At 37.8% G+C, this 71,190-nt stretch overlaps 7 protein-coding genes and 2 non-coding genes across 9 annotated transcripts; 3 read left to right on the top strand and 6 right to left on the bottom strand.

Moving 5' to 3' along the window:
- Positions 1–21,893: 21,893 nt before the first annotated feature.
- Positions 21,894–24,361, bottom strand: lama (lamina ancestor). Its single transcript, XM_017181035.3, has 3 exons — positions 24,102–24,361; positions 23,921–24,037; positions 21,894–23,856 (listed from the first exon to the last, which is right to left on the bottom strand). The coding sequence occupies exons 1-3, from the start codon at positions 24,359–24,361 to the stop codon at positions 22,209–22,211; spliced, it is 2,025 nt and encodes a 674-aa protein (XP_017036524.1). The 3' UTR covers positions 21,894–22,208.
- LOC121502228 (uncharacterized) lies at positions 24,344–34,153 on the bottom strand. The gene is made up of 3 exons (XM_041775307.2): positions 33,476–34,153; positions 25,847–25,903; positions 24,344–24,821 (listed from the first exon to the last, which is right to left on the bottom strand). Exon 3 carries the CDS (start codon positions 24,662–24,664, stop codon positions 24,488–24,490), a length of 177 nt encoding a protein of 58 aa, XP_041631241.1. The 5' UTR covers positions 24,665–24,821; positions 25,847–25,903; positions 33,476–34,153; the 3' UTR covers positions 24,344–24,487.
- Positions 34,154–35,328: 1,175 nt separating this feature from the next.
- On the top strand, positions 35,329–35,401 carry TRNAV-UAC (transfer RNA valine (anticodon UAC)). Its single transcript has one exon. It is a non-coding gene; the product is annotated as a tRNA-Val (tRNA).
- A 442-nt stretch (positions 35,402–35,843) lies between these two features.
- On the bottom strand, positions 35,844–35,916 carry TRNAV-UAC (transfer RNA valine (anticodon UAC)). Its single transcript has one exon. It is a non-coding gene; the product is annotated as a tRNA-Val (tRNA).
- Positions 35,917–36,076: 160 nt separating this feature from the next.
- Klp64D (kinesin-like protein 64D) lies at positions 36,077–38,670 on the bottom strand. Its single transcript, XM_017181131.3, has one exon. The coding sequence runs from the start codon at positions 38,497–38,499 to the stop codon at positions 36,454–36,456; it is 2,046 nt and encodes a 681-aa protein (XP_017036620.1). The 5' UTR covers positions 38,500–38,670; the 3' UTR covers positions 36,077–36,453.
- Positions 38,671–52,701: 14,031 nt separating this feature from the next.
- Cyt-c1 (Cytochrome c1) lies at positions 52,702–54,815 on the top strand. Its single transcript, XM_017182823.3, has 6 exons — positions 52,702–52,904; positions 53,187–53,234; positions 53,381–53,529; positions 53,636–53,768; positions 53,831–54,124; positions 54,189–54,815. Exons 1-6 carry the CDS (start codon positions 52,833–52,835, stop codon positions 54,417–54,419), a joined length of 927 nt encoding a protein of 308 aa, XP_017038312.1. The 5' UTR covers positions 52,702–52,832; the 3' UTR covers positions 54,420–54,815.
- Positions 54,816–55,356: 541 nt separating this feature from the next.
- On the bottom strand, positions 55,357–58,933 carry Uev1A (Ubiquitin-conjugating enzyme variant 1A). The gene is made up of 4 exons (XM_017182822.3): positions 58,806–58,933; positions 57,611–57,753; positions 56,579–56,704; positions 55,357–56,500 (listed from the first exon to the last, which is right to left on the bottom strand). The coding sequence occupies exons 1-4, from the start codon at positions 58,831–58,833 to the stop codon at positions 56,360–56,362; spliced, it is 438 nt and encodes a 145-aa protein (XP_017038311.1). The 5' UTR covers positions 58,834–58,933; the 3' UTR covers positions 55,357–56,359.
- Positions 58,934–59,490: 557 nt separating this feature from the next.
- Positions 59,491–60,386, top strand: Membrin (golgi SNAP receptor complex member 2). The gene is made up of 2 exons (XM_017182782.2): positions 59,491–59,752; positions 59,818–60,386. Exons 1-2 carry the CDS (start codon positions 59,616–59,618, stop codon positions 60,329–60,331), a joined length of 651 nt encoding a protein of 216 aa, XP_017038271.1. The 5' UTR covers positions 59,491–59,615; the 3' UTR covers positions 60,332–60,386.
- Positions 60,387–60,516: 130 nt separating this feature from the next.
- Positions 60,517–61,301, bottom strand: Pfdn4 (prefoldin subunit 4). The gene is made up of 2 exons (XM_017182783.2): positions 61,142–61,301; positions 60,517–60,947 (listed from the first exon to the last, which is right to left on the bottom strand). Exons 1-2 carry the CDS (start codon positions 61,184–61,186, stop codon positions 60,576–60,578), a joined length of 417 nt encoding a protein of 138 aa, XP_017038272.1. The 5' UTR covers positions 61,187–61,301; the 3' UTR covers positions 60,517–60,575.
- Positions 61,302–71,190: the final 9,889 nt, after the last annotated feature.

Raw genomic sequence — 71,190 nt, 5'->3', positions numbered from 1 at the left:
CTTGATCGGATGGCGAACTTGTACTCTTCAAAACTTATCTGTAGATGGGTAAGAAAGTTTTCAAAATTATTAAAGACGGCTGCTTCTTCATCGGAAGTTGACTTTAAAAGCTCTTTAATTTTTTTAAACATTTCTTTAAAATGTTCAACATTGGGTTCGTTGTCTTCTAACGGAAACAAAACCATTGTTTCAGGCATTGGAGGGTATGGCATTTGAAACCTGCAGAATTCCTGGCCACGCAGTTCTCTTAAACACGAAGAACTATGTTTATGCCGCTGATATTGAATTACTTCTTGCAATTCAGGATCGTCCCCTGTGGTTGTAATAAAACGATCAATGAAACTCACCACTTGATCGGAATTTTCCGGTCCTTCTAGCTTTGGAGCGCCAGAAAACCAATACATTCCATGAGAGTGGGGCGATCCTCTGTGCTGGAATTCTATCCTCCAATAATAATGGACCAGAGTAAACTCGCCAAAAATTTCGGAGCTTTTGAACAATTTAATTAATTGTCGAAACCTAAAGTCAAAGTATCGGGAGCATGTTACTGGGTCAGATCTTATTAATCTAGCTTTTTCGGCTGTAGAAAGAGATGCCGCTTCGTCTTCTGTAATATTTCTATTATCCAATAGACGAGAAAGAGTCACCAAAAGTTCATTCCATTTGGATTCCGCTGCGGAAAAAGTTATAAAAAAAGTAGGCAGCCCAAATTGCCTTATCATAGCTATGACTTTTTTTTTCTCAGCTTCCCAGTGAGCTGGAGCGGATCGAAGACCTTTTAGAATGTGATATCCGTCGTCATGCTGTACAAGGTTGTCAACAAACGAACTATCCATCACATTGGCAGCAGTTACGGAACCTGATTTTTTACGAAGGGCAATGGAGATTGAATTTTGAATTCGCTGCATTTCGTAAAATTTGTACATATAAAGTACCTTAGGTACTACTGCACAACGACGATCGTAAAAACGAATTTGCGATCTTGCTTTTTTTGCGTAGGTGGTTTTTGCTTTGAAAACAGCACCGCAAGAGATTGTTGGGAACGAAAGTTCTTCTGCATCTTCATCGAGGGTTAAATTAGTTGGCAGGCGCCCTTCTCCGGGGGCCAAAGCTATACGTTGAAGAGCAGTGTCATTATTTTCTAAAAGGGTTTCATGACCGCCTGGATTTAAATCTTCTTCTGGTCGATTTAATTGAGAATTGGGTAGTTGGCGTAATAGCTGTTCCACCTCCTCTCGGTCGGCTTCATCTGCGATAAAAGGGATTTCTTCTCGATCTCCCATTTGAGTAAGCCAACTCCCATTAAAAGCAATATTGTGCTTTCTGTAAAGCTCAGTGTTAACTAAATAACGAACAGCTTCAAGGACCCGAGCGGGTCGAATTGTTTCTGTCATGAAATTATGAGAATATTCTAGCTTCCTCTTAAGGTGAACCTGTATGACATGAGTCGAATCAAAGGAACGAGGAAGCGCGTTTACAGTATCAGGTACCGAAATCGGAACATTTACTACTGCACCTCTAATTCCACATTGCCTTTCATATCCTAGGGAGATAATGCGCATAAAAGGAATTCGTGGAGAAATAAGGCGCTCCTCAAGACATGTTAAATTTTTAAGGCACTCGGGGATATCTGGGAAGTCAAAGCCTTTAGAGAGGCAAAGGGAAGGTAATTTACCCTTTGAAACACTCTGACGACATGTGCTGCAAAACTGATATTTGCCGGACGGACTTGGAAATTTCCTACTTAAATAAAATGCGTTGTCAACATCTAAAGCAGGATACTTAGCAGATATAGAAATTTTGTTTAAACCACTTACCTGCGATGGAAACCATGTTCCTCCACAGCATACACAGCATTCAGTTGGTCCATCCTTGATATTCCGTCGATATTGTTCCCTCGCAGTGGCTCGGTTCCTTTGGCGTTGGCGTTCCCGTTGATCCTGTCTTTCATCCATGGAAAGTTCGGCTCTAGAAGCAATATTCCGCTGAGACTGCCTTGCAGATTCAGCCTGGCGATTTTGGGAAATAGACCTGTATGTGAGGAGCCGCTCCTCAGCCATTTCCTGAATTTGCTGCTCCCGAAGTCTCCTCTGAAGTCTGGTGTTCCGATGATGCATTGTGTTCCTTTGTTGTTCCCGTGCCCGAGTTATTGGGTTGTTCCTCGTGATTCTGTGGACCTCGGCGTCTCGTGCTCTCTCGGCCCTCCTATTTTCCTCTTGTGCCCTCCGGTTAGAGCGAGAGAGGGTGTTTTGAACCTGTTGTCGTCGTCGCTCCTCCGAGTCCTGTCTGGCGAGTGCATGCGCTGCAGCATCCCGTGCACGTTCTGGCCCGCGGTTTTCCTCGAGCGATCTCCAGGTAGCCCGAGCCGCAGTATCCTGCGACTGCTGTCGTCGTCGCTCCTCAGAGTTCTGTCTGGCGAGTGCATGCGCTGCAGCATCCCGTGCACGTTCTGGCCCGCGGTTTTCCTCTAGCGATCTCCAGGTAGCGTGATCCGCAGTATTTTGCGACTGCTGTCGTCGTCGCTCCTCAGAGTTCTGCCTGGCGAGTGCATGCGCTGCAGCATCCCGTGAACGTTCTGGCCCGCGGTTTTCCTCGAGCGATCTCCAGGTAGCGTGATCCGCAGTATTTTGCGACTGCTGTCGTCGTCGCTCCTCCGAGTCCTGTCTGGCGAGTGCATGCGCTGCAGCATCCCGTGCACGTTCTGGCCCGCGGTTTTCCTCGAGCGATCTCCAGGTAGCCCGAGCCGCTGTATCCTGCGACTGCTGTCGTCGTCGCTCCTCAGAGTTCTGCCTGGCGAGTGCATGCGCTGCAGCATCCCGTGCACGTTCTGGCCCGCGGTTTTCCTCGAGCGATCTCCAGGTAGCGTGATCCGCAGTATTTTGCGACTGCTGTCGTCGTCGCTCCTCAGAGTTCTGCCTGGCGAGTGCATGCGCTGCAGCATCCCGTGCACGTTCTGGCCCGCGGTTTTCCTCGAGCGATCTCCAGGTAGCGTGATCCGCAGTATTTTGCGACTGCTGTCGTCGTCGCTCCTCAGAGTTCTGCCTGGCGAGTGCATGCGCTGCAGCATCCCGTGCACGTTCTGGACCGCGGTTTTCCTCGAGCGATCTCCAGGTAGCCCGAGCCGCAGTATCCTGCGACTGCTGTCGTCGTCGCTCCTCAGAGTTCTGCCTGGCGAGTGCATGAGATGCTGCATCATTTAATCGTTCCCGCGCTCGGACTCGTTCACTACGCCTTCTCTGAGAGCGTACTGCGGTATCTCGAGCGCGAGCCTCCTGTGCAACCTCCGGATTCACTGAGCGGACAAAGGCATTGTGCTCGGCATTTCGGGCTCTAATTTGCGTAGCATTTCGAGCGTATTGAGCGCGACTTCTCCTAAGTGCGGCTTGGCGACGCTGCTCCTGAGATAAAGAAGATGTGCGTGGCATTTTCTTTTCGTTCCTGTTAAAAAATGGTTAGATAATATGGTTAAATGTATGTTTCTAAAATCTGAAATGTATTAAGATCGATTTTGTGCTCCGGGCCTCCATGTCCTTACTTAATATTGTTCTCATTATATTTCGATTTCCACCGTAGATTCTTTTAGGGGGTTCAGCTTGTGAGATTTAAAACGCCGCTATAAACTTAACGGCGTTTTAAAACTCAAACAAACTATACGCTGAAAAAGCTAATCCCTCTAACGATGGTATCCACAGGAAATCGAAATATATTGAGGCAAATTTTTCAAAACATGCCCAAACCAAAACTTGCTAAAATTGTGGCCAAATTTAACAATTTAAAAACAAAATGTATAACTTACCAAAAATAGTTGTACACTTTTATATATATAGAGATATATATATACACACACACACACACACTATTTGTCTTTACACTGATTAAAAGTATACATTCACACAATATAAAAATACTCGATGCACTGGTATATGTTGTCACTGTCACTGTCGTGATAATACTAATCCGCGGATTATAAATGTGCGCAAATAAATAGGCACCTTATATTACCTGTTAACAACCTTTAGGGTTAACCCTTTTGACTCTACTTCAGGTATATATCAGGTAATACGATTGGTTATGCAATTGTGCAACATTGAACACGTGTTATGTTGCTAACAGGTATCAAATTATGATTTAAGGGTTATGCGAGGGCTGCATTTATACCTGATACCTGTTTGCTTATGCAATTGTGCAACATTGATCACGTGTTATGTTGCTAACAGGTATCAGGTTATGATTTAAGGGTTATGCGAGCGCTGCATTTATACCTGACACCAACTTCAGCATGTATCCCTCGAATGTTACCGTTTCTTAACTTAATAACAGGTGACAGATATATGTATATCGGGTCTGAAATATTAACCTTTGCGATAACCTTTTAATTTTATTGGAGAGTCTGCAATTCAGCAGAGGCTAAGAGAAGTCAATTGCCAATTGCAGAATTGGTCAGATATATCTTACATCAGCTATATATGTAAATTCAAAACATATTAGTAATATAAAAAATGTGAAGCCCATATATGAAATACTAAAAAAGTATTAATTTATATTCAAAATATTAATACGCCCTTTATAAAATATAGTTGTCGGATTTTCATAATATCAATATTAAAATTTTAGAATCCTAAAAATGCCATACTCGAAGAATGTGAAATATGTTGATAATTGTCGAAGTTCGACTTTTTTCTTGTAATTCTTCGATCGTTCCTATGGCAGCTATAATATATAGTCGTCCGATTTTCATAAAACTAAATATTACATTTTAAAATAATACAAAATGGCCATATCTCAAAAAAGATAAATATTCGTTGAAAAACAAAGAAGTTATAATTTTTTTCTATATATAGTTGTTGATATAGTTGTCCGATTTTCATAAAATTAAATATGAAATTATAAAATAATACAAGATGACACTATCTCAAAAAAGATAAAAATTCGTTGAAAAACAAAGATGTTGTAATTTTTTTTCTATTAATTTCCGGATCGTTCCTATGGCAGCTATATGATATAGTCGTCCGATATTCATAAAATTTTTACCAAAATTCAGGAATAATATAAAATGGTCATATTTAAAAAATAGTGCAAATATGTTGAAAAACAGCAAAGTTATAATTTTTTTTCTAAAAATTTATCAAACATTTGTATGGCAGCTATATGATATAGTCGTCCGATCCGGCCCGTTCCGACATATATAGCAGTGAGAGCATATAGAAGACTATATGCAAAGTTTCATTCAGATAGCTTTAAAACTGAGGGACTAGTTTGCGTAGAAACAGACAGACAGACAGACGGACAGACGGACAGACAGACAGACGGACAGACGGACAGACAGACAGACGGACAGACGGACATGGCTAGATCGACTCGGCTGTTGATGCTGATCAAGAATATATATACTTTATAGGGTCGGAAACGTCTCCTTCACTGCGTTGCAAACTTCTGACTGAAATTATAATACCCTGCAAGGGTATAACAAGAACAAGAAGAGAATCCCTGCTCAGTGTGTGTTATTAAATATTAATGCTGTTTTGAGAGCCCAAAAGCCGGTATAAGAGTTTCGCAAACTCTCCTCCTTTGCAGATTTAGCGGAAAAGTGGATCCTGTCTGGGATACGCATGCCTGAGAGGCGGTCTCAAGTCCGGCGGCTGCGCTCCTCGAAAAGCCGGGGGAGTTCTCCGGAGAGAACCTAGGCTCAACAACTGAAATCGGTATACACACTCGGTTCAAAAAAAAAGAAAATAAGCTAAAAAAGAAGCAGGATAAGAGTAGGCGTTTGCTACTATTGTGTGGGTGGCGGCGCTGCAGTTGTGAACAGCTGTTGCCGCCAGAACCTACCGCTCTCTGGCTCTCTCTTTTTCCACTCATTCTTTGTGACGTCAAGCTGCGCTCTCTCTCTCTCTCTCTCTCTCTCTCTTCTGACTTTAATTAGTCAAGACATCATCATCCTTATCAGAGAAAATCATCATCATTATCATTGCCGCTGACCGCTTGCTGCGTGGCAATTATCGTAATTTAAGCAGCCCATTAATAAGCCAGCCACAATATTTGTCTATTCATTGGCCCGAATTCAAGGAGTCCAAAAGTCGTGATTTTGGCCAGACAAACTATGAATATATATTCCATGTGTATATAAACGTAAATGAAGGCGGCTTTCAATTAAATGCGCTCTAGCTTCTGGCATAAATCACGCATCCGCCACGTGGACCAGCTAGGATTGGTTGGGAGTGGGTGGAGGTGGAGTGGGTGAAGGATATGGTGTGGGTGGGTGGAGTGGAGAGTCGTGGGTGCTCTATTAATTTTAGCACTGTCACTTGCCACGGCTGCTCTCTTGTATTAATGGACCTCAAAAGCAATTCGAGATGAACTATTACAAATGTCTGGGATGGAAAAGAGGAGGTAAATCGCCACCAAATGCTAACAGGTTCTAGTAAGAAATGGATAGTGCTGATTCTAAGTAAATTTAAGAGCAAACTTGGCTACATATTCATGATTTTACAGAATAAACTTTATATATTTTACATAAACATTCATTGAATTCCATTTGTTTATATTTAAAAATTTTATTTAATTATTTTAAAGCTTCTAAATTAATATCTATTTATTAAAAAACAAGCATTAATTTCGAATTGAACTCAACTTTAAATAAAGACATCTTCCCAATGGTTTATCACATTTTAAGCAAACGAAATTAAATCAAAATAGCTCCGCAACACTCATACGCCCCGTTGGCCCACGGCTCATAAAGCGTTGCAAAAACCCCAAGCAAAACGACATCAAATATGCCAGCTCCAAATGGGCAGAAGAAGCGGCAGTTGGATCTGTGTCTATATAGGCTACATATATATATCTCGTTCTACAACAGATTGCAGCAGAGAGAGAGAGATGCGATGGATGGATGGATGGATGCAAATGATTTATGCACAAACTCTAATTAAACTGTTGACTCAGGCAAATGAAACATGCGGTGATGTGTTATTAACACCAAAAGCACTTAAAATGTTTAAATAGCAATTTTCCTAGAGACCTTCGAAACATGCATATTCCCCTTAATTACAACAACCACGCAGGAGAAGCTAGATGACAAGTCAAATAGAAGACAGAAACGGACAGGTGGCATGAATTATCTATTGCCCATAAAGTGGGATTTGCCAGGTCTTAAGCTGTGTTTAATTAAACGATTTTCATTGCCGATAATGGCGTAAGAAAATTTTAAATTTTCCCCCCACGAGAAGGTTGTAATTGCGAGTTAACTCAGCGAATTACGTATACGTCATGTTGTAATGAATCCCGCAACCGGGCAACCACTCAACTCGGCTTCATTCGCTTCTCTTTGCCTTTCTCCCTTTTGAGTCCTGTGTCTTTCACCCTGCCTCAGCTATAGCTTCCCTCCCCATCAATCCACCCATCCATCCATCTATCCATTTGTCCAGCCATCCAGCCTCCTTGGCTGCTCTGATTATATTGAATGGAGCGCAAATTGCGAACAGGCTGAAGTCGGCAAAGCCGTTGCAGCCATACAACTTATTCATGAAAAATGAAATGAAATTAATTGCAAATATGAAAACTTTATTAAGCGAATTTATAGCTGCACAGCACAGTACAGAGCAGCGTGACTGCCAGGTTCGAGGCAATGAAGTTGGAAGAATTTGCCATAATAAACCCAGGCAGGACGTAAAACGAAAGTAAATTCTCTGCTTTATGATTTAAACTAATCATTTCCTTAAGCTGGGAAGAAATCCCCCAAAAATAAGGTGTGGAATTAAAGTCATAAAAATGAAAAAAAATACTAATTATATTGTTGCTTTGCGAAGGATTTTTATGACAATGGAGTTAAGGTTTCAATGAAATGCTGACAAAAAAGGAATCAGGGGTTATGGGTTTGGGTTCATTCAACTCCTAATTTAACAGAGTCAGCAAAATGTTGCCTTCTCTATTCCAACGACAATTTTTCAACACAAATTTGACACAATCCTCCAGCAATTAAGACAAAAATAATCTGTTAAAGCTTCGCAGCATCTTATCCTTATCCTTTGCAAAAATAAGTTTGCAAGGCGATCCGAAAAAGACAGATAACATAACCAGAGTTTTGGAATGGGTTTCTGTGGGTGGCACTTGTCTCTGGCCCAATTCCCCGGAAAGCCGCACACAGAAGCCAGCGAGATGGCCAAGTGGCGGGGGCAGCTGTAGCATCAAGTTGCTAGTTGACTTCTGTTGACCTTAATTACACCCCAAATGCATGCGACATGCAGCAGCGAGTGTTGTGGAATCGGGGACATTGGACATTGGGGTCAGTCAGCCAGTCAGTCAGTCAGTCCGCGCTATGACATGCGAAAAATGCAGTTAATTAGCTATGAAGGACCCTGTCACCCCAAATGCTGCCAAATAGAGCGAAAAGCTAAAAAAACATAAAAATAAAACTATACAAAAAGGAATTTTGGGTTTGGTAAGACGAAGTTTTTATACTCTTGAATTTATTTAATAAATAAAATAGTTTTTAAGGTTTGTAGTAAATAAATATAGTTTAAGGATGTCAGGTTTTTCGTGGGTATAACAGAAAATAACTATGTTATATGTTATGCATAGAAATAACAATCTGTACTATGAATGTTACGCATCTTATTATTAAAGAGTCTTTAGTATAACACTTGCCCAACAGCCCTTGGTATTTCTATTTAGAAATAAACCTAGAGCCATATACTATTATTTAAAATTTGTTCTATAAGATTTAAAATTAAATATTTAAAATTATAAAAAAGACCAGAAAACTTTTTCTCACAACACTCTTAAAATAATACCAATACCCTTTTTGAAGAGTATACAAAGAAACAACTGCAAACCAGCAAACAGCAAATATATAAAATGGAGGAAAATTTATGTGCATTCAATTCAATTGCAGTTTTCGTCATCGATTGGAGGCATTTCGCGCTACCTCCCTGCTGGCTCGTTTTGAAATATGCCAAAAACACTCGCTCCTCACACACAATGGCGGCCATAAAAATTCACTCAATGGCAATTAAGCTTGACTATCGCCAAACAAAAACAACCAAACAAGACCAAATCAACCATAGTCCGAGCCGAGCCAAGCCAGAGCCACCGAAAACTGAAAACGGTTGATGACAACGTCGTCGACATCGCGGCATTATGACTTTTGGCCTTAAGCCAGAGATCGAACGCCGCGGCTAACCGGCCAAAATCATCCAAGCAGTCAGTTTAGGTTCAGTTTTGGTTCAGTTTTCATTCTATATATGTATTTTCCACAAAAGGGATGCCAGAGGTGCCTCTTGGGGTGGTGGACAAATGTGGCATAATGAAGCAAACCAGTTGCAATAAGAGAGCCAAAAAAACATAACAGAAAATGGCAAAGGCATTTGGGGAATGCGTTCTGATAAAGATATTCGTAAAAAATTATATTTAAAAAAATAATTCAATTAAAAATATAAATAACTATTATTTTAATGTGTTAACTTCTTATATATTGCTTGTATAAAATATATTTTAAAATTTTTCCTAGCGGTCAAAGGTTTTTATATTTTTAAAACTAATAATTTCAAATATATTTTAAAATTAGTACCTGGAAATAAGGCAAAAAACATTACTAAAAATTTTATTTAAAATTATATTTTATTACCACATATGATTTCCCTTCCTAATTCACCAAAATCTCTTTTTAGAACATCCTCTCCACTTGAACCCTATCAAATATTGCAGCCTGCAATTGCTGTAAGCCAAAAGACATTCAAGGTAAGCTGCAGGCTGGCTGACTTTTAGGATGGAAGGATGGGAATACGGCAGGATGGCAGGCAGCTGCTTGGCAATGGCCAATTGGCCGTGGTCACGCCAATGGCCAACAGAAGGACACAAGGAGCTGCTGCCCACTCATACACTGAGCAGAGCTCCAGACGTGGTCTCCTTTTTCTTTTTTTTTTTTTGAAAGGGGGCCACATGGTCAGCGTTGGCCCGAAACGATAAAATATCGCAAATCTATGAAGTGCCTGGACTTGCCTTCCCTTTTTCGGGGGTACTTGTGAAAATGAAATTGAAAAAAATTGCATTGACGCCATAAATCAAATGGTTATGTGTCAAAGCATCATCATAGTGTGTGGCTTTTCTTACTTCGCTTAAAAGGAGTGCAAGTAGGTTGTGGGTGTGCGAGTGGGAGTGGTTTTTAAATGGCTGATTTATCGAAGAGTCAGTGGCAAGGCACACACACACAGAGAAGCTATTTCAGGTATTAAAGGGCAATTTTTAAAAGTTATCAGTGGGAGGTGGGTTTTTTGAAATTATTTGACGTGAATAAAGCATTTTTTTAAGATTTAAGGGTTTTCTAAATTTTTCTTAATTCCTTTGAACTTATACGGTTTAGATTGATTTGTATTTAGGTATTTTTATTAAGAGGAAATAAAAAATATGGTAAAGTTTGCTTTATCGAAATTTTTGGTATCGATAAATTATCGCATTTACCACTAAAATATCGAAATTATGAATTTATATATATTTTTTAAACAGTATAAACTATCGATATCAATATTATCTGTCGTTCATAATATAGTAATGGCTGGAACATATGTTATTCAAATGGGACGTATGAGAGAATCATAAAAGAATTATCGATAAATCTTATGGAAAAAAAATACAAAACATGAATAATTATAAATAATTGGTAGCACATCCAAGTCATGCCAAATTATCTTTTTTCTTACAATATAATTTATTTAATACATTGTATTTTTTAGCCTACAAATACTTAAATACTTTCTCCTCTACAAACTATATTCATACACACACATTTTCATTCTTTTCAGGCATTCCAAATACTCTAGAGTCGGATTTCTGCAACTGAATTTATGAATTGGCTGCCTTGATTTCTGTATAAATTTTGCATACATATAACGAGTATATTTTCCCTTTTCCATAATTGATAATTTCAAGCGATTTACATTTGCATCAAGTGAATTAAGCTGGACACACGCAAACACACACACACCCATGTAAATTGTTTAAATATGCAAAAAGGAAGAAGTTTTCCCCAGAACTGCCAACTTGTTGCACATAAACACACAGAAAAAGTATGAAAAACAAAATTCTTTATGTGCATATATGAAAATTTAAATTCAAGAGCAAAATGTTTGTGATGAAAAAAGGAAAACTTAACTAAGAGTATTAACGAAATTGAATAAAACTTTACGCTTTAATTCCTTCTCCATTAAAATTGTCGAGAGAAAAGAAAAACATTTATTAGCGACATTAAGAGACACAGGGGCAGCTACTTATGAGCACTCAGGACAAGTTTTTTAACTAAAAACTTGAACAATGCGCCTGTTAAGTGACCTCTTTATGTCCCGTAACTGTAAACGTAATCTCAGTCAATTGTGATAACAACAATCAGCTGCAGCAGCAGCAACAACTACTACTACTACAGCCAAGTGGACCATAAAAAAGTAACCAACAGTGAGGCTCTTAAAAAGCAGTAAGGAGGGAGGAGAGCTGAAGCACCGAACACAAAAAACGAACGAATGGAAAAGAAAGAAAATTTTAAATGAAGCGCATTGCATTTATCCAGTTCTCTCGACAAGATGCTTAAAGGATTACAATTGCAGCGAGGAGGAAAAAGAGCGAGAGCTGAAGATGAGCTGACTTACGCACAAAGAAAGAGAAACAGGAAAACTTTGACCCAAAGCCCAGAGAAAAACTCGGCCCAAAAATGAAAAGAAAAATGCACGCAGAAAAAATATAAAGAAAATAGATAAAACAGAGCTTAATTATTGGTTGAATAAAAATAAATAAAATAAAAATCAAGTATAATTAAAAAGAAATATTATATTATGATTATATTGTTTAATTATTATATTTGATTTCTTGATTATACAAACACACAAAATTTCTTCTTATGCCATCCCCTGAAGACACCAAATAAAAAACCCTGTAAACTCCCTGTAACAAAGCTTACTGGATAGCCAAGAGAAGAAATTAAATTAAGGGAAAAAATATATATTGGCTGCTTCAATTAGCCATTGCCGACACCGATCCCCATTCCATCTGTATTCCCCAGCTCTCTTGCAGCCAACTAATCAAAAAGTGACAGGACGAAAACACACGCGGACAGAGCTCGACCAAGGCAACCGGACTGATGACAACTGACAACCACATGGCAATGACCAAGGCGGCTACTCCCCAATACCCCCTCCCCCCCTGATTTCCCTCCTGTTCGCTGTTGGCCTAAACCGCCGTCACTAATTTGCTAACATTTAACAGCAATGGCAGCTACATCAGCAGGGTAACGTGAACGTGAACAACAATAGCTCTGAGCCGGCGAATGCATCATCAACATTGCACATAGCTGCAGTTGGCTCAAATTGTAATGCAGCTGATGAATTAGGATGTGCTTCCTGCCCAAATGGGGGGGGGGGAGGCAGGAGGGGGTTGGTCGTGGCAAATTGGTTATGAAATGAGCAGCAAATATGCAACAATTATGGATGCCATATGAGCTACAGCGCATAGTTGTAATTAGCCAAGGGTTTTTGTGATGCATACAGAAAAATTGCGCATACGCCATGTGAGCCGGGAATTGTTACCTAATAAATTATTAAAAAATTTGAAATATTTTAATAATTGGAGGTATTCATTTAATTAGAACTATTAACTGTTGGCTAAAAGGCTTTAAATTTCACTAGAAAATATAGAAAATATAGAAAATATACCTTAAAAACCTTAAAACAGTAAGATGCATAACGGTGTATGAATATAAAAGAGCGGTTAGATCTAGAGCGCTCTCTCCCGGTCTCGTGTCTCTCTGGCCTTTGAAATACTTTAAGAGAGTCCTAAAGACAAGACCCAAGTTACTCATCTTGTTAGTATATGACCCTTTGGTACTTTTTAGATACAGGAGCCTTTTCATCATTAAACAAACTTGCTCAGAAGTCAAGTTACATTTTGCCAACATTTTCGTCCTTGCCACTATAACATTACTAACCCACAAATCCTGTGGGAAATTAAAGAAAAATAAGCTCGATGTGGACAACAACAACATCAATAACTATAACAATACCCATTGAAGCCAACACTAATTAACCACAATCCCATGCAGTCCAGGACTCGCATCAACTGCTCATTTTCCGCTCTGTCAAATTGGATTTCGTCGCCGCACCAAATGAAACGGATGCTGTCCAAAAGTGAATAGTGAAAATTCTCTATGAATTTGCATAATTTTATTTTACATGCACTGAATTTAATGCAAGCACAAAAATCAACATCTGGAACAAAGATAAAATTTGCAATTCGAGCGACCTTCGGTTTCGGGCTATGGCCATGTCCAGGGACTACTACGTGTCCCGGCACATTTCCGGGCTCTGTGATTCGCCAGGACAAACAGGAAAATTGTATTTCTAAAATAAATGCAAATTGATCAACATGCCGGCCAAGTTCAACTGTTCAATTAAAACCGAAAATCACATTTGATGTGCCAGCAACACAGCATCACAACAACAGTGGGTTAAAATTTTGCATAATAGATTTTTCGGTGTTGATGCTGGTTTGTGTGTGAGTGCAACTGAGTTATGAGGTGAAATTCAGTGCCGGCAGAAACAAAGAACATTAAAGAAAACACTTGCGCACAAAAGTCAACAGCATAAACAAGGCTTGAAAATTCAGAGAAAGCCGAGGGGTATTGGTGGCATAAGGGGGCACAAGGGGGCACAAGGGGGCACAGTTAAATCTTAAGCGCACTTAGCACTTTTGGTAAGGAACAGGAAAAGGCAGGGGCGTGAAAAGGGGGGGTAACTAAGGGATAATTATAGTAAGTAACTTCCTTATAAAAATTAAAATTCAATTTGAATAAATTATGAATAAATTATTAAAAACATTCTCGAAAACATTAGAGCACATTTTGTATAATAACTTATTTTAAAACTTTCAAAATTCTACATTTTATGTAGAATCATCCCCTCTACGCCCATGGAAACCCAGAGAGTTTTATGTGAAGGGAGCGGCGCGTTAAATGCACTTACTTCAAAGCGCCAACAGCAACAAAAGAGCCAACGAGTTGAGCCAAAAAGTGTGGCCAAGTCGCACACACTTAGTTACATATACAGGCACAGTCACACTAACACATACACAGGCACAGTCACACTAACACATACACTGGGGGGCAGCAACAAGGGAAACCACTTAAAAGTAAAGGCAAAAGCCATCCATGTAAATTTCTTTAACTTTTCTCCTTTTCCATTTGAGTATTTTCCTTTCTTTTTTTGCATTTCTTTCTCCCATCATATTTATTTAACATATTTCGCACTGACTGAGTGTGTGTGTGTGTGTGTGGCACACGCCCCTAAATTAAATGCCGCCCCGTGTCCTTGTGTACATTTCATGCAATTGGATTACATGGCACTGCTTTCCATTTTTCTTTATGTTTTCCTTGTAGACTTTTCATTCCGTTTCCTTTTTTTGCGCCTGGCCTTTTGTACAATTTCATTATTTCATTTTGTGCGAAAAGGAAAATGTTTTTCCACTGGATTTTCTTCTCGTTAGAGTGCCAAATTGGTAGTAACTTTGCATGCGCAGGGTTTTTGACATTTTCGGATGAAATTTCGGTCGATTACGTGGGGACTTTAAGATGAATGGTTGTTAAGGTTATTGGGAAATTGTTGGGGAATTGCTTTTGTATTAAAAAAATAAATATAAATTATAAAAAATCTAATAAAAATAGAATTAGACATAACTATAATTACTAATTTATTGCATTGAGCTTAATCGTTTTATTTTTAATTAATTACTAAAACTCTCCCTAGGAACTTATAATTTAATGGCTTTTCGATAAATCCATTATTCATTAAGTATAATTATAAATAGCTTTTGAGTTGATAGAACGGGAAAATGTCCTTAAATTAGTGAAATCAGCACAATTTATGCTTGAGTGAGCCATTGAAATTTTCCAGGTGGAAGGGAAAAATAGCAAACAATAATTGGAAATGAGAATACACTGAAGTGGTCTTTTTTTTCTTGTTTGACAATTTTTCACTCATCCGCATTCTTTATTCAAAAATGTAATTAAAAACGAGCAGAATGAAACTTCTTGGTTTCTCTGCAACGCCTCCGCCTCCGCCTTTATCTCGTTAAATAAAAACTTTATTAGATAATTTATGACATTTCGCGCCGCGGGTAAAACTATGTAAGAGTCCTTTGCGCGGCAGTGGGTGGACATGGCCAAGATGTTGAGACATCCTTCGCGTCCTTATCTGCTCTCAAAAAAAAAAATTCAATTAAATGCTCAAGTGCCAACCAGCGCACACACACAGGCGCACTGATGGCACCGCAAACACATTCATTGCGGGTGTGCGTGTGTGTGCGCTTCCTTTTTGGCGTCATCATCGCCATCATCATCATCATCATCATCAAGGACATGGCCCGCCCAGCCAGCCACCCGTAATGCTGCTTAAGGTTAAGGAATTTAATTACCTTGCGGTTTGCTCGCATAACTTTTCGGGCGAGCTGAAAAGTAGCAGAAAATTCTGGCCTATTTTCATTGCATTATCAACAGCCTCAGACACATTGGCACCTGCCGCCACCCACACCCCTGCCTACACTTTTCAAGAAAATTTACATTCTGTGGGGTATGAAAAATATTTCTTTCCTTGTGCGAGACGGACGGATAAAGTGAGCAAACTTTCTACTGGCCAATAAATCTCGACACATTTTTGTGTCGCATATTTTCCAAGGAATTTTATATGGATAAGACATGAAGTTTGATGTCCACGTGTGCAGAGAGAAAAATTAGATAAAGAAATAAGAAATATTTTCATGGGAAAAAACTAAAAAGAAAACAAGAAGGAAGAACACTTTGGCACAATAAAATATGTATTAAAAATTTGTGTCTATTAATATTTTGCTTATTTTCCTAAATTCTTATAAAAGTTGTAAACTAAAGGATATTGAATCCGATTTTATTAATAATTAATTAATTAATAATAATAATTAAACATTTATTTTCATAACGGTTTTAAACCCATTATAAGCTCAACTTAATTGTTTAGTTATTTCTAATTTGAAATATCTATTTTAGTTCGTTTTTAACTAAACTCCTTTAATAATAATTATCATCCCAACTCTCCTAGGAAAATATTCCCAAGAGACTAAGTCATTTTTAAGGCATTAGTCTGTCGTTTAACCGCTAACTCCTTCAGCTTTTTGAATCCTTTCTCTTTTCTCTTTTGGCAATCGCTCAAAATGATGTTTGCAAATGTAACCAAGAAAAGGCGAACCGCCAAGCGCGCGCTTCCTTCGTAGGAACTTTTCCTGTGGACTTTTCCCCCCGCATTTTCCCCCCCCCCCCCTACCAAATGCCTGGCAAATTGGTTGATAACAATGGGAAGCTGGGAAGCTGAAAACTAGTAACTGAGGGAAAAACCACCAAAAACGCAGCCGAGCCAAATAAACCATTCAAAATCAAACTAACCAAGTTTCAAGTGGGGAAGAGGGGCGCGTGCCAAAAGTGCCAAAGTCGTTGCCTGAAGATGCTGCTCCAAAGCACACAGTTAGCGCTAAAAGAATTCGCCGCCAACAAACTGACTGCATGTCAAACATTTGCATCCTCCGTCCAGAAGGATGACGATCCATCCCAAAAACGTATGAGCGAATGCCCAAAAGTTTGTTTCGCTAGTTTCGATGTGGTATAAATCCTTGAGCTTTGAACTTTTTTTGCACTGTGCAAAATTACGGTAATACAAAAAGGGAAAAACATGAGCATGATCGACTCAGAAGTACCTAGTACTGCAAAAGTTATACGATTTTTTCAAGGGAGCCTTGTGTGTCCAAAGGATCTATCTACAAAATAATGGCAACAACAAATGTTAAACAAAATTATTATAAAGTCAACGAGTTGTGATACAATTCTACCATATACATTTTATCCACAGACACTAGAATAACTTTTTTTATTTATAAATTTTATCATTCTTCTGCATTGCACTTCATTTTCCAGTTGACCCTTAGTTATGATACCCTTTTACCCTATGAATACCTCGTATAAAAACGAAAAGTTGTTAATAACAATTCGGAAAAAGGAAAGTTTGTCCTGCTAAAAAAAAAAGAGTAAGCCAAAAATTTCAGTTTGTTGTTGAAAAATGTGCTACAAGCAGAGCTCATTTATCACAATGATGAAGTTGCTAAAAGTGAGACTGAGGATGAGAAGGAGGACCTGTGTCATGGCGGCCAGCATTCGATATTCATGCTTTTACTTTAATCATAAACCCGGGGGAACTCACTTCAAAAATGTAAAATAAGTCGCCCAGTCGATGTTTTGTTCTCCGGAATATAGAGATTGTCGCTATACTCCTCCGCTGCTCAATATGATTGCAGTTCTCAACTTCAACTCCGTTGATGACTTTGTTTTTGTCAACGTCATGACTGTCATGCAGAACGTGTTCCAGTTCATGTTCCACTCCTCCCTTTACTCCTGTTGTATTACAGATTTCTACCCCTTTTCCACCCAGCAGCCACGTTGCCCACGTCCTTGGGGTGATATTTATTGTTTTTCAACTCATAATACTTCGAGTGGAGGAGCGGAAGTGTCGGTTAAGATGGCTGCCAGTTGCTTATTGGCATTAAAGTCGCCTGTTTGAATAATGGCTTTCATGTGGGACTAACGGTGATTGACTGGCGTTAAAGTTAATGTCTTAAATAATGGGGTTTTGAAAAAAAAAAAAAAAAAAAACAAAAAAAAATTAAATATAAAATAAATAATAAAATATTTCAAAAATAAATATATAGAGAAGAAAATTTGAACATAATTTATTTAAAAAAATTACGATTTATCGCAGATTAATCGAAAATTTGAATTATCGATTTAAGTGTGAACAAATATCGATAAGTCATCGATATATTTATATAATTTAAAGTCATTCCTGATATCAATTTTAACTGCAACTTTCTCTGCCAAGATCCTATATTGGCATCTTCAATAAATATTTTAGAATACTTTTACCTAATGATTTAATAAATTCCGATTAAATTTTGGCTTTGCTGGACAAAACATGTTACCAAAAGATTCAGCTTCTGGTCAGAATATCATTTATCAGCCATCGTCTATTTCAGCATTTGCAGATATGCAAATAGCTGGGGAAAAAACCATCCATTAATCGGAGGCAATTAGAGGCTGCGGCAAATGTCACTTTGATGACCTCTGACCCCGTTTCACCCATTTTTCCATCCCGCCAGATAATCCTTGACCACTCTGGCTATATTAATCCGCATCCGGATTGCGGCAGACGACAACGAAGAAGCAGGACACACACACAAAAAACCAGAGCTCCACATTTCAATTTGATGACCCGATGACCTCGCAACCAGTGGGCGTGGTCTGTCCCTTGTTTGCCACATCGAAGGGTTAAAGGCCTTAAAGTCAACACTCAAGGCCTTATCAGAACAACCGCCGAGGAGAAGAGGACCATCACATCGCATTTTAAAGGACACATACAGCAGCAGCCGTATCCTTTGTTGCGGCTAAGCTTTACAAATTCGTTATTAAGATGTTTTTAACCCAAAAAATAAAAAAATGTGCCTCGAATGTATGGCAAAGACGAGTAAAAAATGGCCACAAATAAATGAGCAGATAAATAACAGCTCAGCTTTTGTGATGGGAAAGAGGAATCAGAGGCATCTCCCCCTCTGCCCGCAGGTATGTTTTGTGTTGTCTGGTGCGTGATAAGCACTCGAGAATGTCGCTCCAGGACAAGCAATTTAAGCGATGGCAGGACCTCTCGCACAGATACTCGCACTCCCCCTGCAGTTTGTCACTGTCCTGTGGGTCACATATCGCCAAAAACTAATTTCATCAAATGCGACTTACTGGTCACAATAAATTGAATGTTGATGGGAAGCAAATTAGGCCGAAATGTAGCCCAAAATAGTTGTTGGAATAGAGTGAATAATAATTTTATGTTTATTTGCAATAGAAATACTTGCCGATGGGTATTGGTTTATCACTCTGAACTTTGATTAAATATTTATATAAATATGATTTCTACTCTGTATCCATTCTTTTTTTATATGAAATTCGAGATAAACCAATTTTATAAATCAACAAAAATAAATCTACGAAAGGTATTACATGTATGTTTGGTCATAGCTAAGTGATATTTTAGACCTTAAACTTAAATAATATAAAATATAATACGTATTGTAATAATATAAAATTTAAATAATATTTTTAAAATATATTTTAACTTACCTTTTTGTTTGAAATACCTTGTTACCTTTTTTTTTTGTAAAAACAATATTTATTATGCTGCTAATTCCATAACAAACATTTATTTTAATTTATTTATTTATTTACATCACATAAATGTCCCTAAAATATACACATATTTTTCCACTTCCACGCATACATAATTAAATCAAATATATACACTCCCCACACACACCCTTCGCCAGCAGGTGAAAGTCCTGGCTGCACATATGTTACGTATACGCAGCGTTGAACACTTAAAAATGCTGGTCACTGGACCTACGCAATTGCGTGGCTAAAACCATAAATCACAATGCCTGCACAATGCCAACACCTGACCAAAACTGAACTGGTGAGGGGTTTTCAGACTATAGTATAGAATATATATGTATGGGGGGAAGCATAGCCCGCGGCAGGTGGGCCCTTGAGCAAATGCACTAATTTCCACCTTTGGCATGCATATTGATATATCAACAGAAAACTATCAATGCATTCAGGTGTGTGTTCTATGGGAGGGTGTGTGTTTATGATGTTGTTGTTTGCCTTCGGCAGCGTCATTAGCATCAAAGTAAATTTACGTTTATAAATTAGCCCAAGGGCGTAACGAGCTGAATGGCGACCATAATTCAGCTAAATCATATGAGCAGAGACAGAGGCCGAGAGACAAAGCGCGGAAGCGAGATGAAGAGAGTGTTAGACAGAGAGAAAGAGAGAGAGGGAGTGGGGTGGCCTGCAAGCGGGGGGATCCAACGAAGGACCTGAATGCATGCAAAATACTTTGCCGGAATTCCTTCACTCCTGCTAAAAAAACACTGGAAGAAAAGTTAAAATGAAATGGGCTTCTTTTTTTTAAGAAATTTTAATTTTGTTTTGCTTAAAAATAAATCTAAAATTGTTCTTTCTTAGAACTATATTTTAAATAAACAGCTAAAAGATTGTGATACATCCTTATCCTTCTTCACACTTTCTTTTTTAGAAAACAATTCTACAAATTCTATAAAATATTAATAAAAAAACTTCTAGTATTATAAAATATTCCCTATATTCCAACGATCACTAATGAAAATCTCCAAAATTCTTAGCTAATTTCCCGATGTGTAACTTGCTATATTGTTCGTTGTCACAACTTATGCAAATTGCGACTCTTCGGCTTGGTCTTTGTCTGGCAAAGAAGTTGCATACCAGCGGCTTGCTGAAGCTCATAGTTTCCTTCGAGTTGAACTATATAGTATATATAAATGTATATAGCATATATATAGGAAAATTGCATGTTTCACTGCAATGAAAACAAATCGCAAAATTACCATAATCAAAGCATAAAAGGGATTTCTGTTTTATTCTTTGTCTCCTCGCACACATACACAGCATCTTAGCAGCTTCTCTCCGGCCAAGACAATAGCAAAGAACCTCTTTTTCTTTTCTCCTTTTTGGTTTTTTTGAAAGTTGTCGACCAAGTTTGCTCAACGAAATATTTTAAAGTAATTGGCCTCGTTTGTTGGCTGCGAGAGCAAATTGAATTTCGAAATAGATCTATTTGAGTTTGGTAATTGGTTGGGGGGCTCTCCAACGAATTGTTTTTGACAAGTTTCCGCTCGTATTTTATTGTGGTCCTCGGTGTAATTGCGACAAGGCGGTAAAAAAAGCGAAGAGAGAGCGAGAAAGTCATGGAGTATAAAAAGTTACAAATTAAAGAAGAAATACGTGGGGAAAGTAGGTTAGTTATGGGTCAGAAGATTATAACTGATGAATTAATGGATGGATTAGGGATCTATTAGTATGTTTGGTTTCTTTTGTAGTCAATCAGGAGCTATGTTGATTTCTAATTTCAAATTTATTCATATTTGTAATCCTTTACGATTCTATTTAATCAATTTATTTGGATTTATTATTATATTTTTATGGGATCTTATTAATTTCTTAAATCAGAACATTTATTTTGATCGTTGTAGAAATAACAATAAACTTTTTACACTAAACTAATCATAAATAACTTTATTCATTATTAAGATTTGGCTTAAATAGAAGTGTAAACATAAAAACAAATAAAAAGCGCATAAGGGGGCGTTGCCCAACGCTGATTGGCCAATTATGAATGCACCAATGAGAAGTCAACCAATCAAACTCCCACAACAGGGTGGAGCCAATGGCAATTAGCCAATAAAAAAAAGTGTAAAGGGAGGAGCCTATGTGGATTAGCCAATCGGGAGAATATAGTAGGTGGGGCTTGGAAAAATTAAATATAAATAGTAACAAAATATTAACTTTTAAATTAAATAAATCAAATATATAAAATATATATTTTGTATATCATTGACAAATAAATATGACGATCACTTTTAAAATCCATTAAAATAATTATAACCTTTCCTTTTTGTTTTTGAAATCAACAAAATATAAATCCCTTATTTTTCGAATCAAATTAATGTCCTTAATATCATGCTTACCGACTCCAAACATTTAATAATTTTTTTAGAAAGGCATAAAACGCATTAAAATCCTATTAATTATCCTGGGCATATATGGAGATTGTCCAATTCCAGAATCATAAATATATTCCCAAAGCTTTTCGAAAGCTTTCACAAATTATATATTTCGATTGGTTGCTGTACTTGCTGAATCAGAATTTCCATAAATTTTTGAAAATGTATTATAATAAATAAAAGGAAGAACATAAATTTAAAGGTCTGCTTTGATTTTTATTTATTTATTGTTTTTTTTATAAAGTTACTAAAGTACAAAAATTTGTTGCTAATATAAAATTTGTTTACAATTTTGTTTGCTAATTTACAAAAGACCTACGAGAATGAAATAAAAATGTTAAAATAGCTGGAAGACAACAATTGACATTGATGGGACACCCAAGGACACGCACATAAGTACAGTACACTCTACAAAACTATGGACGAAAGATTTAGGATGCGACTACCAACTAGAAACACACAAATTAGACGAGGCCTAGGAGACGGGAAAACTAAACATACAAGTGGAAAGCTTGGATCTAGGGATGATGCAAATTCGGTTGGGTTCTATGGGTTTTAGCGTTCTCCTCCGTCCACGCCCACTTTGGGGAGAACCTGTCAAAGTTCCACTCGTCGGGATGACCCTCGTGGCCGCCGACCTCCTCGGCTGGACTCATCTGGGACCACTTGAAGGGTCCGGAGCCAATCCGCCTCATGGCAATGGCTCTCATATCATTGCGCACCGGTCGCCGTTCGGTGATGAGTTCCAATTCCGCCAAACTGGCGGCATCATCGATGCTCACACTGAGCCTTTCATCACCTATGGCGGCGGTGGGAGCACCGTCCTCGCTCTGATCTTCCAAGGCCCTGGGCTGGACATGCTGTAGCCTGAGGAATATTGGTCCCGCAAAGGCATGATAGTCGCTCTCACCCAGACGGGCATTGTAGGAGAACAGCTTCAGATCTATGTTGCCATAGGCAATCGACTCTTCGCCGCCCAGAAGATCCCCGCGAAAGCCATGGGTTCGCAGATACTTGTCCACTGCCTCGAGGTTCGTCAACTCGGCCTCATCCGCCTCCGAGAGCTGCTGATCCTCGCTGTAGCTCACACCACTGGCCTCCAGGACACTCTTGTGATAGGGCACTCCATTGGCCAGCCAGGATGAGTTGCCTGGGGTCACCAGGAAGTTCTGGGTGACATCCTTCTTGGTCAGACTACCCGGCAGCTGTTCGGCAATCCATACCATGTCCTTCAGCTGATCGTGGCGGTTCAGGATGGCAGTCCTATCCTTCTCGTTCACAGTCACCGCAGCATCATCGTGCTTATCATCGCCTTCTCGGACATTGTACAGCTGATCCTGATCGCCCAGCTTCTTCAGATCCACAGTGATCCACTGCTTGGCCCCAGTAGTGGGATGCCTGGACATGGCATTGGCCCAAGTCTGCCGGCTCTGGGAAATCCTATTGGCAGCCATCACACGAGCCACCAGAGGCACCATCTTCTTCGTATCCACCGACTTCCACAGCTGCAGATTCTCATTCTTGATGCCTACGCCACCAACGATAGCCTGTACATGCCTTCCCTTGATCACATAGAAGTCATCGGTGGAGCCGAGTATCCCGGGATATCCTGTAAATGTTATATCCACCCCGGGCACAGTGTTACTCCTGAGCTTCGGTGAGAAATGATAGTGGAACTTGTAGCGCTTTTGGATCCTCAGCATGGAGGAATAGCTGCCTGCAGTGCTGTGACCAAAGAGCAGCTGTAGTTTCTGGGGTTCCTGCTCCGGTTGAACAATCCTTGTTAGCATGGTGGCGCTGGGCAGAAAGAAATTCTTGGGCTGGTCAGTGGCCGCATCCTCGCCATTAGCTGTGCCATTGGGCAGCACATAGTTCTCGTAGTAGATCTTTAGATCCTGGATATCGGCAGCGGCATTCATCAGCAGGAAATCGGAGAAGGGAATCTCGCCTTCGAGTTCGGAGCGAGCACGAGTTGCTCCACGAATGTAGCCCTTTTCCAGGCCCTCCAGCTGGTTGACAAACAAATGCAACTGATGCCAGTAATGATCGTTTTCACCCTTAGCTGTCTGCGTTTTCAGGCGCTCAAAGTTGGTGGTTAGGAGTTCCCTCAGCCAGCCACAGAATTTCCGGGAACTATCATCGCGATCGCAGGAGGTGGCAATGGTACTGTAAGGTAGGAAATTACATTAATTTCTAGTTCAAGAAGGTTATCCTTAGAGGTTTTACTTACTTGACCCACTGATTGTAGATGTTCCGCCAGGTCAGCGAACCCTCCAGCAGGCCAGCCGCATAGGCCTGAACCCAGTCGTCATAACTTCTTTGGGTCTCCACCTCGATTTGAGCCCAACTGTTAAGGAGATTAAATGATTATTTCATAAATTTCAAGTTTATATTATCAATATCCAACTCACCCATTCTCGTAAACCGAATCCTTGTAGCAAATCCTAGCCACACCTTGAGGAATATTGACCAAATCATTCTGCTGCTTCCAGTTCTCGATAGTGAAGCCCACCTGCTTCGTCCACAAGGCCGTGGCGCAGTAGGTGCCATCATAAGTGGGACGCTCCATGTAGCCTATAAAAAAGGCTCCTATGACCAGCAGACCAGCTCCGATGAGTATGTAGGTCCCTATCCGCGTTTTTTGCCACGATGCACCAACGACTTTCAACATTGTGCCGGCCGTCGTGAAGCTGCAGCGATGAGGAAATGAAAGATGGTTCCAGCAACTATCAGGGGATCACAGATCTTCAGATATTCCCAGTTTCAGTATTCCGAATCCTTTTTCAATTCCTCGATTTTATCCCTGATAATTGTGATCGGCGCGAGCTGCGTACGAGTGGCCAAGACGATGTGCAATTAGGTGGCCAGTGTGCAGGTGATTCTGTGATGGGGGGCAGGTGTAGGTGCAAGGGCAGGAGCTGCTGCTGCTGATCTCGGTGGCCACGCTGTTGAGCGCTCTGGCCGAGTGGTTCATGGGTGGTAGACTGCTTTCAAGCAGAGATTCCAACGGTTTCCAGGTGGTTAAGTCTACTTTAACTATGACTTCTCAGTGATTTCGGTGGGGACTATGGAAGTGGAGATGTGCTTCTCTGTTTCTCTTGGCTATGTCTTTTGAGGTTCAAGTTGTATCCCTAATAAATAATAAAAAAAAACCATAAACCATTAGAAAATACACATACATATCAAGGGGAAATGACGTCTTGATGGAATATTTACTAAAACAACATTTACACAAGAACTAATAATAATAAACAATATTTGATTTGCATGCACATTGCTTTGATTACTACACAGCCTCCTTAAATATATAATAACCTCTTCAAGAGCTGCCCTTGAACCATTTCCTATATTTACAAACTTTCCCCAAACAGATCCCGAACTCAAAGGCAAATGTTTATTTCACACTTTCGCTACTTTTTTGGCAAAAGAAATTCGAAATAGCACAAGAGAGAGGTAAACAAAATTTAAGCATTTGTAAAACTAATAAATTAATTTTATGGCCCGAATGGTACTTGGAGTGCCTGAATTACTTTATGGCCAAACAGCAGCCGGCGAAATTGGTTGGATTGTGCCAAAAAAGATAAGCAGAACACCTGTTCTGCTGATCCCACCTCATAAAGGTATCTCTATGGAATTCTATGTATAGCAAATGGAAAAGTTTCTCCTTAGTTTATTTAGATTTTCTTAGCTTGTCCTCTAGTAAATTAATAACATCATTATGATTACAAAAACCACAAAAATAAAATTCTATAAAGAGAAGAATTTCAAAGCCAATGGCAATCGAAAATCTTGCACAATGCCCCCCCATGTAATTCTGAAATTCCATTTGGATTTCCAAATTAAACCTGTGCTCTTTCGTAAACAATAGAATTGTGTACATTCGGCACGTGGAGAATACACAATCCAAAATCGTATCAAAATCGTATTGAACGCAATTGTTTTCGCTTTGCAAAAATTTTTTGAACAAAATTCAGAATGCTTCTAAACATCAATCAATTAACAGGCTCATACAATTAAACATTTATATCGATGTGTATACCCTGGATTGTTTAAATCTATCTTTTAATTCCCTGATCGACTTGAATTGATATGTGGCATGCATATAAAATGTTTAGACAAATGTAGATCATTTTTACAAAAGATAAACAAAGCTTACCTTTTTGTTTCCCGGGTCCAGGAAGCTGCAATGTCACAAGTCAACCCATTTGAAGAACTGCAAATAAATAATAAAATTATCATAATTAGTAAATAATTCAAACATTTAGTTAAAGTATTTTTTTTGTTTGCTTTTTCCATCATTAAGAAGGCGCCTCTACTTGGTCACTGCCTTCTTAATTCAGCTTCTTTGTTTATTTTCACAATTTGGTCGCAAGTCTCGTGATTTGTCTGATTTTTGCCGCCTCTAAAGACTCTGGTGGGTCTTTTGTTTACTTTGGGTTTCAATTGGACAAAAGCTGAGCAGGCGCACGCGCTCTTGAATTGTTTGTGCTTATTTGTCATAAAAATGTTGATCATGGCAGTCACTGGACATTCGAATGAAATATGATAGCGCTAATTGATGGACAGGGGAACTTTGAAATTGACTTGTTAGAAAGCATGAGGGGATTCACCCCAGTTTCACCATAAATCAAACGCAAAATTATAGTTCAATAAAAGCTTAAGCCTTTCAAAACCCAAAAGACCTGGTATAAGGGTTTATATGAGTGATTATTAAGCTCAAATTTTATGAATTAATAAAAAACTTATAAATATTTAAGATGTCTAAATACGTAGAATTTCCACTAAACTATCAATTTAATAACCAGACATTATTTTATGTTTATAAATTTTAATTAAATATTTTTTTTGCATTGCAAAACTGCATTACAATTTCAATAATTACAGCCGGAACAGCACTTAACTGCAAATGTTAATTGCCCGTCCAAAAAGTATATATAAACTTTGAATGAAGTAATGCCTTGAGATGGCTGACTAATCACAGGCTACGATGCCATAAGGTCCTAAAGTAAACAATTTATATTGCAACAAGCTGGCAAAAAAAAAAGTAACAAGGGAAATTCTTTCATTTCACTCATTTCCATTTCAACTTGATGTGAAAATAAACAGGCATCAAGTAAAAGTGAACAAAACACATCCATCAGGTTCAACAATGAAATAAGTTTATATTTTTAAACAAATTAAAGGTAATCCATAACAGAACTTAATTGACTTGCCCTCATGGAAGGACGTCAATATATAAGTTTGTATACTATATAGTCTATAGAAATTCATCTCACAAGATCGGTTCATACTTCATAATGACGTTAGGAATTAGCGCTACGAAAACCAAAAACAAACGTAGGATCTAAAATAGCAAATAGGAGCATAAAATCCAGGCAAAAGTTGCCAGAGTCCACTGACGTCTTTGCAACTCATTAAACTCACTTAGCTCACTTAACTCACTTAGCTCGATTAACGCCATTATCATTATAGCAGAGCAAACACAGTTGTTTTGTTTTTTAGATACAAATGTATCCACATAAAGCCGCTTCAGTTCTGGGCTACTGAGCCAGATAGTCACACTGTTTCCATAGCCCTGATAAAATTATCAAATGTTTTTACAACCGCTCTTGTCAGTTGATCAATCAAAAACTTAGTCTGACTGCCAAATCGGGGGCACAGAAATTTGTGTCGCCAAGTGAACAAAATATTGATAAGATTGCCAGTGTATTTATTAGCTAAATATTTAGATATGCATGTCTAGCCTTTTTGGCATATTAAGAACGTAAGTTCAATCAGCAGACAGACTTCTATAAAGTTCAGAACCGATAAGATAAATCACAGGCGTGATGGCCAAAAACTACGCAGGCAGTTTTTAATATCAAGCTAAAAGTTAAGAGTTAAGTTAATTGAGTAAATTTTCCATACAAAATCAAGGTATATTATGGTTATAACACTTTAGCAATAAATAAAACCCACATTCATTTGCATATTTATAAACAAAGTATACTCTTAATACCCAATATTTTAGGTGAAAACCATATATATCTTATATTTGCCAAATTTTTCCCCCAACTAATTAGCTTGTGTCTGGGAATATTTTACCATTTGATCTATATTCCTAAGGAAAATGCAATTGCCTTTATGATTAAAGTTAATTTTCCGCTGGTAATGGAAACTTTTGATGGCTGGCCATAAATTCAATTGTTCTCATTCATTCAAAATATACAAACTAAGTAAACACTTGATGGAAACCCACATACTTGCTACCCTTTTGGAATATGAAATACCACAACAAATTCATAATCTTTCCAGGAATACCAAGCGCCACATGTGGCATTAACACGAAGAACTGGGGGGCGATCCATCTCCTAGTCTTGCCACGTGAGGGAATTTTTTTTATATAAAATGTGGGAAACGCTCAATGAATGCCATGCGAACCGTCAACGCTGCATATTAATTTCAGATTTCGGTTAAGCGTGAGCTGCACATGGCACTTTTGATTGAGGTAAAGCGAAAACTGCTAACTTGGCCGTTGCCACGCGTCGCTATCGAGCTGACAACGCCGCCACCGATTTTGATAAGGCCCATGTCCGAGTCCCAAGTCTGTGGAGTGAGGGCCATGTAAACCGATCTACCCGGCAACAAAGTTGGTAGTCAGCTAAGCAAATGCACCCGTTCTATAAATGCCAGACACCGACGCAGTGCGGTAAGCAAACACTGAGAGGATTTTAAGAATAATATAAATATTTTACTTTGTTTTGAAAATACCTACATTATTTTTATAAATATCAATTAATTGTTTACTTTTTTTGGGTTAAAATTTCAAGTTTATGAAATTTTATAAAATGTTTATGACCTACTTTTAGACATAAGTTTTATGTGATTTTAAATCTGAATAAATTTGTTCTCCTTCGGAGGAGCTACAGAAACCATAATAGCTTTTAAACCCCTTGAAATTTGTACTTTTTTATCTTAAAAAACAATTATACCTTGAATTTGCTACCTAAAATATATTATTTCATATTTTTAGATACATTTTTAAATGCTTTTAAAAATCTAGTAACTTGCTAGCACCCTATAATATGTGAAATTAGAATTCAACAAATTTAAAACTTAATAAAATAATTTATTTATTATATAATTTATATTATATTATTTATCTTTTCTTTTTTTGTGATTACAGGGGACTTGTCAACTATTTTTCCCACAGTGCTGATACTGTATCTTTTGTGGGGATTGCACATTTTGAGATTGGAGTCCAATCCAGTGTTTAGACTACTGACAGACAGACAGACAGACAGACATAAAAACGAGCGCCGCGCCGCGACGCGACGTCTGCGACTTGGGGATCCAGGGAACTGGAGATCGAGGGTCTCGGGAATCCAGTGACTCGGACAGAGCGCGTGGACGGGGACAGGTTACTGAATACGAGAAGCGTGATGGACAAGTTAAAGGGACGCCATTAGATACCCAATGAACTCATCTCAGCTAAATGGATTCAACACGCTCCAATCGAATGATAATCGAGATTTTAACGACTCAACCAGCTGATCGACAAGTCTGCTGATTTAATCAGATTATAAATATATATATGGCAACAAATGCATATATTTGATTAGTTAGGGGCTCGTGCGGGAAATTCTTAATTAGTATATGCTAATAGCCAGTGAATGGAATCGCAATGGAATATACATAGTCTTGATAATTTGCGATCGCTTTTAATTCTAAAATTCGTGTGAATATAATCATTCGTGATGTTTAAAGCTGTGCCATTGTGTGCGGGGATTTTCTGTTTACATTCCTAGGGGAAATGTTTTAACCAACGATATAACCAATGATATAACCAAATGATATAAGTCCCTTTGAAAGTAAACCTTTTTAAATGGGTTTTTCATTTTACGTAATTTTATTTAGAGTTTCGTAAGTTTGTAAACATTTTAGTTAAATTTTGTTTCAATATTTAATAAATCATAATTGTGACTTTGTTTCTTATCACCACTTTAATTTCTCTCCACGTTTTCGTTGAAATTTCAATGGCAAAAAAAAACCCAAAGAATTATATTATAATTCTTGAGAGCTCTCACTAATCAGTTTTTGAATTCTGATGCAACAGTAACCGGTTTTGTTTGGGGAAATCAAAGCAGTTGATAAGTTCGTTTACCTCGGGGTTTTTTTATGTCTTTATAAGTCACTCACCGAAATCTATTATGCTTTCGAATTAACTGCAATTATCTGGAAATTCGTTGGGACTGCGACTTAATTTGTATTAAAATTGTTTGTATGCCCCATAAACCGGAAAAATCTGCACTGAATAAGTATCTTGAAGATACAGCGGAATCTCCTTTACGTCAATCTCTTAGCCCGATCGCTTAATATCTGCTCGGTTCGTCCGAATGCCTTGACGTTGCCACCGAAACTGGCGATGGTGCTTTTTCGACTTTCGGCTTTTCGTCTCTCTTGGGACTCGGGTTTTTCTAGCCACTCGGCAAAGGCGGGAAAAATCGTGCAAATTTTCATACCTTTAAGACGAAAAAAAAATCACGGGTATATGGTATTTGAAATGGAATTAAGAGGAAAATTTGTAGAACTCATGTTGAAGAATTTATCTTGAATATACTAAATACAGGAAATTTGTAAGCTGTCATTGAAGTGATATATTTTGGAATTGTCATCTTTATATTAAATATAAATCATTGATCTTAAATATCATTTTCTCTAAAATGAAACATAACATTAGCTTTATGTTCTCTGTGTTCTCTTAAGCTTTTGCCAATATATTGATCTCATATACATACATAAATGTTAATGTTTAGAAATTCCACAAATTTAAAAGAATTTAAATGAAATATTTTCAATTTATGAGAGACCATAAAAAAAATAATTAGGACAATTTCAAAAATGTGGGTATTTTATAGTTGGGAAAAACCCGAAACGGACTTCGGCTCTTGGCGATGCTTCGGTCAAAAGTTCTATTGAACTTGGCCGTCATTAAAGAGGAAGGAGAATAGCATTCGGTTGGCTGATCAGTGGGTTTTTTCTTCACATTGACAGGTGTTATCTGCGTTGTTAGGTGGCCAAAAGAGGTTCAGAGAACGTGAGGTTTTTAAGTTAACTTGGCAAGGTTCTTGGTCAGATTTATTTACGGCCTTTATGACTGATTTATCTGCGCATTATGCACTTGTCCATGCAAATTGCCAACTGACACGCAATCGAGTTTCCGCTTGGCTACAGTTTTACAATTGAAATTGACATTTAATTGAGCCGTATTTCAGTGCGCAGTTGGAAATGGTTTTCCCATGAAAATTGTGGGGCACTCACTCGGCTTTCTCACTCTTTCTCGAACTGTCTGTCTGTCTGTTTGTCTGAGTGCATTTCACTTTCTTCGCTCAACAAAATTGATAAGAGTAGCATTTATTTTTTTGGGGTCAATCAAAAATACTTGGGGATTGCTATCAATTAAAATGAATTGAAATGGCGACAAGTTTGCGTGATCATGAGGCGCACAGACATATTTACATAACTGTAGGGGATAAATCGAATGGCGGGGATAACCTTGATTAATCCCATTGTCGAGCGTCTTAGAAATTTTATTGACAATTGTCGGTCAATATCAAAAGTGCTTAGTGATCAAGCTGGCAGACATAAAGCAAGATATAGAAGTGCCTGAACAGACTTCTAATGTGTGTTCCTTTTTATTTCCATTCCGATTCATCTCCATCCTTTCCTGTTCTTCTTCTTGTGTCTGTCTGGAGGGGCAACATTCCATGTTGAACTTGTGTACAGTGAAACTTGTGTATAAATTTAATTTAGATATTTTTTAAAATATTTTAAATTTAAAGTTTAATATTTTATGAGCTATATTTAACCTTTTTAAGTCATTTAACTAACCCAAAATAAAATATTTGCAGATAGAAAAACATAATTTCTTCAAGATAAAATATTATAATATAAATTTAGCTGCTTTAATATAAATTTCTAATTTTAAAATTGATTAATAATTACACAAAAGTATCCAATTAAAATATATAACCCCTATTTAATACCACATCTAAACCGTAAAATTATTTTAACAGCTCTCCTATACAATACAAGCTCACCTTAAGGGAAGCCCATCTGTACACCAAGCCAGGAAGGACAAGAACCTCAAGGATTTTGACCTCATTTGTCTGGGGAACTGTGAGAGAATATGAGAATGCGGGATAGGAAGGCCTGGCGTCGCCTGGCAACTTCTCGGAAAGACCTGCCCCTCTTGTCTTAATAGTTTTTATTGCCTTTTATTTGTTTTCTCAAGACGAAGAGACTGCTCAGAACATCCATTGAACGGAGCCGCGCATGCTCTGTGGATCCGAGACATAAAAACTTGTTGCTAGGCAGCAAAATCACCCTTCTCTTCCCGGCGATCGTTTTTTTTAAGGTAATTCAAGAAGTTTTTGTCTCGGTTTTTTTTTTTTTTCTTCTTTTTATAGAGGTTGTATACTAGGCCATTGGCTTTTGAGGTTGAACTCTTACTTTTGTTTAAGCAAAAAATACAATTGTCTGCAAGGTTTTCATTTTTCGAGGTTTTTGTTTTCAATGAACTTATTTTAAACTTGGCACAGTCCGAACTGCTCAGAGGTAAAGCTGGCACTAAACTGGCACCAATTTGCATTTATTTGGAGTCCCCACATCACAGAATCTTATGCAAAAATAAAAAGAGTATTATCTAGTGGAGATAAGAGGATATTTCAGCGGAAAAGACACTAAAACGGTCGGACAATCTACGTAAATACGTCAAGTACGATGTATTTTTGGACGCCCTATGTCTTAATTTTTATTATTTACGACATGTTTATTTGGCAAACTTCCACTACGAATGGATCGCGTGGAGTGCTTACTGTTTACCAGGTCTTAACCCATGTCAACGATCTGCTCAACACTCATGTGATCTACAACGATTCCGCAGGGAGTCGTTATTAAACGTATGATGACTCAACTTCTGGGGTGAAGTCTAGGCGATAACAGATACTGGAATTAATGGAATTCTATAATCAATAGTGCCAAAGATATGAAATGTGCTAAAAATAAGCGAAGCCATAGGACTTCCCCTAGAAACTTAGATAAGAATATGGTGACCTCATTGATCTTTCTATTTTTTTTCGCAGAATTATATATAATATATTTCAGAGAAATCGTTTACAGATAGTAGAAGTCACAAAAGATGTGGAATTGTATGTTTTTGCATGTTTTCTTGTTAATCATAAAATGTTTTAAAAAATATTTTGACAAAAAAGAGAAACAACCAATTAAAACTAGGCCGCCTACTTTAAATTTGACTTTTTAACGACGCTATTCACTTTAATTTTAGAACTTGCTTCAAATATTTATGGAAAACATAAAAATAGGTAAACATTTACAATATTTTTAATAGAAAAAATCTGTGGTCTCTTAATTAGGAACCAAGGTTATATGAACAAAAAGTCCATCCTGGTGGTGGAACAAAAGTCACTCAAAGGACAACAACCCCTATATAATATTACGTCTCATTTTCCGATCACCAGATTCCCAGATAATCCGCACTCATCTCATCTCCCTGTCCACCCATGAAAAAAATATATAAACGAGACTATCGCTATATGTGCGGACCCTATTTTTGTCAGTAAACAGATATTGCGCGTCGCGTTCCTGATTTTCGCTATAGCGTTACGCGAGGTCAATAATGATACAATGGGTGACTGTTGCCACCAACAGTTAGCACTTGGCACCCGAGAGTTCAGCAATCTTCTACCGACTCTGATTCGGATCGAGAGCGAGGACAAACACTTACCGGAAAATTGAAATGGCTCGTGACTCAGGCAAAAATTCCGCACTGACAAGTGAGTGAAATTCGCAGGGGTGTTGATTGAAGGGGAGCACTATTGGTTGGATCGCTGCTAAATTCAGCCACTGCGATATTTGTTGCTTTAACACGATATTGCTATATAGTCACACAACGCTCTCGTGTTAATTATCCATGAAGGGCTACATTGGAAACGCACTGTGTATGGTGGATATAACTTTTCCCGGTTTTCGATACCTTTGCGAATGGTTTTCTTTAGCACCGGTTTGGCGAAATAATTCAATTTGTTTCGATTATAAAAACTTGTGTCACTTCAAATCATTTAATGGCCGAGAAGAACGCTGTTGCCATGCGGCTAGTTTAAAATATCAGCGACAAGTAACTAATTATACGGCGTGGTCGCGTATATGTAATGTGCCTGTGCCGCTTGAGCGTTTTATGGGAGAGTTTTTGTAGAACGCGAAAACGTGGCGTTTCTTTTATTTAAATTTTATATATTCGTTGATATTTACACTGAGCGATACTCTTTATTTTCTTGCACGCAGTACTTATTTTTAGCGTCGGCAATTGCACATCCAAGTGAAATTGAAAAGATAACACGAAACACAGATCACACGGAACGAAAATATATAACGACTTCCGATTCGACGATGAACAAGAGAGAGACTGACACACCGAGAGTTTTACGATCATATCGCTAGGTCGCTGGGCGATTTCGACTCAAATTGCGGACGCGGAGAAGAGAGTTTAGGTTATCAACTCGGTCTGTCCGCGGAAAGTACGAGAGCAGGCGCTCAAGTACACTGGTCTACATGGGTCATAAATAGGGTATTTGAGTTTATAATAATATAAAAGAATATAGAATATAGAAAATTCTCTCATTTAAATTGAATAAATAGTATTCATAAAATAATTGTATATTTTCAAAGATAACAAGAACTTAAAAAGTAAAGAATTAAAACGATAATGAAGTGTACCATTATTTTTGCTCAACTATATAAATTCAAAGAATATTTTTTGTGTAGAACCCCACCCACATAGTTTGCATGGGTGCTGTGATCAGCTAGGTTTTTAATGTTCGGATTAATCGAGATTCAGAGATTCCTTACCCATTAAGAGTGATCTCACCCTCGTAGCTCAGTGTACTGTGCTCCCTCAATTCCACTCAATTAGCTGCCATGGAGTGAATATCTCTCAGTGTAATTGAGCACTCTCTCACCTTGCCACTCTCTCGCTCTCTCCCATCTCAATGATCTTCAATCTGGCACCCTCTTTTCCTCTCACCTTGCGAATTGATTTCTTGGACATATGCTAATTAAAAAGTTATTCGTGACGTCTTGCAGCGATTCCGCTATCATTACTTTTTTTTTTGTGTGGAGCTCCGCCCCCTTGAATCGAGCAAACAAAACGTGCAGGAGATAAGAGCAAGTGATAAAGAGGAAATGCTTTCGGCCTGATTAATTATGGCAACCTAAAATGCGACTAGCACAGAAATTCGCCACAAAGCCATGGATAAATAATAGAAAAAGGTACAGTTGTTTTCCTTATCTCTTGGCTTACCTGAGCAAACTCTTCCATCCGCTGCAGGTGGAGTGAGTAATCTGCAACCGAAATAACACCTGGGCGGAAGAAATTCAAGCGAAACAAATATATATATAAAATATTTTATTTATTGTATATTTTTCATTTGAATAAACTCGGCATTCTTTAGTTTATTTAAATTTGTATTCATTAAAACAACCCAGTTCCCAAATTCTTTACAAATCACTTAAGTTCTGTTATGCTTCAGAACCTTTGTGTGCCTTGTCTCTTGTTAGAACTTGGACAGTCGTTTGTCAGCTGGTTCCATAGTGTAGCGGTTATCACGTCTGCTTTACACGCAGAAGGTCTCCGGTTCGATCCCGGATGGAACCAGGAGGAAAATAACTTTTTTTTTAATTGTAATTTTTTGTATTACTATTTAAATACAAAAAAAATCATTGTTTAATTATGTAAATAAATGGTAATTAAAAAAAATTGTTTTCAAACTAAATTTATTCTGTCCTTAACAATGAAAACAATTTTCAATTTCATAAAATGTTAAAGTTTTTATTTTGCAATTGTTTAACAAATAAATAAACTAACAAATAAATAACAAAATTAAAATAAAATAAAATAAACTAATTTACGTAAAACATCATAAATGTATCTCAATAATATATAATTAAATATTGAGTTCTTACCAAAATGAATTTTAAGTACATATATTTTACAAATAAGAATAAAAATAAATAATATAAAAAGAATAAGTAATAATAAAATAAGAATTTAACAAAAAGTATAAAATAAAGAGTTATCAAAAAAGAGAATTTACACCTGGTTCCATCCGGGATCGAACCGGAGACCTTCTGCGTGTAAAGCAGACGTGATAACCGCTACACTATGGAACCAGCTGACTCAAGCTCTCCCAATTTCAGTTTTGTCAAGCAAGGCCATAAAAATCAATAGCACACTTTCCAGCTGTTGGATATTTAGACCCCTAAATTATCTTTTTAAAAATATAAAAATCTCTATTAAAATAAAAACTTCAGAAATTATCCATTGTTATTCTTTGAGTATCATAAATATTTTTTTATTTAAAAGCCAAAAGCACATCAATAATACGTCTTATGCATGTTTGTGCCTATATTCGAGTAAAATCTGGTTGCTACTTAGTTGCAAGCATTATAAAATAAGTATAAATTAAGCATTAAAATTACAAACACAGTTGTAAATGTATTGCACCGTTGTTCAACCTAAATAGTATTATGCACTAAACAATAAATCAACAAAAACTAAGGGGCTAATAACGAAAAATCACTGAGCAAAATACATAATCTGAGGGTGTAGAAAACCAGGATTAGAAGGAGAAGAAACCAAAACTGGGCACGCAAGCCGCAGAGGATTTGCAGCTGGACTAGCAAGCGATTTCGCTTAAAAAACTCGCTTCAGTAGCGCCTGGCTGTGGTCGGTCTGGGAACACCCGAAGTCCGTGGCCTGGCGGACTTGGACCGCATGGGATTGGACACACCATCGGTGTTGTAGCTGAGGTAAACGTGCGAAAGATCCACAAAGTCCGGCTCCTTTCCGCTTGTCTTGTGAGCGGAGATGTGCTTGCGCATGTTGTTGCCCGTGTAGGCCACACACTTTAGCTGCCATTCGCCAATGTCCTCGTTCCAATGGGTATACTGATTGATCATGGACTGGTACTCCTTGGGCACGTAGGAGTTTAATACAAGTTCGCAGAGAGCTAGCTCCCTGGAGAGGCTTCTTATGTTCTCATAGATGCCCTCCTTTTCCCGCTGATGCTCCTGCTGCTGATCAGCCAGCTCTGACTTAACGCCCATCAGCATCTGCATCACCCGGTGGATCTTCTTGGTGATGCCAGTACTGGCGTCCTGAAGCGTGGAATACCGCTCTTCAATGTCAATCCTCTCAGTGGCCTTTTGCTGTAGGGTCTGCTTCAGGGCCTCCTCAGATTTTTCGCGTTCTTCCAACTCCGCGATGGACTGCTCCAGTAGTTTCTCCTGGGTCTGGGCCTTCTCCAGCAGATTCTCGCCGCCCACGAGGATTTTTCCCTCGAGAGAGACTAGTTTATTACGCAAAGTCTCCTGCTCTGTCTTGGCATGCTCTATTTCCCGCTGATGTTCGCTTTTACGCTGTGCCAGTTCCTCCTTCTCCTCGTCGGTCTTCTCGCGCTTCTTTTTCGGTTTCTTCTCCGCAACCTGGACAGTTGACGACTCCATTTCGATCTCCAGAGGTGCCTCCAGTTCGTCGTCGGCTGTGTCCTCCTCCTCTTCGGAGCTTGGTGGCTCCTCCTCAAAACTGCTGCCCTCCTCCAGTTGCTTCCGAAGTCGGGCAATCTCCTCCTGAAAGTGACGAAGCAAAGCATCCTTGGGTTCCTCATTGATGTGCATACGATTCTGGATGTTCTTGGCGCGACTAGCATAGCGTAGGGTCGATATGGTCTCCATGTAGTTGCTATCCGCTGGACTGATGGTGGCACACATCACGGTTTTGGAATTGCCTCCCAGGGAATCCTGGAGTAGTCGGGTAAGCTTAGAGTTCCTGTACGGGATATGAGTACTTTTGCCATCAACCAGGGCACTGATGACATTTCCCAGCACCGACAGCGATAGATTGATCTTGGTGGCTTCCTTAAGCCGCTGGCCACTGGCCTGGGTCTTGGACTGTCTCTCGGATCCGGCAAGATCCACCAGCTGGAGCTTACCCATACGCACGTGCTGGACACCGCCTTCGCCCAGTTCACTGCGCTCCACGGTGATTGAGAAGATGGCATGGGATCTGGAGCTCTCCTGATTCATCTTGGTGGCTCCCACCGCTCGGTTCTTGTTGCCCAATCGCATTATATTCTCCAGATCATCGGCATTGTGCACCACATAACCGCTGAGATCCTTGACAAAAACACCAATGTCTGGCCGCTCCTTGACCTCCAGACTCTTGCCCACATCCTTGCCCAGCAGGTCTCGCACCTCTTCGTTGTATATCTCCATATAGCTGACGCGCACCAGGAACTTCTGGTTCTCCTTGGCCTTGGCAATGTGCCCAAAAATGTGGGCAAAGGCATTGGGTATTATGCCCTTTGTTTGCGGCGAATCGGGATTGCCGGACATGGTGTAGGTTTTTCCCGTGCCGGTTTGGCCATAGGCCAGAATGGTGCCATTGTAGCCCTCGAGAACCTTGTCCACAATGGGACGAGCCGTGTCCACGTACAGATCCAATTGATTGGAGCCGCCATCGAAGACGTTGTCAAAGTAGTATGTCTTGGGCGGTTCGTTGGCCGTGGCATTCGGCTTCATCACTGTAATGGCCCGATTGATCTTGTCCACGGAAATTGCACTTAGGGCTCCGGCAGACAACTCATTTTTGTCCATCGGCCGTGTTCGCACCACCACACGCACATTTTCGATTTCATCATCGAGCTGCTGGCCCGTTGTGTTTCCCGGATTTCCTTCCTCCTCCTGCGGCGGCATTTTGATGTATCCTGCGGGCGTCTCCGGTTAATTCCTCTTCCAATCAATGCAACTAAGTAGATTTTCCGCTGACCGCAGTTAGTGGAAATCGATAGCTGCTAATTTTCCTCGCATTTGTTTATGCGTTGCTAGGTTTTTTTTTTTGTTTTTTTTGCGAGTGATTAAGCGATGGCTAATCAGCTGTTATCGATAAGTGCGAAAATCGTAAGAAGAGGGATGCCAGATCAGCAGCAAATTAATACTAACGGGAAAATACTAAATTTGTTTGGCACAAATTAAAGATAACAAAAATTAATTAATTATGCATTATAAAATTGACAATTTTACATTCTAGCAAGATCATTTTACCCCGCAGTATACAACGCATTAAAATAATTTTCTCTAATTTTTCCCTAAATGATATCAATTTATGCCACATATTGAGATGTTCCCTGCTGTAAAACACATTTCCTTGAATACATTAATCAAATTTTCGAGACATTAAAAAACAAATTCATTTCCATTTTATTGTATTATATACACATGTCCGTCAAATTAGCGTCGGTGAGTTAGCGTCGAAATGGAACGGTGGGAAAATGGAACACTGAGGGATTTTTTATTTTTAATTTATTTCGTTAATAAGGCACTAATTTGAACAAAATAAAGTTTATAAATGCTTAAAAATGAATTTACTATTGATTTTTACTGGGTTTGAGGGGATTTGACCTTTCGGTCTATTAAAAAAAAGCATTCGAAAAATCGTGTTTTCGCAATTTTGTTTATAGCTCGGCTCAACGAAATTGTGCAGATATACCCGGTATGCCAGGATAAAGGACATTTATTGTACTTTCACCCTGCAAAGTTTCATTAAAATCTATCCATAAGTTTTTGAGAAAATTGCGTAACAGTAAACTAACCTCGGGTTTCGCTCCATACAAAATGAGGCAGGAAAAATTGTAACTCCTATAACTCCAGTTAACGAATTTGTGCCAATATGCACGGTATACTGGCTTATTAAGGGAAGTTTAAAGAATATTTGGTAAAAGTTTCATAAGATTCTATCCGTCAGTTTTTGAGAAAATCGCATAGCAGTGGGTGGTGTAGGTGGGCTGATAACAGAGGCGCTAACTTTGAAAATGGAACCAGCTGTGAACCTGCAGAGAACCAGTTGCCGAACCAGACAGCGGAACCATGTTAAAGAAATACTAGATTTAAGAACATTAGCAATTTATGGAACTTAATATTAAATAAATTAACTGCCCAATAAACGATACCGCCATTGTAAGAAATTTGGTAGGTGTTTCATCAAAATTCGTCCAGTCTTTTGGGAGAAATTAGCTATTACCCGAATTTTTAATTATTGTTGTAAATACCTTGGTATTACTATGCACCCCTGGTAACTAACACCATCTAAGTTCGGCGCTAAATTTGAAAAAATAATTTTGCAATGTTCAACGAATTTGTGCCAACATGCACGGTATATCAAACGAAAGGGGGCATTTTTCTCTAATTTCGAATTAAATCTTATTGAATTCTACCCGACAGATTTTGAGAAAATCAGGTGTTTATATTTCTGACCCCGATTAATTAACACTGGCTCATGTCGTCCCTCTCACCACGTGGATGCCCCATACGATATTTTCGACGCTAACTTTTAAAAATATTTTGCAGTCCTCAACGAATTTGTGCCAACATGCACGGTATATCAAACGAAAGGGGACATTTTTCTCTAATTTCGAAATAAGCCTTATTGAATTCTACCCGGCAGATTTTGAGAAAATCAGGTGTTTATATTTCTGACCCCGATTAATTAACACTGGCTCATGTCGTCCCTCTCACCACGTGGATGCCCCATACGATATTTTCGACGCTAACTTTTAAAAATATTTTGCAGTCCTCAACGAATTTGTGCCAACATGCACGGTATATCAAACGAAAGGGGACATTTTTCTCTAATTTCGAAATAAGCCTTATTGAATTCTACCCGACAGATTTTGAGAAAATCAGGTGTTTATATTTCTGACCCCAATTAATTAACACTGGCGCATATCGATAGGAGCGCGTCCCACTCCCTATCGATACGCCTCCCGCCAGAAAATATTTATATTGACAATTTGAACAATTGTATTAATTATGAATGCCCAATAAACGACCTTGTCATTCTAAGCAATTGGGTAGGTGTTTTATCAAATTCCGTTCAGTCGTTCAGGAGAAAACCCTCTTTTTCTATTATTTACATATATGTACCAAGCGAATAATATATGTATACGGCAGCCCTGGCTGCCTATATATAATTAAATTTGATTTTAACTTTAGGGTACGACTTATGCAAAGGAAAGATTGTTTCATAAACGACATCGTTTTTCTAAACATTTTAATGCATATTTCATCAAAATCCGTTTAGTCGTTTAGCAGAAAATCCATTTTTATTGTTTTTCGATTATTATTTTGGCACAAGTAGTGTTTTTTTTTTTGCTTGTACCAACAAACACTGTACACTAAGTCACAGCGAAAATTCTGAATAATTTTTGGTAAAAATATCCAAACGTTTAGACCAGTAGTTGTTAAGAAAATTAGTTTTTAAGATCCAATTGTAATAATATGCTTCTGCAGCCCTGGCTGATCGACAAGTGTAATCGTCGAAGGTCTGGCAACACCGATCTGTCCTTATTCGCGCTGAAATCTTCGAGAGGACAACGCTTCGAACAAAGTTTTTTACAACATTAAACATTAAATAAACGCAATAACAAAAGTAAGTACACCACCGTAAACCAGGCGACATTTGTTTTATTATATTAATTTGTTTTATACATATTTATTCACCTATTATTCTTTTATTTTCAATATTTCAGCGAAATTTAAAAAGTTGTTTTATTGCCAAGGAATAAGCACAATCAAGCCACAAACGATGTGTAAGTACAACACCTGCATATGTACATATGCAATTGTTTCAAAATTCTGTATTTTTTCAGCGCAACAATTTATTTCAAATTCTTCAGAAACTCCACAAGTTATGTGTAAGTGAAATCGGACATACATACATACACACATATACATATGTGTATGGCCAAGTTTACAGTTAAATGACATTTCTCTTTTTCTTTTAGCGAAACAAAAAGTAATTTTTAACTCGTGGAAGAAGGATGTTGTTGAGAGACGTAGGAATAACAAGTAAGTGCGAGCATAGTTTTATTATATAATATCTTAAGAATATTATATCCAAAAATTTTAAAAATATTGTTCAAATGTTGTGTTATTATATAGTATTAAGTTCATTAAACTAACTATAGCATAAACGTACTCAGTACGCCTTTACGTACAGTGAATTGAAAAAATCAATTTAGGAATTAACTCGTAAACATTTTTGTGCCTTAATATCTGAGAACTTTAGACGTGAGGGCGACATAGCAGTGTGAAAAATTGGTTTAATGAATTAAACTGTGGCCGACAGTCATTGTGACAGAGAACAGTGATCCTGTGCGATTATAAGTTAATGCAAGTTTGTAATGTGACATACTGTGAGATAAAGGCATCCTTGGGCATCAGTCTACAGCATACATTCGATATTGCATGAACACCTGGCCGTAAAAAAGGTTTGTTTTCGTTGGATCCCGCAAAATTTGACAATCGCTTCAAAAAGGTTGGTGTGGATTAGTGCTAAGGAATTTTGAAAATATATACCCGCGGCGTTTTAAAAGAAGTTTATAGATTCATTGGAGACGCAACATATTTATATGCTTATGAGCCCGAAACAAAACAGCAATTGACCGTATGGGTCTTCAAAGAGGAGCCAAATCCAAAAATAGTTGACGCAGTGACGACTTGAGCAAAAAATAGTGTATAATATTATATATAATATAAATGTGTACAAATAAATCTTGTTTTAAGAACAATAAAACCATTTTTGAAAAAAAAAAAACAAATTATTCGCAGTTTCATTATTATTACATTACAAACATATATTCATTTATACAATAACTTTTCGAAAATAGCTTTATTTTATTAGAAAATATGACATAGGAAAGAAGCCCCAATCTTGATTATTGAATATCTTTTGAACAGATAATTGTATTAGGATTATTGAAGTGTTTTTCTGAGGCGTATTTCAAGCTAAATACAAATAACGTTGGGAAATTTTGTTTATTTTCAAAACAGTAATTTTTATACCCCTTGCAGGGTATTATAATTTCAGTCAGGAGTTTGCAACGCAGTGAAGGAGACATTTCCGACTCTATAAAGTATATAAATTCTTGATCAGCATCACAGCCGAGTCGATCTAGCCATGTCCGTCTGTCTGTCTGTCCGTTTCTACGCAAACTAGTCCCTCAGTTTTAAAGCTATCTGAATGAAACTTTGCATAACTTTGCATATAGTCTTCTATATATTCTCACTGCTATATATGTCGGAACGGGCCGGATCGGACGACTATATCATATAGCTGCCATACAAATGTTCGATAAATTTTTAGAAAAAAAATTATAACTTGGCAGTTTTTCAACTTTTTTGCATCATTTTTAAAATATGGCCAATAATTATTATTTCAGATTTTCGGTTTTAATTTTATAAAAATCGGACCACTATATCTTACAGCTGCCATAGGAACGATCGGGAAATTAATTGAAAAAAATTATTACTTCGTTGTTTTTCAACGTATTTTCATCTACTTTGAAACATGAGCTTTTATTATTTCAGAATTTTGGTAACAATATTATGAAAATCGGACAACTATATCATATAGCTGCCATAGAAGCGATCCGTAGATTTAGAGAAAATGTAAAGCTGGGAAAGTATAACTGTAACTGTCAAACAGTAAACATAATAAGTATATGTAAAATGTTATGAAACTCTTGTTAAGTGTCTGTTTTCGGCAATATAATTTATAGTATAAATATGAAAACCAATCTGCAAGGGTATATAAACTTCGGCGTGCCGAAGTTAGCTTCCTTTCTTGTTTCTATTAATATATCCAGAATGGCTCAAGTCTTAGTGGCTCGATTCTTAGTGATCCAAATGCAAACTGTAAGGCTGTACAAACTTCGGGGGTACCGAAGTTAGATTCCTATCTTAACTTTCACTTAATTTCTTTTGAAATAATGTATTATTTTTATTCACTAATATGAATAGTATGATTAAGTTTATTTTACAAGATACATTTAGTAAAAATATATTTAATAGAAATCGTTGTCGTTCGCTCGGATAAATAAGTCTTTCTTTAATTTTCTCTCGTCTAACTCGATGTTTTCACGCTTTTTAATCGTCTTGAGGAATGTGTTTACTGCTATTCCCCAAGGAGCTTAATAATGCCTTGTAATAAAGATATACAGTCGTCTACACAAATATTTTAAATAAATAAAAATTCAAATTTTTTTGTAATAAACTATTCTACAACTTTTGCGAGTACAGAGGGACCACGCGCTTTAATATTGCTATAAGCATTGTCAAAATACTTTTGTTCACGACTGATGGTTCTGATCGAACTTATAGAGAAATTTTTTTAGTTCAACCTTTTATTTATTTTTTGTACCCATTTTAATATTTTTTCTTTTTATAATTTTCAGGACAAAAACCCATTTATTTTCAAAAGCCATACGTCAGTCTATAGAGACTGGAGTTATTGATTTATCAGGGGTCTTATCCGATAAAGACTATAATACTATTTATAGTATCTTTAAGGATATATCTAAAGTCAATAGCGTCGGGTGGTTTGAATGCAAGACTGCACCCAATAAATGGCGCAAACTTATATTTCAAAGCTACAAACGCGCCCTTAATGACTGTAATTTCACATTACTATCTCCAGTTTCATCACCAAAGAATGAAATTAAAGCATGTGCTGATCTCTTTTTGCCGAATATAAAAGGCCACACTCTGGATTCTGAAGATATACAAAATCTTTCTAGTAGTGCAGTTTCAATTTCACCACCCAACCCGATAGACGAAAGCCTTATTGAAGCGAAATTGAAATGTCTTCGCAAGGCTTGTCGGGATGGTAATACCTCTTTAAATATTGATGTAGAAATGATTAAATGCAGTCCTAATCGGGTTCGAGTAAAAGAGCCATGCCGATTATTATTTGCAAAGCTACAAGTGCAGGGCTTTAATGAAATAATTGAAAATTGCTGTTCAAAATTTTCCAAAAAACAAAGCATAGAGCATGTCTTAAGGGAGAATTTTTACTCCTGTAATAATGCATGCTCCATAAATTTTAAGTCGATACGACTTAATCAAAAATCGTTTGTAGCCTATGCCTACTGCATAGATCCGTCGTGTAATTTTTACACCTTTAAAGGGTCTTATAATGGATCAGTTCAAGTTTTTTCAAATAAATTAAACTTGACTCACTCCATTGATTCAAAAAAGACTACACAGTGTAGGGCCATAAATCGGTTTCTTGCCAAGAAAGAAATTAAGGGCAGCACTGCTTTCGAATTTAGAAATAAGATAATAAAGAAAGCCAGTACAAATAGGGCATTAGTTGGCAATGACCAAATGATAAATGAAAATTTATCTTATTATAGAAATCTCATTTCTGAGGAAAATGCAAAAGAGGATTTTGAAAAAGATCCCTTTAAGGATGCATTTGAAATGAGGTGCAACAATTTTGCCCATTATATTCAGCATCTTTCAACTAGACTAGAGGTGCAGTTATGGAACAAAGACCACATAGATCTGTTCCTCAATAAAATTAAAAATGATACGTTGCACATAGATGCAACAGGATGTGTTGTGCAGCCAATGAAGTTTATAGACAAAAGAATTTATCTCTACTCATTGGTGGCGCACATTCCAGAGCATCACATGGTGTATCCTGTGGCACATGCTATTTTGTCGAACCACACTGCCTATGACATTGGTCTATTTCTATGCGACCTAAATAGGTTTTGTAAACTAAATAAATTCAATATGCCAATATGCAAACGCATCATTACAGATGTCAGTTTTGCAATCATCCAAGCTGCTCTAAAAGAATTTAATGACTTGGATGTTATAGCATACAATAGCATGTGTTTTAACTTTTTGTACCAAAAAAGTGAAATATTTCCTGCAGTATGCGTTCAGTTTTGTACGAGCCATTATGCAAAAATAATGTGCTCCGATATCGACAAAACTGTTGGCTTGGCAAACGTTGCATTAAGAGATTTTCTCAGAAATGCCCTAGGACTGGCTTACAATATAATCACTGTCAGTGACTTAGAGAAGTGGTTCTTTAATGTGGTAACCATTCTTCTTTCTCAATTCATAAGCAAAAAGGTACACGATGCTATTTCATATTTATCAGGTAGTACCTCGACTGTTCTTGATTTGGCAGAGCATGAAACATATGCAAAGCCAATTAAAAAGAATGGTGATTATTCACTTAATACCATAGCTGGTAAGAGTGAATTTAAGAAACGATTTAATATAATTACCTCTGAAGCATTAAAAATCATTTCAGAGGAATCAGCACATTCAGAAATCGGCAAAGAAAATCTATTGTATCATCCAAAAATGGTGGAAGTTATTTTAGGAAAATATATAGTTTTTGCGCCATTTTGGACCAATATAATGGGAATTTATATTGATCCTAGCAATAAAAGACCCAGCAATGGTCCAATAGAGTCAATGTTTAAGACACTAAAACACAGTGTCATAAAAAATAAGCAGGGACTAAAACTTGGTAGATTAATTCGTAAAATGAATGATTTTTCAAACTCTGTAGTGCGGCAACTTGAACTTGCACATCCAGAATTTTCACGTTCCCCATTGACTCATGGTACTGTTATTAAAGCTAAACCAAAAAAGTTTACATTAAAAAAAAATGAACGTACAGCCGATATGTTGTCAAATAAAAAATTGTCAACTGTTAAAGAGAGTTGGCAAAAAAAAGGCACCAAAAAACTAAAAATAGGGTTATTCAAAGGAGATTTTTCACGACTAAATACTGTCTGTGAATCAGAATTGAATAGCCCGCAAAATATTGACCTAAATTTAAGTTCTTCAATAAATTTAGACCATTCTTACTCTAGAAAGGGTAATATGTTTAAAATGGAGGAGAACTTCAAAAATGTTCTTACAAAAATATTTAAATCACGCACGTTTTTAACGGAAAATAAACATTTTTACGTGCTAAATTGTAAGAGTCTGTTTGGGTCTATACATACATTAAATATGAATAAATTTGTATATCATCTTGAATTGGATGATATACTGACATTGCAGAACAAAAAGTGGCTCTCTAACTTTGTATTAGATGCCGCTTTAACTGCTTTAATTAATGATCAAAATGACCCTTTATACATTAACCTTCCGTGTCAACTTGATGATTATTGTTTTCAGAATGAGGCTATAATTAAAAAAGCTTATGAGGAATCAGCTGGTCATTTAATTATTCCTCACTGTTACAACAATCATTTCAGTATATGCTTTGTAGACATTATTAAACAACAGTTTTTGTTTTTAGATCCTTTCGGTCAAACATCAACGGCTGAAAAGTTTAAGAGATACTACAAAGATTTGTTAGACCGCATAAGTAAAATTAACAATACTTGCGTGTCTATAGAACATGACATTCAAAAAGACGAGTACAATTGTGGCATTTTTATATTGCAGTTTGCTAAATGCTACTTGGAAAATGAGCCCATGACAAATTTGCAGCCCGCGTATTTGTTTAGACAACAAGTTTTTCACCAACTACTTAGCATTGGTGATTCCTTAGCTGATATTTGCTTGCATTGTGGCAAGTGGATACCATTCGATTCTCTAGTATCATGTAACACATGTGGACGAACTATTTGTGGTCAATGTGTTTCCCAATATTATAGATCTACATCTAATTTTAATAATTGTCTAATGTGCCAAGCAACTTAGACAATATTGAAATCAAAAATATTAAAATTATTAAAAAAAAAAATAAAAGAACTGTTTCTTTTATCGAAAAAAATATATAAAAAATAAAAGAACTGTTTCTTTTATACAAAAAAATATAAAAAATAATAAAAGAACTGTTTCTTTTATCCAAAAAATATTTATAAAAATAAAAGAACTGTTTCTTTTATACCAAACATATAAGGAAAAATAAAAGAACTGTTTCTTTTATCGAAAAAAATATATAAAAAATAAAAGAACTGTTTCTTTTATACATAAATTTATAAAACAAAAAAGAACTGCTTCTTTTGTATTATTATTAAAAATATTTATTAAAAAAAAAAATACCAATTAATAAAATGCAATTAGTGGAATAGGCCTAAAGGGGATACCACTTTAAAAAAAACGCGCCATTCACTCTACCTCAATGGTGGTGCGGAAAGGAGTGAACACTTTATATTAAATGAATTAAATAATAATTTAATAGGTAACCGAAGACGATGCGGCCAGCATTTTGGATCAGGGCGAATGCATACACCCCCACGGCGACGACTATATCGATCCTAAGAATATCAAGACAGAGATCGACATTGAGGAACAGCAGTTGGCAGGTGGGTACAGTTGGCAAAGTCTCTATTTTACATTTCTAATCTTATGTTTTACAGTTCAACGGAGGCCAGTACGAGTTCCGCTGGTGCACCTGCCACATCTGTAGCTGGAATGGGTCCGACTATGCTCACTGACGATTCAGCGGCCATTCAAATGCCGGCGGAGATGTCCACAAGTGGCAAGAAAAACAGCTTGGTCATAAACGATGGAACTGGAAATCTCGGAGAGTGACAAGGGTTTAGGTGGCCAACCAACGCAGTCGCAGATATATCTGGTGGATTCGCCCAACGAACCCACATCTCTGGACTACCAGCAGCACGCGCAGCTCGACTTCCAACAGGCGCAGGGGATGGAGGAAATGCAGATCAACCAGCATGACACTATTGCAAGCCAATCAGATTCAGCAGCAGCAGCAAACGCAAAACAGTGACAACGATTATGCTTGGGCTTTCTAGAAACCAAATTTTACAGAATGTCATTTTAATTTGATTACACAAAAGTGTGAACTCCGTAAAAATATGTAATTTTGTAATGCCTTAAGCTTAATGTTGTACTTAAAAACATATTTCAATGGGACTGTTTATTTTATGCAACGAGTTTGATTTGTATCTATCATTAGTAATCGTTTTAAGATGTTTGTGTCTTGTAAGCAAATATTTTAATTATTTAATGAAATCCACTGAAATAAAAAGTTAAGGTAGAAAGTATCAATACATTGATACTGCATGTGCACTCAGAGTGCCACACACGTGAGGCAAGTCTGTGTCCTGAATATTGGTCCAGACCAGTGAGTGCCTGGTGGAAACCGGAGCTACCTTTATAGTCTCGCTCAAATACTACGTACGTCGATAGCCATAGGTATTTTGGATATACTGTCAAAATTTCAGATCGATCGGTTAAGATTTGTTCGAGTTATGTTTTCGGCCAACTCAAAAAAAGTAGTTTTGAGAAAAACGCGTTTAAAGTTTTAAAATCGTATATGATTACATGTGAGGCATCGCCGCAGACTGAAAAATTTCGACACTTAGAAACTTTCGACGGACTCTATCTTTTGATATGTTATTTTTAAGACCCTAAAGTATTTTTTAAGCAAAAAAAATTTTTTCGATTTTTAAAAAAATTTACTCAGATGTCCCCCCTTAAGAAAAGGAATAAAACTTCGTAGTATTTCATTATTATTTAATTTTTTTATTTATTTTATTTATTTAATTTATATTTATTTCTCCGAAGGCCTCCTCCATCTGCTCCGGTCGCTCTGGATGCTCCACAGGCTCTGGTTCCTGCCGTTCATCTTGGGCCTGCCGAGGTCGCAGAGTGTCCATTATTGCGCGGCGGATCAGACGTTGCTGGTCCGCCGGGTAATTCCTTGCTGCCTGGTGGGCCAACGCCACCCTCTGCCGCCGATTGAGGCCCAGTCGTTCCTCCTGGTCGCCACGACCAGCTTGGCCGCCACGAACAGCTTGGCCGCCACGACCAGCTTGGCCGCCACTACCATCTTGGCCGCCACGACCAGGTTGGCCGCCACGACCACGTTGGCCGCCATGACCGCGTTGGCCGCCACGACCGCGTTGGCCGCCACGACCACGTTGGCCGCCACGACCGCGTTGGCCGCCACGACCACGTTGGCCGCCACGACCACGTTGGCCGCCACCACCGCGTTTGCCGCCACCAGCGCCGCCACCACCGCGTTTGCCGCCACCAGCGCCGCCACAGCCATCAAAATAGTTATTAACTATTTGCATCTGAAATATTGAAAATAAAAGAATAATAGGTGAATAAATATGTATAAAACAAATTAATATAATAAAACAAATGTCGCCTGGTTTACGGTGGTGTACTTACTTTTGTTATTGCGTTTATTTAATGTTTAATGTTGTAAAAAACTTTGTTCGAAGCGTTGTCCTCTCGAAGATTTCAGCGCGAATAAGGACAGATCGGTGTTGCCAGACCTTCGACGATTACACTTGTCGATCAGCCAGGGCTGCAGAAGCATATTATTACAATTGGATCTTAAAAACTAATTTTCTTAACAACTACTGGTCTAAACGTTTGGATATTTTTACCAAAAATTATTCAGAATTTTCGCTGTGACTTAGTGTACAGTGTTTGTTGGTACAAGCAAAAAAAAAAACACTACTTGTGCCAAAATAATAATCGAAAAACAATAAAAATGGATTTTCTGCTAAACGACTAAACGGATTTTGATGAAATATGCATTAAAATGTTTAGAAAAACGATGTCGTTTATGAAACAATCTTTCCTTTGCATAAGTCGTACCCTAAAGTTAAAATCAAATTTAATTATATATAGGCAGCCAGGGCTGCCGTATACATATATTATTCGCTTGGTACATATATGTAAATAATAGAAAAAGAGGGTTTTCTCCTGAACGACTGAACGGAATTTGATAAAACACCTACCCAATTGCTTAGAATGACAAGGTCGTTTATTGGGCATTCATAATTAATACAATTGTTCAAATTGTCAATATAAATATTTTCTGGCGGGAGGCGTATCGATAGGGAGTGGGACGCGCTCCTATCGATATGCGCCAGTGTTAATTAATTGGGGTCAGAAATATAAACACCTGATTTTCTCAAAATCTGTCGGGTAGAATTCAATAAGGCTTATTTCGAAATTAGAGAAAAATGTCCCCTTTCGTTTGATATACCGTGCATGTTGGCACAAATTCGTTGAGGACTGCAAAATATTTTTAAAAGTTAGCGTCGAAAATATCGTATGGGGCATCCACGTGGTGAGAGGGACGACATGAGCCAGTGTTAATTAATCGGGGTCAGAAATATAAACACCTGATTTTCTCAAAATCTGCCGGGTAGAATTCAATAAGGCTTATTTCGAAATTAGAGAAAAATGTCCCCTTTCGTTTGATATACCGTGCATGTTGGCACAAATTCGTTGAGGACTGCAAAATTTTTTTAAAAGTTAGCGTCGAAAATATCGTATGGGGCATCCACGTGGTGAGAGGGACGACATGAGCCAGTGTTAATTAATCGGGGTCAGAAATATAAACACCTGATTTTCTCAAAATCTGTCGGGTAGAATTCAATAAGATTTAATTCGAAATTAGAGAAAAATGCCCCCTTTCGTTTGATATACCGTGCATGTTGGCACAAATTCGTTGAACATTGCAAAATTATTTTTTCAAATTTAGCGCCGAACTTAGATGGTGTTAGTTACCAGGGGTGCATAGTAATACCGTCTAGGTAATTACAACAATAATTAAAATTCGAGGAATAGCTAATTTCTCCCAAAAGACTGAACGGAATTTGATAAAACACCTACCCAATTGCTTAGAATGACAAGGTCGTTTATTGGGCATTCATAATTAATACAATTGTTCAAATTGTCAATATAAATATTTTCTGGCGGGAGGCGTATCGATAGGGAGTGGGACGCGCTCCTATCGATATGCGCCAGTGTTAATTAATTGGGGTCAGAAATATAAACACCTGATTTTCTCAAAATCTGCCGGGTAGAATTCAATAAGGCTTATTTCGAAATTAGAGAAAAATGTCCCCTTTCGTTTGATATACCGTGCATGTTGGCACAAATTCGTTGAGGACTGCAAAATATTTTTAAAAGTTAGCGTCGAAAATATCGTATGGGGCATCCACGTGGTGAGAGGGACGACATGAGCCAGTGTTAATTAATCGGGGTCAGAAATATAAACACCTGATTTTCTCAAAATCTGTCGGGTAGAATTCAATAAGATTTAATTCGAAATTAGAGAAAAATGCCCCCTTTCGTTTGATATACCGTGCATGTTGGCACAAATTCGTTGAACATTGCAAAATTATTTTTTCAAATTTAGCGCCGAACTTAGATGGTGTTAGTTACCAGGGGTGCATAGTAATACCAAGGTATTTACAACAATAATTAAAAATTCGGGTAATAGCTAATTTCTCCCAAAAGACTGGACGAATTTTGATGAAACACCTACCAAATTTCTTACAATGGCGGTATCGTTTATTGGGCAGTTAATTTATTTAATATTAAGTTCCATAAATTGCTAATGTTCTTAAATCTAGTATTTCTTTAACATGGTTCCGCTGTCTGGTTCGGCAACTGGTTCTCTGCAGGTTCACAGCTGGTTCCATTTTCAAAGTTAGCGCCTCTGTTATCAGCCCACCTACACCACCCACTGCTATGCGATTTTCTCAAAAACTGACGGATAGAATCTTATGAAACTTTTACCAAATATTCTTTAAACTTCCCTTAATAAGCCAGTATACCGTGCATATTGGCACAAATTCGTTAACTGGAGTTATAGGAGTTACAATTTTTCCTGCCTCATTTTGTATGGAGCGAAACCCGAGGTTAGTTTACTGTTACGCAATTTTCTCAAAAACTTATGGATAGATTTTAATGAAACTTTGCAGGGTGAAAGTACAATAAATGTCCTTTATCCTGGCATACCGGGTATATCTGCACAATTTCGTTGAGCCGAGCTATAAACAAAATTGCGAAAACACGATTTTTCGAATGCTTTTTTTTAATAGACCGAAAGGTCAAATCCCCTCAAACCCAGTAAAAATCAATAGTAAATTCATTTTTAAGCATTTATAAACTTTATTTTGTTCAAATTAGTGCCTTATTAACGAAATAAATTAAAAATAAAAAATCCCTCAGTGTTCCATTTTCCCACCGTTCCATTTCGACGCTAACTCACCGACGCTAATTTGACGGACATTATATACACTAACCAATTTTAGTATATGTATATTTCTTATGTATATTTTGAACGACTGTTCGGTCACACTGGCGGCTTGATAGCGAGAAAGAGGAAGAGAGAAGTCAGTGGAATTAAGAGATTCGATTGGCAATTCGCTGTCCGAAAGTTTCATTAATACGACCGCCGAAGCAGAAACCAAAACTCCGGCATGGCAGCCTCATTGCGAAGATTCCACGGCTTAAGATTGCTGAAATCGACCCCAGCCCTCAACCTGCAGCAGGTAAAGATCCGGAAAGGAAACCGCAGAGAGGGCCCAAATTTTCCACAGTCGTGTCGAATTGGGGAAAAACATCATTAAAAAAAACACTTGAATTGGACAATTTACCAGTGTAATCTTTCAAATCGAGCCTCGGAGCAGGCTTTATCTGTGATCCGTAATCTAAATGGGCAGCAACTGCACCGATTCGATGCCAACCCCCCAATTATGTAACTCCGTGCAAAAAATCGTACTCTTCTGTTTTGCTATGACTAGCGACTATATTTTATTATTTTTCCCTTGCAGGCGAAGAACCTTTCATCCACCGGCAGCTGGGCAAGTGGCAACAAGAAGGTGAGTTTGCGAGTCAGGAATCGGAGATTCCCAACTTGGCATTTCATAATACCCGAACGGACCTAACCTCAAAACGCGTTTGCTTCTCTCCTCTCCGTCGCTGTCGGTGTGCGTGTGTGTGTTGTGGGTGTGCGTGCGGCAAACAGCTGATCGGAGCCTTGGGAGCGATTACCGGCGGCGTTGGAGCCCTTCTCTTCGCCTTGGAGCAGTCCGTGCAGGCGTCCGGCGGTGAGGTGCACTCTCCAGCCCAGGCATGGAATCACAAGGGTCTGCTGGACGCCCTGGATCACCAGAGGTAAGGGGATAAGTGGGAAGATGAATTTGTTATTTGTTTACAAACTTAAGGCAGATATTTTTAATCCTTTTTAAATTAAATTTTAAATTTTTACTTAATCTTCCAGCGTCCGTCGTGGCTACGAGGTGTACAAGCAGGTCTGCTCCGCCTGCCACTCTATGCAATACATTGCCTACCGCAATCTGGTTGGTGTCAGCCACACCGAGGCCGAGGCCAAGGCTGAGGCCGAGCAGATCACGGTGAGTCCTTTAGAGCATCCTTTTATTCATTTAAGAAGTCTAATTTATGGAATCTCGTACAGGTCAAGGATGGTCCGGATGATACTGGCAACTACTTCGATCGCCCTGGCAAGCTGTCGGACTACTTCCCGTCGCCTTATCCCAACGAGGAGGCGGCCCGTGCTGCCAACAACGGTGCCTATCCTCCGGATTTGAGCTACATCGTTTCGGCCCGTAAGGGCGGAGAGGATTACATCTTCTCGCTGCTCACTGGCTACCATGATGCTCCTGCCGGAGTGGTACTTCGTGAAGGCCAGTACTTTAACCCGTACTTCCCGGGCGGTGCCATTTCCATGGCCCAGGTGCTGTACAACGAGGTAAGTTGGAGATAATTCCATTCACAAGTTTCAATAAAACTAAAGTAATTTAATGTATTTACAGGTCATCGAGTATGAGGACGGCACTGCGCCTACTCAGAGCCAGCTGGCCAAGGATGTGGCCACTTTCCTGAAGTGGACCTCCGAGCCGGAGCACGATGATCGCAAGCAGTTGCTGATCAAGGTGATTGGAATCCTCGGCTTCCTAACTGTCGTCTCGTATTACATTAAGCGACACAAGTGGTCATCGCTCAAGTCGCGAAAGATCGTGTTCGTGCCCAAGGATAAGAAGTAGATTGTTTGAATTTGATTTTCGATGGTGTGAAGAATTGCAGTGTTATCGCGGCTTTACCGACTAATAAAGATAAATCAATTTTAAGCAAACCAAACAACACACAAAAACCAGCCACCAAGTCAATGTTCTCTCTCAAAGAAAAGAAACCAAAACAATGCGATTTGCGAGAGCCAACAATACGATCTAAATAAAACTAGCTAAAACAATAATGCCACTTGAGATGTCAGATCGGAGAAATCACAGAGGGGATCTAAAGCTAAAGAAACTATGAGAGTCTAGCAAAATGTAACGAGGATGGATAATATAACATTGATTGTGTATAACATCTATAATTCAAATTATGTATTTAAAGAAAATAAACAATTGACAAACGGAAATGATTTCCAAGAGATCATATCAGAGAATAGCTAACGAATTGGGGAAGAATTTGGGAATTTCATTTGCAAACCCAGGTCAAAAATAGTTTTTTTTTTAAGTTTAATTAAAAACAAATCTCTTATTTTGTTCCGAAATGAACAGAGGGTCATGACCTGATGTTGATCAAGAATATATACCTTATAGGGTCGGAAATGACTCCCTGGAATCTTCTGACTAAAAATATATGGTTATGATCGCTTTATAGCATACTTCTGGGAAAAATATATAGCAACTTCTAAGGTCCACCTGATGGAATCACTGCATTAAAATGCCAAAAATTTTGGTTTGGTAAAATAAAAATATTAACAATTATTTTTCAAAAACAAATCTAATAAATATTCTATGATCCTCGATAAGGTTTACCCATTTCCAACTTTGTAAACTGAGATTTTTAATGAAAACTCAAGAAAGAACACCATAAAATATATTAAGAAAAACATGGGTCAAGATCGGTCGTCATTTAAACGTAATTACAAATAATCACCCCTTTAAGTGACGACTGATCCTCACCTGACTAATCTTCTTTTTTATTTGATTAATTGTTTTATTTAGAAGCTTAAATTAAAGTATTATTTTAATCATCGTTCATCATTCTGTCCGCTCGATTTCCTCATCAGCTTAGTGTGTGTGTGTGTGTGTATATATATCTATAATTTCCACTTGTCAATGATTATAAATCGCGTCTCTCTTACCGTCCCGTGCGATTTGGGAGGAAGGTATCGACGAAAACAAAAAGAATCAACAAAAGATCGCTTCTTCAATAAAAAAAAAAAACCTTCGTACTGGCGCCGTCTACAAAAATTCCCTTCGACTTGTTTGTTTTGTTTTATTTAAATTAATATATATTTTTTGTTGTTTTTATGCATATAATTAATAAATTTTAGTTTAGGCAAAAAACAATAATTACGCTTCTCTCGTTTCAAAGAACTCAACTTTTAAATTTTCTCATTCTCATGCTTTGCTTGCATATATTTTCTGTTCGTTTCGATTAGTTTACGCTTACTTTTACGGGTTCTGTTGCTGTTGTAGATATTATAAACTGAACTGACTTTTCGCATCTTTCTCATAGGCATTATTTAATTTTTCTCTTACTGCTCTTGTTTTATTTCTTATTTAAGAAGGTTGTTTTGTTGGGACTGAAGTAGAAGTAAAGTAACCAAACACGATGACATAGTTTCATGACGGAAGGGACGACGACGACGACGACCTTTTCTGCTACCGCATTTATCGCTGCTGTTCCTTTTACTTATAGTATATAGCATGCTTTTGGTTGTTGTTGTTGCTACAATAACCGCACTAGATCTCCAATTACGTTCATAATCATAATAATTCGCTGCCGGCGGAACAACGCGAAGGAGCACCCGGACACACACAATCTCCATCCACGGATGGGGACGACCTTGGTCTTGGACTTGGACTGATGGCGTTTTCCTGCTTTTTATATTTTTTTTTTATAGAGTGTGAAGGTTGCTCCCGTCGAAGTTGCAGTCGTTCCCGCTTGTGTTGCTAACGGATGTTGTCGACTAAAAACAGCTTCCTTCTGGCGGCTGAGCCAACTTCAGGTTCTCTTTCATGGTCATAATCCTTCGGATTTCCTGCAGCATCGTTTTTATAGTGTACTCGCGACTCCATCTGGCCAACATGGGCACTGATCTATGATCAACCTGTGGGAATTTGAAGTGAAATCATCATCAGCCTCCACCCTTGACTGCCAATTGTTAAATCCAATTGTTTATACTCACCACGCCATTGTTCTGGTTAATGCAGTTAATATTTACTTTAGTTAAAAACCTGAGCGTCGGCGGCTCATCCGGATAGTGTTCGCCACACTCGATCTTTAGCGAATACATTCGATTCTCGAATGGTGTCTGTAAGCAATAGAATAATTTATAATTACCAGGTTTCTATGAAAAACTATGTGCAATTACGACCCCTTGAATGTCGATGAGTCAGTCAGTCAGTGCCCCCCTTCCACATTGGTTTTCTATTTTTCAACTGCCACTGCACCTTAAACATTGTTGGAGTTTTAGTAGAGGAAAAGGCGGCCCCTCCAACCCTAACTCCTCAATGATTCATAAGGCGGCGCGCGCAACCTTCCTTTGGACTATACAAAAAATGCAAATCTAGTTTGCTTCGGGTTTTTCTTACAAGCAATTAACAAAAGATTTAATCTATAAAATATGTATAAATTTCTTTGTTGCCTAGCTAAGCTAACAATTAACTTGGGGTAAGACCTAAATTTGAGTTAATTGAGTAACCTTGAATGAAAACATAGTTTTTAATTGCTATAAACAAATAGCTCTGTAGTGGAAAAATACAAGAAAATGTGTTGAAGTAAGTATTTCTTTAAGATTCTCCTATTACAAGGTTCATAAGCTAACCAGGGTTTCAAGATCTTATTCATATAAACTTTTTAAAAAATTAAATGTATTTTTCTTTCAATAAACATTGAAATTCCCTGAATACAATAAAGCTAACAGATAACTTCAAAGGTCTTTTCACGATGAGTTGCATGAGCAATTCGCTTATCAAATGCAAATATTACCAACTTTCCTTCTCTTTAGCAAAATATAAAGCCCAAATGATATGCAATGCAATCGTGCCGTTAAAATTTTCCTCACAATCATGGTTCTTTACGCAACCCAAGGCGATAAAATGTCAATAATCCTACCAAAATAACTGATAGCAAGGGCTTATCTCGTGACGTAGCTAAAGCAAAGTGGGGGAAAGTGTGCTGCAGTGCTGCAGCTCTTCCGATCGCTGTGGAAACTTACTCTAGGCGGACCAATGATCATGCCGATCCAGTAGGTGAGCGTCATGTCGTCGTCGTTCTCCAATCCCCACGATATGGTGCCATCGCCCACGCCCTTCTGGCCCTGATCCAGCTCCTCCAGTAAGCGGAAATTTCGTGGCACCACTGCAATGTGAAAAAATGAAGAGGTGAGAACTCGATTTAAACAAGATGACATAATAGGTTTTCACTGAAAAGCATAAATGTTTAAATAGCGTCATTAAGTTCTGGCTACTCAATGTTTCTTTCTGTTTCAAATGCACAGAAAACAAAATTCAAAACACAAATTTAATTTATGAATTCTGGGAAATTAAAAAATTAAAATCAAATCAACATTTTTTTATGGGTAAAAATATTAATTAAATGTTAAAATACATTTAAGTACATAAGCTCTGACAATCTATAAAAAATACCAATAAGCCGCTAGTTTCAGCGCCTCGTTTCTCTCTGTGTGGGGTCATATGGGTACGCGTTGTTGTTGTTTGCGCTCTGCGTCTTGTGTTGTTTTTGTTTTGCGCCCGTGTGACTTTGCACGCATTTTCGTGCGCTCGCCGAGAACAAAAAAAAAAAAAAAAGAAGTGCGAAGAAAGAGAAGAAACCATAACGCGAGGCGCGGTGGAGGGTGTGTCGGCGGCGGCGGGAGGGAGGCGCATAATTTTTGCATTTGCAAAAACAATCTGAGCAAATGAAATTTGCAGCTAATTTAATTAGAAAAAAAAAGCAGCTTGCAAAGCGCACGCAAAACGCAAGTGTGCAAAAAGAAAAAAAAAATTAAAAGCTAAATGGGTAGAGGAAGAGTGCCAGAGAGTGAGCAGCGAGGGCGTCGCATGAGGGGGTGATATTTCGGAAAATGTCAAGTCACGGAGCAAAATTGCTGCAATTGCAGCAACGTTTTTCCAACGGAATGGATCGAAAAGGTAACGGCGTGGCCTGCTTGCCAAACTATCCATCGCTCCATTCGCTTTTATCGGCTTTCGTCGTCGCCCTTGCTTTCGTTCCGTCTTCTTTTCCCCATTTTCACACACACACACATTTCGGTTCGGTTTTTATGCTCGTTGCGGCGTTAAACACGTCGCCGGGCGGCGGGAAATGTGTCCAATGGGTAGCCCGGAATCCAGGCAATCACGGATCGGGTTAATAGGCTTTCAAATCCTTAATTTATCAAATTTATTTCTTACCAACGCCGGTACTTGATGTATTCGCCATTGTGGTTTCTGCTACAGCCAGTGTTGCCAGATGTAAATTTGGCTTTCACCCATAAAAAATCTTAAAAAGTTTACGTTTCTCCCTAAAAAATCCCAAAATGTATGCGATACTGAATCCGCACACATTCGTATTTTCCTTACGCCACAACGTAACCACTTTACGTAGTTTTAGTATTATATATAAATATTATTAAAAATTTATTATTATGGTATATCATTTTAGGAAAGAGCAAAATAATGGAAAGTTTAACGAAACAATATAAATATTTTATCAGCGGGACGCAACAAATAAAAAATATATATAATATTTTATAATGATAGAAACCGGCAATCTCTTACAGTGTGGAAGAGTTCAGGAATTTAGAATAATATTGTAAGTTTATGTAGTTTTGTCTTATGACGGGCAGAGATTAATTTATTTCCAAAAAGAATGGAGCACCTTGTCTTTTGAATGGTTTTCTTTGTCAATAAATAAGGAACAGGTTGGAAAGTATAACTGCAGCTTAACATAATACGCATTTTTGGGCTCGTTAATTGATTTTCAGATCTCCAAGCTTTTTTAAAAATAATTAATTTAAATAACCCATTTATTTAATATATATATTTTGAGTATTTTAATTTCATTGTAATACCAAAAGACGGTCCCACTAAAACACCAGACAACTGAACGCTGCTACGTTATCAATTCAATGCAACGCGTCAGCTTTTTAAACAAGCTAATTAATTATTATTTATTTTTAAATTATTAATTGGCGGATCCGCCGCAATTAAAGCGATAGAGGAATGGAGACCCTGTACCACCAGACCAACCATGCGGTAAAGGAAATAGAGCGGGACTTCCAGCGGCTGAGTCAACTGAGTGCCCAGGAATCCCTTGACGTGGAAAACGGAATTCAACTGAAGATAACACAGGCCAATTCGTAGGTGCTCCTAGCTGACTTGTCCCGAAATACTATAATACCTGGTTTATCCTTTGATTACACAGAAACTGCGACCGGTTGGATGTGCTGCTCTTCAAGGTGCCGCCATCGCAGAGGCAAAGCTCCAAGTTGCGGGTGGATCAACTTAAGTATGACCTGAGACACCTACAGACGGCGCTGCAAACCGCTCGGGAGCGCAGGCAACGGCGGATGCAGGAACTCTCCGAGAGGGAACAGCTCCTTAACCACAGATTCACGGCCAACAGCTCCGAGCCGGAGGACACACGCCTGAACCTAGACTACGAACTGCAGCACCATTCCCAGCTGGGCAACGCCCATCGCGGAGTCGACGACATGATAGCCTCGGGCAGCGGCATCCTTGAAAGCCTAATCTCCCAAAGAATGACTCTGGGCGGAGCCCACAAACGAATCCAGGCCATTGGCAGCACACTGGGCCTATCCAATCACACAATGAAGCTTATTGAACGCCGCCTAGTCGAGGATCGTCGGATATTCATTGGCGGAATGGTTGTCACTCTGCTTATCATTGCCCTCATCATTTACTTCTTAGTGCTCTAAGCTACAAGTGGTAAAGCTGAAATTTTAACATTAAATGTACTCTATTTTTAAAGCACCTTTAGAAGAATGAGATTCTCTCACCGCAAGTCATGGGTCACAAACTCCTAAGAGTACCTCATATCACGACAATTGTTTCAGTTAATAAGTCATACACTCCAACCCATTATCAACAATGCCTTTCATAGTTGAGTTTAAATTAAAGTGTACTCTATTTTGTTAAAAGTTAAATGCACAATGGGTTGATTTAGTCATCGCTTTCCAGGGAGATGTTGCTACCGAAACGCTGGTACAAGTGGGCCTTCAGCTCATCCATTTCCGCCTTGATGACCTTGGCCTTGGCCTCAACGCTGGCAATTTCTTTTAGCACCTGATCCTTGGTCTCCTTCAGCAGATCCTGAGTGGCACCCAGCTTGTGGGAGAGAAAGACTTCGCCCACGAGGAATGGGATATCGTCGTCCTCGTCGAACAGCTCGATCTCTTCCAGCGCCTCCTCCACGCACTTGAGCTCGTTACGCTTCATCTCCAGCTCGGCCTTGAATTCATCCATGCGGGCATTGTGCTTGGCAAAGCGGTTAATCCTCTGCTGGTCCTCAAACGAGATGTGGACATCGTCGTGCTAAGGGGAAGGAAATGTATAAGTGTAAAAGGAAATTGTAAATTTATATGTATGTTAGGAGATCTACATTATTTACAGAATAATATTATAAGGCACTTAGTGATTGCCTTTTTTGTGACCACCGGGGGAACACTCACAAAGTGAGGTTACTTTAACCACATCAGCTGTCTATCGGTGATTCACCGGATACTCACATTCTGGAACACCTTGTTCGTGCCGCTCGCTACCTTTGCTGCCATTTTCGGTGATTTTGTGATAACTTTAATAAATAATTTTGACTGTTTTACAAACAGTTGCTATTTTGTTGCTATTTTCTAAAAATTAGAGGATGCAGTGTGACCGCTATGTTTTCTGTTTATAATGCTAAACTTTTACTGGAAAGAAAAGAATTTCCCTTTCTACGGTACATGGGCACACTTGCTTAGAAGAAATACATAATAAAAGTGTTTAAAATTGATCTGATGAACTAATTTTAAAGTTTTTCATTGAAAAATAACATTTTATAGGTCTTCGAAATTGTAGGTTAGCTCAAAATTAGGGAAAACCTTATTTTTCCTTGTAAAGTCTGGCAGCCCATATGTAACAACCGTTAACTTGAACGATTCCACCACTGGGGTCGCCACTGCATGGGTAAAATGAATGTAAAAAATTATTTTTAAATGTAGGAAGTTTATTTATATAAACAAAATTTATTTTTAAATTAAGAATTAAATAAATTAATAATAGAATAAAATTAAAATTGAAATATATATATATTTGTTAAAAAAAACTCTTAAAATCTAAATTGTAAATCAATGTCAATTTAATTAGATAAAAAATGGAAATAAATATATAATTTATATATTTTCTAAGAATATTAAATATAAATATAATTAAGATATTGAGTAACATATTAAGTCAATGCTTTATAATATATATTTATAATATTATAAGTATCTAGTGAGATGGTAAAAATATTTGGTTTATAGTGGTTTTTATTTTGGTTTTAACCTATTTTAGTTATATTTTTTAATAATATAATTTAGAGAAATATTGCAAAAATTAAATACGTGACTGCTTTTATTACCCACAGATTTTGATATAGAAAACATTTCCCACTGATTCGGAACGAATTAAGGCCACCGCATAGCTAATTAGTCAAAATTATTATTGCTTCCTTTTTTGGCCATGCGATTTAATCACTAATTGTTTGCACATGTCACACATTAGGCTAAAACTAATAAATAATTGCGGTTAATCGCCATAATTAAACGGGATTTCTTCACTCGATGCAATTAAATTTCCGTTGGCAGCTTAGGAATTTCCTTTTGTCCTTTCCTCCTGCCCCGCTCACTCCGCTCCCTTTTCCATTGAATTCCCCGATTTCATCCGCATTAAGCGCACAAATTCGGATGGAGAATGCATTTGCCACTTTCATTTCCCCCCTTTTGGAATATTATCAAAATATGCAAATGCAATTAGACGCAACTTAACATTATCCATTAAGACGCAGAGAGTAAAAGAGACAGGGATAGTGTTAATATCCTGAAGATGACTTGGCTTTTCCTTTCGCTTTTCCGCCGAAATCCCTAAGGGCAGTGTCATTTTACAAATTGGAATTATTTCGGCTTTAGGCAAATATATATATATCAGAAATTAAAGGTTGACTTGTGAATATATGTATATGTTTATAGTACATATATAGTGCGAATCACTTTTGATCCTTTGCTGCAAAATTTGTGCAAATTGAAGCCTTGATTTATTGAATTGAATCTCATCAATTTGCAACAGAGCAATGGAAAAATGTACTTCACAGCAACAAGTTGTTCGTTGATTTGTATCTTTGTATCTTTTATATATGGAACATATCAATAGTTTATCAGTTTAGCTTCACAATCGGATTATACATGCAAGCTCTGGCCTAGAGATGCCGGATTTAAACTAACATTTTCTATAGATTTTGTGTTGTTTGAAATTAAATTTTTAGCTTGTTAGTTTTATTTGATCGAAACAAAGATATTTTTCATAATTAAAGCGGATTTTTGGAGTGTGAAAGGATATGTGTGTATAGCATAACTTATTCAGAGAGATTATTTTTGGAAGTAGATTAAATTTTGACTTTGGGAAGTTGTACAATTTCCAAAAAAATAAGACTTCATTATTTAAAGCTTAAATCTTGATTCTTTTGATAAGGAAATCCACAGCTTAAGCAATATACAATCCGTTGAAAATCTTTAACCGTCTGTGGACTTTACATCTTCCTTGTTGCCTGCCTTCCATGGAGAGCTGTGACCCACTTTCGGATCATCAAGTGATGCCCACATCGAGTGTCATACATATGGGTCGGGCCCGTGGTCGAAAGGATACGCCTGCTCTTGGCCCAACCATTCTTCACTCTAGTGCGTGAATGCTGCGCCACACGAGGGAAATCAAAAGACATGGCGTCAATCAGTTTTCCACTAAACCAGGCAGATGCCTGGTTGCCTCCTGCGGGCTTTTCCTCTCCTTTCCGATCTACATCAAGTGGAAAACTTGGCAGCAATTGGCGACCCGCACTCTCCTCTCGAAAAAGGCAGTTAAACTTTGCTTAGCCCTACTATTGATATATTTTGTGTGTGTGCTTCTTCAGGTGGTATTTACATTTGCCCAACTATTTCATTGTTTGTCCATTTTGCTGGATGGATGTGCTTTGATTTCGATTTCATTGCACACAGGTGCACATGAACGAGGACAGTTTGGTTCGGTTCGGTAAATGCTATTTGATCAGGGATACTATTTGTAGCATCCTTTGTATGTTTAGTGCATTTAAAAAAAATATTAAAAATTTCAAAGTTGTGTTGAAATATGTATTTTAAAATTTATAACAACTTCGTTAAGTGATTGATATATAAGTATATATTTTAAAAATTTATTTGAAATCACATTAAAAGTGTGTTTATAAATCTTAAAATCTTATACAATTTTTGGTAAATCTTTTTTTATGTTAAAATATATTCCTCAATTCAATTTTCAAGTGTATACACATTCCATCATTGTATCAGGATACTTTAAAGTCTCCCACTTCCTGTTTATCTGCTGCAACTTTCTGTGACTGTATCTAACTTTAGACTTTTATAAACCCTCCTAGGAGTCGTAGTCTACGACGGCACTTGTTAATGTTTAATGGGAGACTTGGCTTTAATATTCATGCTTTAAGTTGGCCTCCAGACCCTCTATATATATATATATTAAGCCAAGGCCCCCACAAATTGAGTTAACATCTCGGGGTTCTCATTTCGCATTCTGTTTTCGTTTCGCTTTATTTTTCGGATTCGATTGCAATTTGTGTTATTAAAAGCAGCGAGACATGGGGCTCTGCTATAGCTATGGCTTTAATGCGTTAATTTATCACTCCGGCTGGCCCAGGACCCGTTCTATATGGTTATAAGTATACAAGGATAGCTCGACATGAGAGTCACGTGCCCGCCGAGAGTCTCTTCTGTCCCTGATGAGAGGCTCCGAAAGGATTTATGGCCACACTTAAGTTTAGCCTCCTGATGGAGGCACCATTTGAGTTTTGTTCTCGGGGCTCCCTTGGACAGGTGCCATATATAAGCCGAAAATGAATAATAATGGTAGCTACTCATATATATGATTAACCCGATGACTGATAGGCTAAGTGGAATCAGCGACATTTGTTGCTCACTTGCCTAATGTGCTTTTAATGAGCGTGTGATGGTGAAGTTTTTGGGAATATAACTTTTGATTTAGTCATGGGGTAAAGTCATTAAACTACGCCTAAAATATAACAGTTAATGAGATTGGAGTTAAGGCTACAAACAGGGAAGGAAATCAGAAAGTAAAGGTAATAATATGGGGATAATTATAGTTATATCTGATTTATAGGTTAATCCGGTGAATAAAAGAACTCATTTTATTTATTAGTTGATATAAGAAGTTAAAAATAATATTTAAATTTATTTAAAGATATTTTCCTGTTGACTTATTAATAAAATAAATTTGCATTCATCATTTCTGCTTCAGAAATAATTTCTTTGTCTTTGTCAGCAACTGCAATCGACCCAACTTTTGGTTAATTATAAACTTCTGTGTTTTTAATGCCCCAACATTAGGTGCACAAGCCGGGCAAATGAATGAATGTTCATCACCAGGTAGCACACAAAAGGAGCTTGTTGAAAACTGAAAAGGGGCAACCTGCTGACGTCTCATAAATAAATCATAGAGGTTCTCACTCTCACTCGAACTGGGGTCTTTTGGCAGGTTGTTCATTTCATAAATAATGAGGTATGTAGACCTAGGCGAACTCTTCTTTGAAATGCAAATAAATGGAATTTTCAGACACCACATGGCGTATGCGCAATCCTTCGGCTCCTTACCGCAAGGCCTTACACTTGATGGGTTTTTGTTTCGAAACATTTTTTTTACAATTCAATTGAATTGTTACAAACTGTCCAGGAATATATGTTGAGAATATGTTGGACGGGAAAATGCGCATACATATTTCTTGCCTCGGGCAAATTTGAATTGTCAAAATTGTAACGAGCTTTTCGGTGTCTTTCGCTCTCTTTTTGGCCGTTTTGAACCCGTTTCGCTGACATAAACTGCATTGAAATGTCATAAAAATTGAAACACGTTCCCCGTCGTGTTGCGCTGTGTGCTTCCTGAATCCCCCTCATTCCCGTTGCCATTCCCATTCTCATTCCCATTTCCCTTCTCCCGGTTTTGGGGCCCGACTTTGAATGGCATTTCGTGAATGCAGGACCTGCAGTGTTGCTGGTTTTTGGCCTGCTGCTTTGCATACAAATAACGGTAATCTTTGGCCGACCATGCCCACTTCCCTGCCCATGTCCGTGTCCTGTGCATGGATCCCCAACCTTCTCAACCCCTTCGTCATCCCTCAGTCGGTGTGTCTGCCACTGACGATGTCCCGACTTGGTCCATTTCGCTGATGCTGCAATTTTGCACTTTACACGTGGCCTCCTGCTGGATGAGGGTCCTGGCATAGCACTCACGTGTAGGCGGTGGCGGCGGCAGGTCTGGATATTATGGAAATTTATTGTTTTACGTGCGAGTAATTTTGGGCAGTTTTGAAAGACTGCGCCAAAGGTCATGGCATCTAAATCAATGCGGCAGAATAAAATTGCAAAAAGATAATGGTTAAGAAGGAATAATACAATTAAAATTAAGTCATAAATGGGAAAAGGAAATATTTTTACTATAAAGAATTCTATAATATTTTAAAATGTAACTTAAGTAAATGAATAAAAAAACTGCTTCTAAAAAAGCTACATAACATGTACAAAGTCTAAAATTGTTACTTAAATTATTTTATTTAATATTTATCATTTTTTTTTTAAATTTTTATCTGGTAGTTAAAGATTAGGAGAGGAACTTTTAGCCACTGGATTGTGTGTTCTTAGCTGTTTGGAAAATGTCTGAACAAATTTAAGTTTGAAAGAGGTTGGAGAATGGGAATGGCAGTTATCTGGTGCGCCGTTACGCATCTTATTATAAAATTATCTTTGGCCAGAGTAAGTCCTTCTTTGATATATCTGTAAAGTACACCCAACTGATTTACTTAATCACCCTTTATATTTCTTTTTTTTTAACTGATGCTTATGTTAGTCTCAATATCAATTTGTACTCACCAATAATTAGATTTTCCAGTTTTTAAAAGCCTTTTTATTATGGTTTATAGAAGTAAACCCCGACTCAACATGCATTTAATCTGCAATCGAAACTACATTCATTTTTGGTTTATTGTTGACTCAACAACATTGACCATTTGCCCAGTATATGTGTAAATTGAATATATGTAAGTATACAAGTATGGCATTCTCTCCTCATTTCCATCGGCCTTATTGCAGTATTTATTAGTTAAACCCACAGGCAAGTAGAGAGCGCTTTTGTTCAACAAATGACAATGCAAATAACAAAAGGGAAGACGAGTGTCGGCTGCCGTAGAGATTCCGACTTGTTTATTATGCAGCAATTACCATGGGGGCGTATACGTGTTAAGCGTAGGCAAAAGATAAATATTGTCGCTCGAACAATATTTGCTCTGCAGCTGCCTGTTTTTCCCCCACTCCCCCCATCTCCCCATTGAAACACAAAAACTACGGCCATAAGCACAGAATAATCGTGGAATTATCATTACGGATTTGCAGCTTTTGTTTTACATTTCGAATTTCGTATTCCCATTGGTGGTCAAGTCGTCAGCTTAAGTTTTGTACACCCAGAGTGCCCGCCTGGCTTGTACTTGTATCTTGTATCTGAGAAGCTGAATGCCCACGAGTCGCATTTCGAGTTGGGAAAAGTTTTTTGGCCAGACTTTCGTTTCATTTGAATATTGTATATCTTAATGTTTGGCATAAACCTTTTTATTGCACATTCATGAAATGACAATTTCGTGACTCATTTTTCGGACAACAGTTGGCGTTGAGTTTTCACCACATTCAATGTTCTTTTCAAAAAGTTTTTATTTGCAACAAAAATGGGTCAAAAGTTTAGTTTCGAGTTATTTAAAACAAGTGTTACATGAATTTGTTGCTTGTTTCTTAAGATAATGCCTTGGTTTATGTGAAATTTCTAGAATAATAATTATTGCTACCTTAATAAGTCCTTTACTATTTTATAACAATTTTGGCTAATGGATTGGCTTATGATTTATTTTACACAAATTTTTTGTATGATGACATTTTGGTATGTAATAGATTGATTATACTTTTAATATTATTATTAGTATTAATATTCCACTTTATTATAATTTAAAAGATTTAATTTCAATACAGGATACCTTAAATTCGTTTTCTTGCAAACAACTCTAAAATATCTGTTTCCTTTTTGAATTACAAGATTTCAAGGCATTCAACAAACCAGGAAATCCCCGATAATTGCACTCGTTGCATTTTGTTCGGCAATTTTCTTCTTTTTTCTGTGTGAAATTCAAGTGGATTACAATAATTCGCTTGTCGCCGGGTGAAAGAGGATGTAAGGAGCCTCGATCCCCACCGGAAGTTGACTGGCAACTGAAGTGGTCCACTGAATTAGTGCGCTTTGTGTCATTAAGTCTCGTTTCAAGTTGGGCCGGGGATGAGCAGGATTTGAAAGCGGGAAATGGATAAGGGGGGAGAGAGTGGAGTTTGTAAACGGGAGCCGGCAATCAAGTGAACGCTCTCATCAGCCAAAGGACGCAAACTAACCACTTCAGTCTGGCAGCCCCCAAAGCGCTTTTCAATTTCGAACATTTTAGGATTCGCTATTTCTATTTCTCCCCCTTTTTTTTTCATCCGCCGGCCAGTGCTCCCTCTTAACCCCTTTCTGCCTTTTGGGCGGCTTATCAAAAGTCCTCGGTCGTCACAGTGACAGCTTCCTTTTGCATGTTATTTTATGCGCAAAGGCCGGCAAAACACACAGCTTTTCCTCTATTTTTTTTCCTTTTTGAAGTCCGAAAACGCTTTGCCAGCGGCTTTTCAAAAATATAAACTACTGAAAAAGAAGAAAAAAACTGAATTTTTAAGCTGGAAATAAGTTTGATGAGGGTCAAGCAGTTGCCAGCAGTTTTATTTTTTCTAAAAAATATGTAGACTTAGCCTTGACCTCCATTTTGAGGTCTTTTAACAAATGTTTTTTGTACGCTTAAAGTTTTAACGTATTTATGGAATATTTTAAATAAGAATTTAGGCATAAATAATAATATTTAAAAGTAGAAATGGTAATAAATGTATATTCCTTAAGCAAAGTAAGTATTTATAAAACAATTTTGCAACAAAAATATTAAAATATATACCATAAATATCTTATAAACGATATAGTTGTGTTTAAATATTTATTTAAATCGATTTACATTTCCCTTCACATTTTTCAACTTGCCAGAATGCATTTTAGTTAACAACGACTGCTGGTACAATTTATTTAAATTTTGTTCTCCTCCTCCATAATAGAAAAGGGGCAGCAGGGAAAATAGGGAAGCCGACTTGCCTTTTAGAAGATTGATGACTTCCCGTGACGACAGCCACAGGTGTGAGGGGGTGTATACACGGGATTGTCTGTGCATATTTATGATGAATTACCTGAGGCAGCTGGGCTATCCTCTCCATTAGATTACTTTCCATCATGTCACGCTCACTTTCCCAGCTGTCAATAAGCAAATGGCAGCGATAAATCCTCCCAGGCCAATATATATATAAATATATTTCTGGGAAAATATTCACTGACAAGTCGGTGGAAGAGATCTTGTCGCTGCTCTGCAAATTGTTGACATTTTAATTGAAATTTATTGGACTTAAGGCCTGGGCATTGTTGGGCCATTCAACACCTGAGCCCGACAACGCACAATAAAGCCAGCGGATAATATTGTAAATAAATTAAATATACCAATCCGGCAATAAAGTTCATCCTTCTCGATTTCCATTCTTCGGGGAAATCCCCTTCCAAGTCAAGAAATGCAACAGCAGCGGCACTGAATCGAACGCAGCTCTAAAGTTGTCCGTTTATAAATCAAAACTTTCGATTTTCTTTTAGTTCTTTTCTTTCCGGTTTGCACTGCTGCTGCCAGGCAACTTCCGGTGCCAACGGCTAGACAGAAAAGAAAAAACCCAGAACTGTAGGAAAAGAAATTTTCCAGCAAACGGAGAAACTTTCACAGATGAAAGGACTCAACTTGAAAGCGAATAAACGACAATTGATCGATTTTGAACTTTTTGAGAAAATGTAAATAATGCGTATTAATGATGTTCACCGGTTGTCTATTTGCCTTTATCTCTGTGTCTGACTTCTGTCTAAAAGTTGGCAATTGACCAAAGCGTTTAAATAATATGCAAGGGCTTTTCCGCTAAAAGCTGCACATTTTATTCAATATTTACTATCGCTGAAACTATATATGTATATAAATGCCCAACTAATGCATTCGTACATTAGTTAACAATCCCATAACTAACTTTTTCACCTTCCATTTCCACCTGCACAACTGATAAAAAATGGTTTATGAAAAGAGCAAAAAAAATGAAAATTGTTTGGCAACTGGCCAAACCGCCAGCGCAGCGAAAAAAAAAAATCATAAATTACAGTTGTCAACTATTATGAACAAATCGAAAAACAACAAAAAAAAAACAGGACAACTACAAAAATGCCATTAAAGTTTACAACTTGTTGGGGGAATTAGTTACAACAGAAATGAAATCAGACACAAAAAGCAATTGTAGAAACATTAAATTACACAGGGACCCCAAAAGGACCTCAATTATGAGCAGAGAACATGTCCTGGAATAATTTATCTTCCACGAACCTGTGTATTAATTAAGCCAACTAGAACAAAAGCAATTAAGTGGGTTTTCCTTTTAGGTTTTCATAAAAATATATTTAACATTTTTAGATATATATTTTTTAGATATAAAATCCTTTAAAAGAGAACCTCTAAAGTATTTTTTCTTCTTTTCCCTTTCTTAATGTTACTGAAACCTTTTTAGAAAAATCTCATTTCAGCATTTCCAAGTCCTGCAAAGCCAGACACAAAAATCTGGTCTGTGACACTCGAAATTGGCCACGTGTCTGGGATTTTTACCTCCCCAAAAACTCTCCCCATTTTACTCCTCAAATGTATGTCACACACATTCTGCCGTTTATGCGCTTGGAATGATAATGAGAAACCAGAAATACCTTGAATTCTGTACAAATTTGTTTAGTTTATTTGGCCCACAAGGAAAGTTAATTAGCAGAGGTAAATATTGAATATGAAATGCAAGTAGGTATCAGCTAAAATTAGTATAATTAATTAAAGTCAATAATGTTATAAGACTAGGAATATATTCAAGGCTTAAAGAAATAGTTTAACGGCCCTGATAGGCTTTCACTTTATTTTAAAGAAAATTCTTTCCTTTCCTATTCTTTCCCCTTTACAACTTTTCTTTTTTTAAATATTTTATCTTTCTCTTTACCTTTATAACTTTTCTTTTTAATACATATATTATTCACCTGCCTAACTTTCCTACCTACCATAAAAATTATCCCACAAAGCGAAGATAAAAAGACGGAATAATCTAGATAATCAGGCACTCCATTATCCTCCTCTAAGTTTGCCCTAATTGGTTGGCTTAAAGTCAAGTCGCGGCCAGACCTTCGACTCGCTTATAGCGCCCACACTTAAGACCCCAATCCAGTGCAGCTGTCACTTTTGAAAAGTTGCCAGGATGAGGGATCTCTGTGGGAGCTGTTGCAATATTTTGGCGCATAATTTCTTCCCTGCTCTGCTGTATATAAAATTTAA

Source organism: Drosophila kikkawai, chromosome 3L (assembly GCF_030179895.1).
Source record: "Drosophila kikkawai strain 14028-0561.14 chromosome 3L, DkikHiC1v2, whole genome shotgun sequence".
Taxonomy (NCBI): domain Eukaryota; kingdom Metazoa; phylum Arthropoda; class Insecta; order Diptera; family Drosophilidae; genus Drosophila; species Drosophila kikkawai.
Note: the sequence above shows the minus strand (reverse complement) of the source record. Positions and strands in the feature narration are given on the sequence as shown.

Coding starts and splice junctions, on each gene's coding strand:
- Pfdn4 (XM_017182783.2), bottom strand. CDS start 61,186: ATGGCAGCAAAGGTAGCGAGCGGCACGAACAAGGTGTTCCAGAAT. Junction 60,948..61,141: donor CGAACAAGGTGTTCCAGAAT/GTGAGTATCCGG, acceptor CCTTCCCCTTAG/CACGACGATGTCCACATCTC.
- Membrin (XM_017182782.2), top strand. CDS start 59,616: ATGGAGACCCTGTACCACCAGACCAACCATGCGGTAAAGGAAATAGAG. Junction 59,753..59,817: donor AAGATAACACAGGCCAATTC/GTAGGTGCTCCT, acceptor TTGATTACACAG/AAACTGCGACCGGTTGGATG.
- Klp64D (XM_017181131.3), bottom strand. CDS start 38,499: ATGCCGCCGCAGGAGGAGGAAGGAAATCCGGGAAACACAACGGGCCAG.
- Cyt-c1 (XM_017182823.3), top strand. CDS start 52,833: ATGGCAGCCTCATTGCGAAGATTCCACGGCTTAAGATTGCTGAAATCG. Junction 53,235..53,380: donor GGGCAAGTGGCAACAAGAAG/GTGAGTTTGCGA, acceptor TGCGGCAAACAG/CTGATCGGAGCCTTGGGAGC. Junction 53,769..53,830: donor CTGAGGCCGAGCAGATCACG/GTGAGTCCTTTA, acceptor AATCTCGTACAG/GTCAAGGATGGTCCGGATGA.
- LOC121502228 (XM_041775307.2), bottom strand. CDS start 24,664: ATGAACCACTCGGCCAGAGCGCTCAACAGCGTGGCCACCGAGATCAGC.
- Uev1A (XM_017182822.3), bottom strand. CDS start 58,833: ATGGCGAATACATCAAGTACCGGCGTTG. Junction 56,705..57,610: donor TGATCATTGGTCCGCCTAGA/GTAAGTTTCCAC, acceptor TATTGCTTACAG/ACACCATTCGAGAATCGAAT. Junction 56,501..56,578: donor TTAACCAGAACAATGGCGTG/GTGAGTATAAAC, acceptor AAATTCCCACAG/GTTGATCATAGATCAGTGCC.
- lama (XM_017181035.3), bottom strand. CDS start 24,361: ATGTTGAAAGTCGTTGGTGCATCGTGGCAAAAAACGCGGATAGGGACC. Junction 24,038..24,101: donor GATTCGGTTTACGAGAATGG/GTGAGTTGGATA, acceptor TCTCCTTAACAG/TTGGGCTCAAATCGAGGTGG. Junction 23,857..23,920: donor ATCTACAATCAGTGGGTCAA/GTAAGTAAAACC, acceptor CCTACCTTACAG/TACCATTGCCACCTCCTGCG.